The 72,089-nt window shown below is 38.9% G+C and overlaps 1 protein-coding gene and 2 pseudogenes across 13 annotated transcripts; 2 read left to right on the top strand and 1 right to left on the bottom strand.

The window, feature by feature from the left end:
* Positions 1–14,686: 14,686 nt before the first annotated feature.
* Positions 14,687–24,793, top strand: LOC112167418 (disease resistance protein At4g27190). 13 transcript variants are annotated; one of them, XM_040505806.1, is made up of 12 exons: positions 14,687–14,955; positions 15,101–15,956; positions 16,045–18,882; positions 19,060–19,260; positions 20,593–21,870; positions 21,966–22,049; positions 22,141–22,254; positions 22,383–22,450; positions 22,748–22,794; positions 23,768–23,865; positions 23,967–24,045; positions 24,427–24,793. In XM_040505806.1, the coding sequence occupies exons 2-4, from the start codon at positions 15,451–15,453 to the stop codon at positions 19,091–19,093; spliced, it is 3,378 nt and encodes a 1,125-aa protein (XP_040361740.1). In that variant the 5' UTR covers positions 14,687–14,955; positions 15,101–15,450; the 3' UTR covers positions 19,094–19,260; positions 20,593–21,870; positions 21,966–22,049; positions 22,141–22,254; positions 22,383–22,450; positions 22,748–22,794; positions 23,768–23,865; positions 23,967–24,045; positions 24,427–24,793. The 13 variants fall into 13 exon arrangements, with proteins under 13 accessions (XP_040361740.1, XP_040361739.1, XP_040361738.1 ...); XM_040505805.1 differs by having other exon boundaries at positions 23,958–24,045; XM_040505804.1 differs by having other exon boundaries at positions 22,748–22,902.
* Positions 24,794–34,345: 9,552 nt separating this feature from the next.
* Positions 34,346–38,975, bottom strand: LOC112164355 (annotated as a pseudogene).
* Positions 38,976–45,507: 6,532 nt separating this feature from the next.
* Positions 45,508–63,321, top strand: LOC112164354 (annotated as a pseudogene).
* The last annotated feature ends 8,768 nt before the right edge of the window (positions 63,322–72,089 follow it).

The following is a 72,089-nucleotide window of genomic DNA, read 5'->3' as shown; positions in this document are numbered from 1 at the left end:
GGTTATGCGCGTGGATGGTACTCGTGACAGGACCCGCCCTGAATTTCACCCTGAAACCCGAGGTGGCCCTGTGGGGCCCACCTTAGGGATAACTCTACCAAAAATTCGGCAGAGTCACCTTTAAAATGGACTACCCGAAAACCTGTAAAACACACAAAACTCAAATATACAAATCCCAAAGGTTATGCAGAGCAATACTACTATACACAGGGATATAACAGAGGAGTAAAGGATCAAGTGATCCTACACTGCGGAAGTAGTGACAACTATGCCTCAAATGTCATGTACGCCCGACCTCCACTAATTCGCCTGCAAACTGGGCATTAGAAACCGAAAGGCCCAGGGGAAAGTAGACGAAAAACGTTAGCGTGAGTGGACAAAAATAAACAATTTAAAGGAAAAAGGATTTCATACTTTCCCACATTTATTCTCTTTAATAACCGATGCATGCAACAATTAGAAAAATACATTTAGCTTTAAATCCCAGAATTCCAAAACGATAAATTGACTAGCCTCGCTAGTCACCACATTCGAAAACTATATCGTAAAACCGAAATCTCATTTCTCAAGAAAATAAGACCAGCCCCGCTGAATACAGTGAAAAATCGGACTAGCCCCGCTAGTCAAGCAACAATAAAATAGGGGGAAGAAATTTCACCATACGAAATAAGGGAGCCTCTTAGGCTCGGGTCGGAGTGTCCCACACTCTGGAGCATCCCATGCTCTGCTCTTACTCGCCCACAAACACATAGTAAGTAGGGAGGAGTTCTAATAGGCTAGCTAGCAATAAATATATATATAACGACCCAGGTATGGTGGGTAAAAACTAATAAAATCCCATAAATCTTTAAGGCTTCCCCATGTCCCACGAACAAAGAAAACACGGGTACGATTCCCAACCGCACCCGGAAATTCTCGTAAAGTCGTATAAATTAACAGCGTGTCCCACACGCTAAAGGAATAAATAGGTTGTCAATGAGGCATTCCCAATGCCAAAACCAATGATCAAATAAATAAACAAGAAAATAATTCCATCGAAATCCCATTTCGAAAATCTTTCCAAAAATCTCAAATCCACGAATAGGAATATAACATAAATAGCATAATTCCGGAAATCACCTCGGAAATAATTCGTCAAAAATCAACATCAATTATAAATTTGAATCCGAGCATAACAACTTTATATCCAAACTCTCAACCGGTATAAATCAATATTTATTTCATGAGAATCATTATTAAAAGCAAATCCACGAGATAATTCGCAATTATCTTTATATGCTCGGAAAATAATATGTTAATAAAATAGAACATGCTTTAATAAATTAATGCATGCATCACTTATTTAAAACAAACGTCCACTCACAGTACTATTGGCAACCACGCAAACGAGTTCCTTCATCTAACCGTAGCTCGCGACATTGCCCTGTACACAATTATATTTCCGTAAACGGCAATCCGATAAAATAATTACGAACTTAAACGAAATCCGAAAATCCCTATCTCCAATACTTCTCAAATTCAACCCAAATCTCTTCCATAATTCCAATTCCTCAATTTACATATTCCATAATGAAAACGAGGGAAATCCGACGGCCGGATTTCCCATAATTCCACCACAAAACTCCAAACTTCGAAAATTCACTAACAATTCCAAACTCCTCCAAAATTCACCAAACTTCACATATATGCTCTATGATAATTATAGAATTTAACTAGCCAGAAATTGAAATTAAAAAGCTACCCTAGCCGCCGCAACAGCCGCCCACAGTGGCGGCGCCGCCTCCACTGCCACCAACTCCAATGGACACCAAAATTTGACAGCGGCACCTACTCAACACACTGATTCAACTTCTCAACTACAACATTCCCAAATAACAATTAAAAACGGCCGAAATCGATCAATGAACAAAACTCAGAAATCCTCAAGAACCCTAGAATTTCAATTCGTCGATTCGGCATCTACACAACAAATCGTGATACAAGGCCATAGGGGAAATGATCAGTGATGAAAACCGAACCTTCGACGGCGAGATGGGGACCGGAGGTGGCCGGAATCGCCGGAAATCGGCAAAAGTACCCAACTGCCACCGTAGCTTCCTCCGCTCCAAATCGAGGTTTTCCGGCCAAATCGTCGTGAAATACCTCCACAGACGTGACAAGGGGAAGAAACCGAGCTTGGGGGTGGCCGGATTGTGTCCTGGGTCGGCCGGAGGAGGAAGAAACCGGAGGGGGAAGAAATCGGCCGAGAGGGAAGAAAGAGTCGGGGAGAGAGAAAGAGAGAACTTACCCGGTTGGGTAGGTTTCCAAATATAGAAATCTACCAACAGTAAATTTCCATATATATATATAACTTATCATGAACAGTAATTTCTGCATTTTTGGCCATAACTCTCACATACTAAGTCCGATTTTTACGCACCACATATGCACGCGCTCGGTTTAACGTCCTCTACAACTTCCATGAAGAACATTTTCTCAAATTTTGACCCGAACAAAAAGTCAACTTTTAGGGCCACTAAAAGTACTAAACCGAAAGTAAAAGTGAAAGTAAAGGTCGTTTACCGTCCCAATGACTAGTAAACCGGTGAATTTAGGTTCGGGACGTTACAATCTCCCCTCCTTATAATAATTTCGTCCTCGAAATTTCATGCTGTTAAAGTAGAGGTAGCACACATATACTAATCTGCAATGCAACATCCCCAACGAATGTAGTACACAGATCATAACAAGGTGGGGATGATATTGCACGATCGATATGCAAGTCTGCTCAACTCATGTAAAAACTAACTTTAGATCTAGTCCAAGAGGTGGTCAAATACAATAAGGGAATCGACATTAAAAAGTAACAGTCCTCAAGCAGAAATATGACCAGTCACTGTAATCTTGAATACCGCAAGGAATAATCGTCTCGCCCATCAAGAAAACCAAGATGTGAAAATAACGATATAACCCACAACCAGAATGAACTTCTTTTCATAGTCTCCCAAAAGACTAATCAAAACAATATCTCATCCAATGTTTCCAAAACCTTGAAGCTTGTCGACTTATCCTTGGTCAAATTTTTTTCTCTTACAATCACAAGTCAACTACTTTGACAACCCCAAAGATTTTCCTATAATTCCAACTACTCAAGCAAATCAAAACATGCTTATAGTTCAGATAGCACGAGGTATTGACGTCACAAGCCATTCGGTCGAAATAGTAGCATTCGTAACCTCTTCAAATACGTCACACAGTGAAGATCCACCCCGTTCTCCAATAATATTGTGATAATATATCAATTCCATACTTAATACATTTCCCTTCGTACGTGCGTTCATGGGGTAACCCAACCGCTACTAATATGCCACAAAATAATCACTGTTAACCAACAAGTCCAAAACAACACTTCCTCTTTTGCCTGTTGTGCACAGATTATTGATCAAATATCATTCACATAAAGATCCCACAATTGTCAAATATAACAAAGGTAGCTCCGAACAACCTATAAGTTCTTAATCATGTAGTTATGGGGCCACTACACTTCTGCTGCGTTACACTGATATCTGACTAAAAATCATTGGTCCAGCCTTGAAATTATGTTCCAAGTCGACTACGAAAACTCAATTGATAGTTGCCCTGCTGGCCACACTTATAGTTCTCAAACGGGCAAATTAGCATTATCCCTCGAAAACTGCTTATAACTATAATGTGGGGATAAAATTCTTCTAAATCACATGCATTCCAAGGAGTCTACCAATTACCAATGTCTAAAATCGAAACTGCTCACATTAAGTACTACATCTTCCGAAACCTGATGCAAAGCAAAATCCATAAATATTCGCTCAATTCCAGCCCAAATATTCAAATCCAAGAGGAGATACATCACACCAAAGTTGTTCTTAGCTGAGGCTACACTTCTTAGTTATAGGTCTAAAATTTAGTTGAATCCATGTCATTCTCGCTGGCCTCTACACCACAACTGATAATTCTACTTCGTATGCCAATATAATTCTCACCACCGAAAACAATACTTGATTGGAATTCCGATCAAACTCAAATAAAATAGCATCCTTTAGTTACTCAACAGTTTTAAAGTATAGATATGCCCTCAAGCATTACCAAAAAGTCTTATCCACTCCTAAGCAACAATTTGCAAAAACTCTTTTGCTCAAAACAACCAGGAGAGAGTCGAATAAGAGCCCAAATAGAAAAGCTCAAAGTCACTTAATTAAACAAATAACACTTTGCGTACCATAGAAACAGAGTCTACTTCCCAAGACAGGAAAACAAGATATCGAAGAGGTTCATTGTCTGATGTTACAAGAATCACTAGAAATAAGTTATGTAAAACAACGGTGAACTTGCAAGTACTAGAATATAGCCAACTCCTTTTATTTAACTTAAGGCCAAAACTGATAAATAACAATTGTCCTTACCGAAAAGAGGATAAGATAACCACGAATCCACTCCTCAATCGACGCTTAACTTATAAAATTTCAGCTACAACAAGAATTCCTATGACTTCCCTGTGCTAACCAAATTTGCACCAAAAACTTTCCAAATCTTCTCACTAAGAATTATTCCAATAACATAACTCAATCATAGTAGCTCAACAATTAGTACTTAAATATCTATTGAACCCTTGATAGAACATAAGCCCAATCAATTTATTTCAACTCAACTCCTACTTCCTGTTCAAGTTGTCTTAACTTTAGATAAGTGGTGACCGGATTTCACTCATACCAACAACTTCCTATACATTTCCAATTAAAGGTCACCAGGGTGGCAAAGTTCTCTCAATTCCTCCAAAGAAATCCATTACACATAATTGCTTCAAGCAATAATCAATCCCCCAAGGTAGCTAACACAATTCACAAGATCTTTCCTTTATATAAATCATAGGACACCCGTCCAACATCTTGTAGCACACCAAGCGATATCCGGATCCGAACGTGGTCCCACCACAATAATGATCCAATTTCCTCAAAGTAATCATCACTGAAGTACATCACTTAAAAGCATGCTACAATACCTTCCACCCAAAATAACAAGGTCCAGATCAAACCTTGACTTAAAATATTTCCGGAGCTAACTGAAAACTTATTTCCTTAAAGTTATTCCACCATCCACTAATATCATATCACAACCCATTCGTCCGGCAAACTTCCACTAAGAGTTTATCACAATTCAACCTTCAAGGCTCTGAGATTCAAAACTCGAATCAGATTCCGTATCACAAAGTAATTCCGTTTGAACTTCTAAGAACACCCAACTATATCACTATCACTATTCCCCAAATTTACGTACAACCGTTTCACTCATAAATGGATAAACAAAAGAATCCATTTGCATAATACCACATACGAAGAGTTGATTCCAACTCTCCCAATTATTTACCGACCAAAGTCGTAACTCTATTATAAAACCTTAAGCATTCTTCCAATTCTTGCACTTCAAGCACATAACTGCAAAAGCCCATTCTTGTTAATCTCCCTACTCGCTACCATACAAGACTCAGATAGACAAAACTGTAAGTCATGGTATCAAAAAATCAATCTCTTTTATTTCGAGCAAAACTATGCTCATACACCTTGGCTAGGTCAACGACCCAAAATGACAATTTCAAAAAATCTCGTCCTACTTATATCTCTCAATTACTATCATCACTTCTCACTTGCCATCATCAGTGACCAAAGTCACTTGAAAACAAAGACTCTAGCCATAACAACCCAGAATAATTATTCAATTTTCTCTGTAAATGGTTTCCAACAATGAGGTTCTCAAAGAACCACCAAAAACTTCCAATAATATTTCAAATGTTACTTAACAACCAATCACATCACAAAACACCTTTCCCGAAACTTGGTTCAAAGTCAAAACCACCATTATTACCAAGTCCATTTCCACCCACAATCCTGATTTCCGAAGCAATCATATCATCTAGAGACAGCCCAAAGCTATTGTCGCTCGTCTCAGACACTCAAACACAACTCGAACTCTGGTTTCCGCACCTTAATCCCTGCCCCAACAAACTTGTTGGCATCAAAGAAAAGACAACCACAACATTTTCCTCGAATCACATTTCGTAGCACAACTCGAAACTGTAGAGTAGTTTTACTCTACCATCACCAGGGATAGGCACAAGATAGTTAACCAATCGAATACGCAAAGAAAGTCCTAGGAGGTCGGCGTACAAAAGGCATAGCACCAGAAGAAAACCAACTGACTTTGTACCTTACACACTTGATGAATACCACAGCACCGAAGAGTACACGATGGGGAACCGCTGCAGTCGGGCCATCACTCGAGAGGTACTGGGCAACACCAAGCATATAAGGTAACAGAATAGAAACGAGTCTACAGAACCTAACAACCTAATGCTCTGATACCAAATTGACAGGACCCGCCCCGAATTTCACCCTGAAACCCGAGGTGGCCCTGTGGGGCCCACCTTAGGGATAACTCTACCAAAAATTCGGCAGAGTCACCTTTAAAATGGACTACCTGAAAACCTGTAAAACACACAAAACTCAAATATACAAATCCCAAAGGTTATGCAGAGCAATACTACTATACACAGGGATATAACAGAGGAGTAAAGGATCAAGTGATCCTACACTGCGGAAGTAGTGACAACTATGCCTCAAATGTCATGTACGCCCGACCTCCACTAATTCGCCTGCAAACTGGGCATTAGAAACCGAAAGGCCCAGGGGAAAGTAGACGAAAAACGTTAGCGTGAGTGGACAAAAATAAACAATTTAAAGGAAAAAGGATTTCATACTTTCCCACGTTTATTCTCTTTAATAACCGATGCATGCAACAATTAGAAAAATACATTTAGCTTTAAATTCCAGAATTCCAAAACGATAAATTGACTAGCCTCGCTAGTCACCACATTCGAAAACTATATCGTAAAACCGAAATCTCATTTCTCAAGAAAATAAGACCAGCCCCGCTGGATACAGTGAAAAATCGGACTAGCCCCGCTAGTCAAGCAACAATAAAATAGGGGGAAGAAATTTCACCATACGAAATAAGGGAGCCTCTTAGGCTCGGGTCGGAGTGTCCCACACTCTGGAGCATCCCATGCTCTGCTCTTACTCGCCCACAAACACATAGTAAGTAGGGAGGAGTTCTAATAGGCTAGCTAGCAATAAATATATATATAACGACCCAGGTATGGTGGGTAAAAACTAATAAAATCCCATAAATCTTTAAGGCTTCCCCATGTCCCACGAACAAAGAAAACACGGGTACGATTCCCAACCGCACCCGGAAATTCTCGTAAAGTCGTATAAATTAACAGTGTGTCCCACACGCTAAAGGAATAAATAGGTTGTCAATGAGGCATTCCCAATGCCAAAACCAATGATCAAATAAATAAACAAGAAAATAATTCCATCGAAATTCCATTTCGAAAATCTTTCCAAAAATCTCAAATCCACGAATAGGAATATAACATAAATAGCATAATTCCGGAAATCACCTCGGAAATAATTCGTCAAAAATCAACATCAATTATAAATTCGAATCCGAGCATAACAACTTTATATCCAAACTCTCAACCGGTATAAATCAATATTTATTTCATGAGAATCATTATTAAAAGCAAATCCACGAGATAATTCGCAATTATCTTTATATGCTCGGAAAATAATATGTTAATAAAATAGAACATGCTTTAATAAATTAATGCATGCATCACTTATTTAAAACAAACGTCCACTCACAGTACTATTGGCAACCACGCAAACGAGTTCCTTCATCTAACCGTAGCTCGCGACATTGCCCTGTACACAATTATATTTCCGTAAACGGCAATCCGATAAAATAATTACGAACTTAAACGAAATCCGAAAATCCCTATCTCCAATACTTCTCAAATTCAACCCAAATCTCTTCCATAATTCCAATTCCTCAATTTACATATTCCATAATGAAAACGAGGGAAATCCGACGGCCGGATTTCCCATAATTCCACCACAAAACTCCAAACTTCGAAAATTCACTAACAATTCCAAACTCCTCCAAAATTCACCAAACTTCACATATATGCTCTATGATAATTATAGAATTTAACTAGCCAGAAATTGAAATTAAAAAGCTACCCTAGCCGCCGCAACAGCCGCCCACAGTGGCGGCGCCGCTGCCACTGCCACCAACTCCAATGGACACCAAAATTTGACAGCGGCACCTACTCAACACACTGATTCAACTTCTCAACTACAACATTCCCAAATAACAATTAAAAACGGCCGAAATCGATCAATGAACAAAACCCAGAAATCCTCAAGAACCCTAGAATTTCAATTCGTCGATTCGGCATCTACACAACAAATCGTGATACAAGGCCATAGGGGAAATGATCAGTGATGAAAACCGAACCTTCGACGGCGAGATGGGGACCGGAGGTGGCCGGAATCGCCGGAAATCGGCTAAAGTACACAACTGCCACCGTAGCTTCCTCCGCTCCAAATCGAGGTTTTCCGGCCAAATCGTCGTGAGATACCTCCACAGACGTGACAAGGGGAAGAAACCGAGATTGGGGGTGGCCGGATTGTGTCCTGGGTCGGCCGGAGGAGGAAGAAACCGGAGGGGGAAGAAATCGGCCGAGAGGGAAGAAAGAGTCGGGGAGAGAGAAAGAGAGAACTTACCCGGTTGGGTAGGTTTCCAAATATAGAAATCTACCAACAGTAAATTTCCATATATATATATAACTTACCATGAACAGTAATTTCTGCATTTTTGGCCATAACTCTCACATACTAAGTCCGATTTTTACGCACCACATATGCACGCGCTCGGTTTAACGTCCTCTACAACTTCCATGAAGAACATTTTCTCAAATTTTGACCCGAACAAAAAGTCAACTTTTAGGGCCACTAAAAGTACTAAACCGAAAGTAAAAGTGAAAGTAAAGGTCGTTTACCGTCCCAATGACTAGTAAACCGGTGAATTTAGGTTCGGGACGTTACAACTCGCTTATCAGTCACCTCGACTCTACTCAATTAAGTCAGTGGACATGGATTTCTCTTCTAAACCAAACTAAGGTACAATCTTTTCCTTAATCGCTAGTTTTCTGTTTAGAATTCTGTTCCTTTTCTTTGGTGCCTTGGTGGGTTTCTTCTTATTTTGTAGAAATTATGAAAATTTAGTTTTGGTTTCTTCGGTTTCTTCTTGAAGATGATTGAAAAGTTGCAATTTTACTATTGTACTTTATTGCTCTACAATTGGGATTGGTTTGGCTCGGTAGTTCTTTTAATGTTTGGGCCTCAGTAATTCTCTGTTCGTTTTCATGTGCTTATTGGATTCCTTATGGCAAAGTTTGAATTTTTTTTGGAATAAAATTTGGTTCTTTTCTTCAAAGTATTTGTGTCTTGTTCTAGATAGTGGGAAAGTTGGAAATTTTAGGACTGAACTTGTTGATTGTTCTTTAATGGAGTGTGAGGTTGTGCTTGATGAGTGGTTTGATTCAGTGGTTTAAGGATTGGGGATAAAATTTACTTGATAAGATACTAGTGCTTCTCAGTTCTTCTCTTTGATTACCCACCCTTTATTCCAGAGGCTCTTGCATATTCTATTCTTGGTGGTTTTTTTCTTACCCATTTTTATTGGATGATAAAGAGTTCAGAATTAGGGGGATAAAATTGATTCATGGTATTTTTTTTTATTTTGTTGGCATGTCACTCATAATATTGACATTTCTTCACTTTCTTAATTTGAGCATTCTATCACTAATCCAAGGTGGTAGGTACCTAAAGCCTTTAATTAGTAACGCAGTTTCTAGGGTGTTCCAGCCTAAAAAGATTGCCGAGGAGCAATCAGGACATTTATGTTCTTGGTGATTTTCTGTTAGTTCCTCTATTTGATGAGTTTTCTTGACTTGGTCTCTTGGAGTCTTTGTCTTAGCTCCATATATTATCTAAATATTGTATATGGTTTGCCTGTTTTGTATTAGCAAAAGTCTTTAACTTTGGGACATTTGGTTCTCCAACATATTTGCTAATGTGATTACTTTGGGACAAACTAAAGCATCCACAATATGACCACAAACTAAAGCATCTTCATCATCAGCATTGATAATTTGGACGAGCTGTAGGCAGTCAGTTTCAAACTGTACCTGTTCATGGTGCATCGATATAGCAACCTGGACTGTAGCTTTCAAGGCTAGTAGCTTGACCTGAAAAGCGGAGGCTGCATTACTCACAACCTTCGTCAAAGTTGCCTGAAAATCTACCTTGTTATCTCTGAGTACACATCCAACTCCACCTTTCATTTGACGATGGCTATAGCTCCCATCAATATTACATTTCAACACATGTTCAGCTGGGCTGGTCCACCGCTGAATTACCTTCACTCCTGGGATTAAAGAAGCAGGCACTAGGTTTTACTTATTGAACCAGCTCATAGTAGCAATTGCTATATCTACTGGTAGTCTTGGTTTATCTTCTCACAAAGCAGCATTTCTATTATTCCACAAAGCCCACAAGAACATCATGAACTTTTCAAATTGTGGCAAGGATACCTGGTTAACACATTCCAACATCCATACCTTGAAGATAAAGACCAGCATTACCGGACAACTGATCTGCAAAGAGACCTCACCCAACAACTCCTTAGCAGTCTGACAATCTGCTAAAACATGACCTACTAGCTCCAGGGAACAATCACACATCAAGCAATTAGTTTCACCCTCATAGCCTTTGGTTAACAATATTTCCCGAGTAGGGAGGGTATTTTGGCATGCCCGCCAAGCCCCAACTGCTACATTCTTGGGGACCTTGGCCTTCCGAATTGCCTTCCATAAAACTTGAAACTCATCTACCAGAAGAGGATAATTGGCTCGATTATAAGCAATATCTCAAACTACATAATAAGCTGAGTTTGTGGTAAATACTCCTCTCTTTTGTGGATGCCAAGCAACTTTATCTCCAGGTAAGTGACTGCTTAAAGGAATAGATTTAATAAGCAGAACTTTTGGAGGAAAAAATAACTCATCAATCAATCTATCATTCCATGTAGTTGTCACCTGATCAATAAGCTCTGAAACAAAGACCGGCCCATTCAAGGGAAGCTACGACCAAGGTTTGAGTGCTTACCTTTATGCCGATAATCATCTATGCTCCCATATTCGAACATCTTCCTCATTACCAACCATCCACTGTGTACCAACTTGCAGCACTGAACAAGCTTCAACAATACTTCGCCATGGAAAAGAAGGCTGCTGGCCTAACTCTGCATCCCAAAAAGAACATTCTGGAAAGTACAACGCCTTTTATAGTTGAGCAATAAGTGATGCTAGACTTTTGAGTAGTCTCCACCCCTGTTTGGCAAGCATTGCCAAATTAAACAGATGGAAATCCTTAAATCCCATGTCACCTTCATTTTTTGGAGTACACAATCTGTCCCAAGACTGCCAATGTATCTTCTTTTATGAGTCAGTATCGCCCCACCAAAATTGAGCACACAATTTATGGAGATCATAACACATACTTTGTGGAAGCAAATAACAATTAATTCATGACATATTTGGGGACTGCCTATGCCACTGCTTTAATCAGGATCTCTTCCCCAGCTCCACTCAACAGTTTTGTATGCCAACTCATTACTTTAATTTCTTGGAAATTTTCTCTTTCAGATACTCAAAAGCTTCAGTCTTTGATCTTCCCACATAGGTTAGGAGACCTAGATACCACTCATGTTTGTCAACTCTTATCACATCCAACACACTAGCTAACTGTTCTTGTTCTTGCATTTAGACATTCTTTGAGAATGCCACACTGCTCTTATTCAAGTTCACTTATTGGCCAGAAGGTTCTTCATAAGTATGTAATAAATTCCGGACTTGCTGACACTCTTCCATGGTAGCCATACCAAAAAGAAAGGAGTCATCTGCAAACAACAAATGATGCAGCCTAGGCACTGTGTGGGCTAACCTCACACCTTGCAACCAATTCTACCGCACAAAAAGTGAGATCAAAGAAGAAAGTCCTGCATACAAGATAAATAAATATGGAGATAGGTGACTCCCTGTCTGATACCCTGAGATGGCACCACATATCCCTAAGGCTCCCCATTAAAATTAAAAGAGTACCTGATTGTAGTGAGGCATGACATTATCAAATATACCCACCTACCATAAAACCACATTAACCTGAGAAAGTCTCATTCCAGACGATCATATGCTTTGCTAATATCCATTTTCAAAGCAAAGGTACCACCGTTTGCCCTCTGATTGATGTGCATCTGATGTGCCACTTCATTTGCTACCAAAGTATTATCAGATATTAATCTTCCTGACACAAAAGCACTCTGCAAGGGTGAAACAACATCTCCCAAAATATTCTTCAATCTATTTGCCAACACTTTTGAACAAATTCGATAAATGACATTGCATAAAGCAATTGGCTTCAACTATGTCATATCCATTGGATTCTCAACCTTTGGACTAAGTGTAATCTTTATGAAGCACTGAGCCAGATTTTAAAGCTTCCCTGACTGCAAGACGCACATACGGGCCTAGTGTTTGCTAATAATGTTGATAAAAGAAAGGTGACATCCTATCCGAGCCAGGTGCCATAGATGGATGCATCTAGAATACTGCTTTCCGGATTTCTTCATCTGTGTACGGTGCTAATAGTTTCTGGTTCATTGAGGCGGCTTCATTCACTCCTTGCGAAGTGAACAAACTTCATTCACTCCTTACGAAGTGAACAAAGTATTGTAGTAGCTTGTGATGACTTCCTCAACTTCAAGTGGACTAGTAACCCATTGCTCAGACTCAGTGTGTAATCCATTGATAGCATTACGATGCTTCCTGTTTGAAGCTCATGGAAGTAGGCAGTGTTCCTATCTCCATACCTCAGCCAATCAACCTTACCGCGCTGTCTCCAGTAAATATCTTCCATAGTCTGCAGTTCCTGAAACCTTGCATTATGAGCCTTTTTCTCCACCACTTGTGCCACTGAGAATGGCTCACTAACCAAAGCTTGCAACCTTTGCTGAATGGCTTGTAGCTCCTCTCTACGGTGTCTAAAAACTCCATGCTGCCAGGCTTGTAACAACTTACTAGTAGAGCTAATTTTGAGGCACACTTCATAGGATCATCAGCAACTGGGTTTGCCCAGCCCTTTGTAACAATAGCATCACAATCCCCATGTCTTGCCCATAATTCCTCAAACCTAGACCCTCTCCTCACCTGCTACCTAGCTAGGTAAAAATGGGGTTCGACCTAACTCAACCAGCAAGGGAATGTGATATGAGTCCCCCAGCGGAAGATGAATGGTATGAGATTAGGGAAACATAGCCTGCAGAGAAGCCGACCATAGGCTTCTATCGAGTCTCTCCTTAGCCTGGTGATCTCACCATGTAAAAACGCTACCCCGAACACCCATATCCATTAACAAACAGTCTGCAACCCTCAGTCTTCTCTGTGGAGCTTAGGATTTCATTAAAATCCCCCACAATTATACATGGAAGATCAGACCTTAAATGCAATTATCTCATCAGATTCTATGTGATATTCCGCGAGCTATAGATGTGTACCCATAAATACCGGTAAACCTCCATCAGTCCGGGTCACCCGATGCTTCGATCCATGCATCAATGTGTCGCGCAGAATAGTGATGGATGTGAACTGGCACTTCATTTATCCATAGTAAAGCAAGCCCTTGACTAAATTGTCCTTTCTCCCTCACTAAAGCATGGTCGAAACCTATCTTCATCTTCTAAGTATCAATCTGCTTCTTATCACACAACGTTTCTGGCAAGAAGATAAGACGAGGTCGTTCTTTGCGTACCACATCCAAGAGGTTACGATGAGTAACCGAGTTAACAATCCCATTGCAGTTCCAAACTAGGATCTGGTAGGCCATGAAAGAAGATCAAACACCAACTAATCGCTTCGAAGCGAGGCTAGGGCGTCAGCGATGCTCTGCTAGGTTTTTTTTTTTTTTTTTTCATTGAACAAGAATATTAATTGTGCTCAACATATGAGATCTTTTGGCAACTTTCGTTTTGTTGGTTCAAAACTGAGAAATTGGTTTATTTCTAATTTCATCAAAAAATGAAGGAAAAAAAGTAAATAAGTAAATAAAAATGTATTAAAACAGTCAAGATATTCAGATCGTTTGAGAAAAAAACAAAAAACGATCCACATATTGTACATACAAAAATCTATTACATGCTTGGCCCATGTTGCTAGGCCCAATAACATGGGTCGGGTCATTAGGGGATCCGATGAATCCAATATCATCCCCAATCGTAATCGAAAAGACCGTGCAGACTCAACTCAACGCTCCATCTCGGCGCGTGGTCATCAAACTCCATTTTGCTCTCTCATTAAAAAACTAGGACATTTTCAAAAAAAAATTTAAAAACTAGGACTTACCTGCTAATGAAGGTCACTTGTTTACTCGATACATGCTTCTTTATTTTGTTTTATACTTTGATTAAAGCTTTGTTCTTCTTTTTTGAGTTCTTGTTAAAGTAGAAGAGTTAAATTTTCTTAAAGTATTTGATTTCAGATTATTCTGAATATGAGGGGCTGAGATTGGTTGATGGTATTTTGATTTTTCAAATTAGTGCTCTTTTTTTTTTTTGGGCAAATGAGAATATTCATTAAGGACAAGCCCAGCGAGCCCGGAAAACCGAAGCCCAAAAGCAGATACAAGAAAAACATAAACAGAAAGGCATTAACGTCTCCAACTAGTTCAAAGTTAAACAAAGGCAGCGGAGAGTAAAGAGCCCGGACATAACCAGAAGAGGACAGGGGATTCCATCAGTCTTAAGAACACGATTACACGAAGCAAGGATGGTGGTGGCATACTAGCCCACCTGCGAAGACCCACCGTCCCTTTGGCAAGCGAGGCCGCAGCATGAGCGGTTGCATTCGCTCCACGGGATGTCCAACTCTAGCAAATTTCAGAGAATAGAAGACTCCTTTTCCTAATTTCTTCAATCAGAGGATAGGTAGTCCAATCTCTACTCTTCTTTTTTGATTGAATTTAAGAAATTATTTCTAAAGCATCAGATTCAACTACCACCTTTGAAAGGTTAACATGCAATGCAGAATCAATTCCACCTAAAATTGCTTTTGCTTCTGCCAATGATGCAGATCCACAAAAATCCGATCGGATGGAACCACCCACTACAGCTCCAAGGTGATCCCGAATCTTAATTCCCAATCCACAGACTCTTGAAGATTCAGACTAAGCAGCATCTACATTAATTTTCACAAACTCGAGAGGAGGGGGGATCCACCTGGTAGAGTGCGATGGGTTTGGAAGAAGATGGGTCACAGCCATTTTCTTTGTTGGTCATCTTTTGATTGAAACATTTTCTAACTCACTTTCTGTCTTCCATTGCTTGAAACAAGGTTCCTTTTGGTAGTCTTGTGGGTGTTTACTGTGTGGTCTCTGCTTTGCTTCTTATTGAGACTTTGTTTTTGCTTTTTGGTGGTCTTCAATGGCTTTGAGCACCCCAACAGCCTCTGCAACTCTTCATTATGCTGGACCAGCCCCTCGGTGGAGCCATGAAGTGTTTTTAAGTTTCAGGGGTATAGACACTCGCAAAGGTATTACGTCCGATATATACGATAGATTGCAAAACATGAGAGGAATTATAACATTCATGGATGACCAAGAGCTTGAAGTAGGTGATGTTATTTCTCCCAGACTCCTAACCGCAATCAAAGAATCAAGGTTTGCAATAGTTGTTCTGTCGCAACACTATGCTTCTTCTTCCTGGTGTTTGGAGGAACTCACAACGATTTTCCAATGCATGAAAGACAATAACAGAATTCTGCCACTTTTCTATCAAGTGGAACCATCTCACGTACGATATCAGAAAGGGAACTTTGAAGTTGCTTTCACAAAGCATGAGTCGAGGCAAAGCATAGCGAAGGTGAAGCAATGGAGAGATGCTCTACAAAAAGTGGCCAATCTCTCTGGATGGGATTCCAAGAACTATGTGTAAGTATCATCATCTTAACTTCTTAACAAGAGTTATACTTTTGGATTTGTGGCTTACCTGATTATTATTCAACTCTTTTCAATGTAGTTCTGATAAAGAACTTGTCGAAGACATTGTGAAACTCGTGTGGAGTAGAGTACTTCAAGCACGTATAGAAAATGAGTCAACCACAAGGGATTTTGGATCGTTTAAAGCAACACGAATGGCTATGGGTAAGGTCATGACCGCGCTAAAAAATGATCAAGTCACTGTCATTGGGGTGCACGGTATGGGAGGGGTCGGAAAGACAACCATGGTGAAACATGTTGGTGCACAAGCCCGAAATAACGGGCTTTTTGATAAAGTGATTATGGCTGTTGTATCCCAAAGCCCTGACTTGAAAAAAATTCAAGCCCAACTTGCAGAAATGTTAGCCTTGAAATTGGAGGAGAACACAGAAGAAGGAAGAGCCTATATATTGAAGGAGAGGATAATGAGAGGCAACAGGATTCTTATTATCTTGGATGACATTTGGAGGAAAATAGAATTGTCAAGTATTGGAATCCCCAGCAACAATGAGCTTCAGATGCGCAATTCCAAAATACTACTCACCACAAGGATAATGCATGTATGTGAGGACATGGATACGCAGGCAAAGATCACTCTCAATATTCTGTCAGAAGAAGATTCTTTGAACTTATTCTTGAAGAAAGCAAGGATGTCATTTCATGAATCAACTGAAATCTATAAGGTAGCAAGGAAAGTAGTTCAAAAATGTGGAGGTCTACCAATAGCGTTGATTGCAGTTGCAAGAGCACTTGGAGATAAAGACTTGGAAGAGTGGAAGGAGGCAGCTCAACGACTACAAGTGTCTCAACCTAGCAACCCTGAAGATGAGAGACATGTATTTGAATGTATAAAGCTAAGCTATGATTACTTGAGATCTAATGATGCCAAGTCATGTTTCTTGCTTTGCTGCCTCTTCCCAGAAGACTATGAAATCCCAACTGAAGACTTGTTGAAATATGGGGTCGGGATAGGACTGTTTCAAGATTCCAACACAATGCAAGAAGCCAGAGCTCGAGTAGAATTGGTGGTGAAGTCCCTTAAAGCTTCTAGCTTGCTTTTGGAGCCGAAAGAGAAGGGATGTGTAAGGATGCATGATGTCATCCGCGATGTGGCCATATCAATTTCGTTACTTGAAGATGGTCAACGGTTTTTTGTAAAAGCTGGTTGTGAATTAATGGAGTGGCCAAAGATTAATGCACACGAAGGCTACTCTGTAATCTCACTGATGAAGAACAAAATTAGCAAGCTTCCTGAAGAGTTGGTATGTCCAAAACTCCTTATATTATTACTCCAACATAATGCTACTTTGAATGAGATCCCGAAGACTTTTTTCAAAAGTCTGAATGAATTAAGGGTTTTTGATATAAGTGAATCTAGCATGTGTTCGGTACCCTTATCATTTTGTCCCCTAACCAACCTCCACACTTTGTGTCTGGATGGCTGTAAGTCAATAGGTGACATGTCATTTCTCCAAAGCCTGAATAACCTTGAGATTCTTAGTATGAGAGAATGTCGTCCTCAGGAATTTCCAAAAGAAATTGGACATCTGACCAATTTAAGAATGTTGGACATCACTAACTTGCGGTTGCAGGTCAGTACAATTCCATCTAAAGTGATATCTAGGTTGTCTAAATTAGAAGAACTGTACATGCATTGTGATTTTGGGGACTGGGGGAGTAAAGCAGTTGAGGGAGTTGAAGAAGAAGCTAATGTTGGCTTTGATGAGTTAACTGGCTTATCAGATTTGACCATTTTGAAAGTTCTAATATATGATGCAGAATGCTTGCCCAGAAACGTAAAGTCAAATCCAAATTGGTTTAAATTTGATATATGTATACAGAGAGGCCCAATTCTGAATTTGAAGAAACTGAGAAACCCATCTAAACTTTTTTATAATCCACGTGATCATTATTCAAGAGTCTTGACTCTTTACAGCTCCGTCAATTACTTACCAGGCTGGTTTCTCAATGTGGTGGCAACAAAAACAGAGAAACTTCAGTACATTGATTGCGAGGAGTTGAGTCAGTTGACTAACATTGTTATGGAACATGACCATGGAAAACTGCATGGACTGAAGTATCTCATTATATCCGGGCGCCATGCAAACTTGGAAGAGTTGATGAACTCAACAGGACGGGTTTCTAATAAACCAGTCTTGGAGTACCTGGAAGAGTTACAACTCCGTTCTGTGGATGGCCTGAAACAGTTATGCGTCGGTGAATTACCTTCTCGGTCTCTTTGCAATCTCAAGTTGTTGAAGGTGCTAGGTTGTCAAAATTTGGGGAACACACTTCTGCCATCAAAGTTGTTGCAGAGATTACAAAATCTAGAAAAAATAACTTGTGTAGAAATGAATAGAGTGGAGTACGTGTTTGGATCATCATCATCAGATTGTATTCACCCAGAGCATATGACAAAATTGAGAATGATGAGGTTGTGGTTTCTAGAAAACCTAATATGGATCTGGAAGGGTCCTGCTCCATCTTCCACCTTCCATAATCTTAGAACTTTGGTAGTTGCCGATTGCATGAATCTGAAATGTCTCTTCACATCTGATATAGCTCAAGGTCTTTTGCAATTGGAAGATCTTTGGGTAGAAGACTGCCAGAGCTTGGACAGCCTTATTGAACCAAGTGAGGATACTCTTAAGAACAACAAGATGATCATTGTTTTTCCAAAATTGAAGAACTTGCTTCTGTCTGGTCTTCCAGAGCTTATAGGGTTCTGCCACAGTGGAGATGCTACCATTCATGTTGAGTGCCCTTCATTGGAACACTTGCATCTGAAGGAATGCCCTCAGTTTTCGACCTGTAACTTTCATAGCAGGAACCGATTTCAAGTCAACAATCAACAACATGACGACATTCTATACGATAGGTATGTCTGTGTCATTGTCATTTTCAATGCAATAAATACAAGGTGGCAGACTTTATAAGTTTATAATAATGATTTCAAAGTTAATTTTTTTTTTCATTTATGAGAGTGTGTTAGATTTCCAGACCTTTTCACTTAATTTTTATTTTATTTTATTTTATTTTTCAAATTGAGGATTAGATTGTGGGATGTAGATGAGCACATCGTAAAATGATCGGCTGGAAGACCAACTTTCCATTGTTGCACCGTGAAAGGGCTACTGTTGATTTTGCATGTCCGTCATTGGAACAGTTGTATGTAAAGGAGTGCCGCTGTTTTGATTTTCAGAGCAGGAACTAGTCTAACTCCATGTTCAAAAACATCTTCAATTTCTTTGCCAAGGTATGATGCTGTGTCATCAACTGAATTCCTTTACTTTTCATTAAATTGTCTCCTAGATTTCTTGTGATGCCATAAATACTAAAAATTATATTCTTATTGTATGTCTTCTGCATCAAATTTTTTTTTTTTTCTTTCTCTTTTGGTCTGGCTTCTGCATCAAGTTCATCTTCCAAAGTTTGGAGTCATACTACCACAGTGCAGGGCTAATTGAGTCCCATCCCTGAAAACCAAATTAAGCTGTCTTTTATATTATGTGTGAATGTGGGTGCGGGTTGATGACCTTATACAGGGTGAATTAAGAGTTGTTTGGTTTTGACTTATAAACAGAATATGCAAAGATTTCTCATAGTCATTAAGACTAACTCATTCAAGAGAAGCAGTCAATACACATTTAGGATAATCAAATCATATGATAAATTGCAACTGCAAGTATTGTTTTGCTACCTAATAGAAAGATTTTTTCTCAAAGTAGTTCACTCTTTCAGTTGTTTTTCATTACGTTCAGGTTTGATCATCTAGCTGAGGCTGCAAATCCAATTGATACAGTAGAAGCTTTCCTGGATTGTGACTTTCTAAATAGCCATTCTTGAAAGTTGGAACCTTTGAGAGTGAAGAGATCAGTTGACATGCTTGATCAGGATGACATTTGATTCTTGCCACTGGTGTATAAGTGTATATAGAATTGTTAACAAATTCAACAACTCTGGGAATATATCTCTATGCTGAAATTATAGCAACACCATTGAAGTGATTCATGGTCTCATTATTCTCTTATTATGGTAGTTGTTTTATGGCTCTTCTGAGTTTCGATTCAAAGGCCTGACTAATGTCCTTGAAGAGGTGTTTCTCATATCATGGCCAGTAGCAGTTTGATTGGAGATTAGTGTTTAGTTTCTGTTGGATTTTCTATCTGAGTACAATTGATTTGTCGATACTAGTTTCATATATCTCAATGCAGGGTCGTTCTGTGCTACTCTGATTTTCGATTCAAAGACCTCACTGATGTCCTTGTTTCTTGTCCTCCTTGCTAATCCCCTTTGAACAAAAAACCAATATACAAGCTCAATGTGCAATCAGACATGGTTTGAACGTTTGAGTGTTGAGCTTCGTTTCAAATATCACTTCATTAATCATGCATGTTTCGATCAAAAGAGGTCTTTAGGTTTAGATTTTGATAGTCTGTATGTGTTAGTTAGATCATGATCTATTGGTTGATGTTTTATATTAGTTTAAGCTTGAGTTTGGAACATTTGGTTCTCCATAGTACTTCCTAATTTTTTATTAGAGTGTTCTTTGGCAGGGGTCAGTCCCTCATAATTCCTTTTTCTACAGCTTTGTGAGCAGGTCTTTTGGCTCCTTATCGTGGACAAACTTTGATTGATAATTGCCTACGTCTGCTAATTGCTCATCTCTGGCTTTGGCCAGATAATGCATGTAATCTAGCTGGAACTAAGGTCGATCATCACATTTACCTTTGGTGATCTGTTCCTGCAATCTTCCTTGTGGGGTTTTACAGAGTTTCTTCTTCACTTGATTGTTGGTTTATTGTTTGTTCTCTTTGGGGCGTACTTTTTGATGGTGTAATTCCTCTGATTTTGCAATATCAAAGAGGAGTTTTGAAGTATCCTTGACTATGTCTAGGCAGAAGTGCAGTAATGAAGGACAATGCTGTTGGTGCTAACATGGTCAACATGATGAAGTCCTTTATAGCTCCATAGCAGTCGATGATCAGTATTTAGTTGTGAATAGGATTACTTTATCCTTTAATATGCATCAAATTCATTTCATAGTTCCATTTGGGCATTTGATAGGTCCATTCAATTCATAATATGAATTGGACTCCGACTGTAATAAAGTAAAGCCTTGAAATATTTTCACTAGCCCTCCTCCAAGCCGTCTGTATTTCTTGGTCAAGACTAATGACTATGCCAGAAAGAAGACATTGAACAGAAAGAACAATAGTTTCTCTAATTCTTACTCTTTTTTTTTTGAAAGGCAATTCTTACTTTTTAAAAAGAAAGAAAAAATTGGCAGCTTTACTTACAATAATGGGTATGGGGCCTAAAGTGGCTCGTCACAGCTAACCAAAGATACTAGTGGATTTGGCTGGAGTGGGCTGCAATGGACCAACCGAAATGTAGACCAAGGGAGCCCCAGTGACGTGGACAAATTACATCCTCAGGAATTGGTTACTTTGTGTTGACTGTGAACTGACTGTTAACTGTAAATGTTTTGCCGTCATAGTGAAACAAGCGGGGGCTAATGGTATTTTCGCTGTGAGGCTTACAGCTAATAACTTGTATGGGTTGGCATCAAAAACACGAAAAATAACTGGTTTGGGCTCCTTCTCTCGTCTTTTTTTTTTCTTTTTTGTTTAATTACTGTTGTGCTACTGCTACTAGCTTTCGAACCCATTCGATGAAACCCAATCGTCCCGTCGGTTTGATCGATTTTGAGTCCTTGATCTTACTCTGAAGAAGAAGAAGAAGAATCACCCAGACACTGAGACAGTCCAAGTTTGCTTTGCTGCCATTTGTGAATGCATGTCAATGTCATCTTCTTCAAAACCAAGCATCAATTCTATCTGAATTGGATACTTCTGCTGTAAATGTAGGATCTTTAAATACCTGTTTCGAATTTGGAAATTGCTTATCTGTGTACTGTTCCTGCATTACATTACATTGGATTTTATTTTTATTTTTCAGGCCCTTCCATTATACCTTGATGAAATCTTTCATCCTGTTGTTGCTGTTTTGCTGTCTGTAACATTTATTCTAATTTTCAGAGAGGTATGTTGCTTACTCGATTTATCATAAGCTCATTGAGATGCGATGGGATATTGGGATTGCGATTGACTTGTGACTTGCCATTCTGGGTTAGATTATTCCACAAGCTATATGCTTAAGATATGGGCTTTCTGTTGCTTCGAATTTTGTTTTGCTTGTTGGCATTCTGATGATCATCTGCTATCCAATCGCCTACCCAATTAGAAAAGTAACGCTCATAGCCTTGTACTAGACCTCAGTTTCTGCTTTATTAATTGATTTTGGTTATTGGACATTTAAGAATCTTTCTTTAATCTGTCAAGTGTTCCTAATAATAAAGCATCTTTCAATTTACAGACTGCCAAGGAGGGTATGACACCTATTGAATCAAGATTGTGCTTGGATGTTGATTCAAAGTTAGACTAGTACGTCTTTCATTGGCCTTTTGTGGTTTTTATATTTGCTGGAAGTGATCTAGTTTTCTTCCTTCCACTGATGACATTTCTTGATCCTTACTTTTTGCTATATCTGCTGTTTATTGAGCAGAATATAGTAGAAAGTTAAGAAATGAGAAGGAATTGTTATGTTCATATGGTAGCAGTTTAGATGGGTTTTTCTCTTCTGCTATTTAGGGAAAAGACTCTTATAGAGGGTGGTATGAATGCATACGTCTTGTTTTTAATCAGGGCTTAACACATTAAAATAATTTTTTTCTAATGCAGGGAAGCAATTGGGAAAATTCTTGCACGTGTTAGAATGTGTTGCTGATGTCAGTTTGCTCTGAACTGGGATTTGTTTAGTATGGGAAAATATTACTTCTTGTAATTACAATTGCTGCTGTTGTGCTAGCATAGTTGCAAATTTCTCAAGTTCTAAGGTTGCTCCAATCTGAATTATATATGTAGACAATATCATGCTATTGTCTTAAATGCCTTTCTCATCAAATAATTTAATTCACTTAATAGGAGTGTTAAAATGCAATTAGAAACTCATTTATTCAGACGACCATACATGTTATTTAGTGGGTTAAGGTCAACATGTCTTTTAGCTTAATACTTTTTTATCTGGTTTTGATATCATATTATGTTGTACTGGAAATCAAGTTGTTAGTTCTTAATTCTTTCAATTGCTTCCAGCAATGCACTTCTGAACTGTAAGGTATGTGATTACGGAAACTGCTTTTTTATACTCTCCCTTCCCAGGAATATAGAGAAGCAAATGTGAGAATAAGTTAATTAGTTTTTCTGTTTCACCTGAGCTTTGTACCAATTGTTGAACCAATCAAACTAATAGTAATATGGTGTGCAACAGAACTGGTAAATAGTAGGAAGAGAGAAGACCATTATAGTAGTGGTGATTAATTGAAATAAAAATTTCTAAGCTGTGCCCAATTTTTATGTGTGATACGTTGGTGATCTCTTATTTAGGAGGATTGTTGGGTTGGGTGTCTCTAACTTAGGCTCTATCTGCATTTCTAATTGAAGATGTTGAGGGGCTCTAGTCTAGCTTACTGATTCTCTGATGTTGAGTGGATGCCTAAAATTAATCACCTCGATGATCATTGTACAATTGCTTTCCTGGTAGGACCGGTCAAAGTGAGACTTTGGCTTCATCCTATCAGACTGAAGGACGCTTACAGTTCTTCTGTTTGTGTGATTTATGAAGGGGGAGAAGTTAAAAATTAACTGTGTTTTCCTTTATCTGCCCATAGCTAAAAGCCTGGCATATTTGTAATCTTACAGCTTGTAGGAAAGGGTGCTTTATCTGAAGGAAACAAGAACACTTTAGAAACTGCAAAGCTGTTGAGAGAGAATTCTCTCGCACATGATGCATTTACTCCGTAAGTTCCTACTCTAATCTTTCTTTGATCCATATATACTTCTTATTTTGGTTGGGACTAGTAGTCACTAATGATCATTTACCTGTTGTAAGGGTGGACAGATATGATAAATTCTGCCTTTTCTACAAGTCTGTCTGGATGATGCGGAATATCATCCATTTCTTCAATTTAGCAAATCAGGTGAACTATTCTGTTCAAATCCTTTCTTATATGACCTACCATTATGTTTGAAGAATTCTTGTCTATTTAGGTTGAAACAATTTAGAGCAAGCAAAACACTTAATATTGTCTTACCATGTCTTCTTTCTGAGAACCAATCCCAGAAAGGTGCAACTTTATTAGATGTTTAATTAGATAAGTGAAGGTTATTGGTATCAATGTCTACAAGCATTAGAGAGAACAGCTGGTATGGATGGTCAGAAGATAAAGTACAGTATAATCGAGCACCATATGGGAGATCTTCTTTACCACCTAACGTAACTGCATAAGTGACATCATAATGCTGAACATTTTATTATTTTATGGTAAGCATGTCTTTAATCCCTTACTGGTGATATGCAGGTCTAGCAAATTTGAGGATCATGCTGAAGGCAAACAAGCTCTTGTTGCAAAATTTAGAAGCTACATGAAGACTTGACAAATGGTTTCCATGCCTTGAGGATGAATCGATGATTGGACTTGATACTTCTTTTAGATGGTTCGTGTTGCTGTTATAAATTGCATGGTGATGACAATTGGAGTTACTGTGGTTTCTGTTGTGCATGAGGAAGTGTGAGGTTTTTGTGACGCCGTTTTTACTTTGCTTATGTGGCGGTTGCTCAAGTTTGGATGTGTAGTTACAGTCTTTCTATCATTCCCTTCATGTTTTTACTAGAGACTAGATTCTATTCCTTATGTATTTAAGCAATAAGGTATTCAAGATTTTTCATTTTTGATGGTTCTTAGCTGCCTCTCTATCTTCAACTTTTATAGAAAAATTAACAGAGTTCAACAGAGGGAAAAATAAAAAAATAAGAAGGAATTTCACAGAACTTGACCTGCATTTCCAATTTGTTGGAAGACAACTTTCAAAACAAGTTTTCCGTAGGTATCAATTTGTTGTTTACAAAATCTAGGTATCGGTTGTTGGATGCTCCATTTGTGAAATTTGCTAAAACAAAATAATAATAATAATAATAGCTAAATACTGGTTACTATCCTGTGGTTTAGGTCCAAAATCAATTCAGTCTCTGAACTTCTAATTTCATCAAAAACACCCCTGCACTTTTAATTTTGATCTAATAGGTCCAATTCGTTAATATATGTTATGGGTTCAAGTTATAGTTGGATTAATTGTTGAAAAACTATTTATTTGATAGATTTCTAATAGTGGATCTCACTCCTAAATTGACTATGCAGACCATCTCAACACCACATCATAAAACATAGGCCATATATGAGCCACGTCAACAAGTTAAATAACTCAATTGTCGGAAGTCTAATAAATTGGACCTATTATATCAAAATTGAAAGTGCAGGGGCGTTCTTGATGAAATTAAAAATTCAAGGACTGAATTGATTTTGGACCCAAACTACAGGGTAGTAATAAGTATTTAGCCCTAATAATAATAATCTCTTATCGCAATAAATGAAATGGTCGAATTTGATAAATTCTAATTCCTCCACCTTGTTAGTTATGGAATGTATACTTTTCCATATAACTAATAAATGAGTTAAACCACATTAGTAGTCATATAAAGAGTTGTGCGATCCATGTAATTGAACTTAGAAATCGATAAATTTAAGACGTTCAATGTACTTAAAGAGTATTAATAGGTACTGTATAAAAAAATTAACCTGATCCGCCGTCAATTAAACATCAAACAAAGTGGTCAACTCTTTATACATGTATACTTCCCTAAGGGGAGCTATACCAGAAGGAGATAAACTTCCATAAAATTCTACATTATTTTATACAGCCTGTACCCACGAGAGTGTTAGAGCTGACAGATCAGAAAAAATAAATTGCGAATGACCGGTTATAGACATATTAGTTTTATGTGGTATTTAGGGTTTAAAGTTGACCCAGTAGATCGAGATCCAAACAATGATGAAAATAGCTAAAATTTTGACCATAACCATATCTTCTTATCATGATAACATCTAACGGCCAATTTTGATAAATTATATTTCCTCCACTATGGTACTCTAGGAAGGTATAAATTTGTAACACAATAAACAAGTTAGACCACATAACTAGGTATGTAAGGATTTTGTGCGATCTAAATATTCATAATTGTAATTCAGTAAATTTGAGATTACTCATCTATTTATATAGTAGTAGTAGGTACTGTGTTAAAAAATTAACCCGATCCGCCGTGAATTCGATATCAAACAAAGCGGTCAACTCTTTATACACTTATACTTCCCTAAGGGGAGCTATACCAAGAGTAGATAAACTTTCAAAAAAATTTACATTTGTTTATATAGCACACACCCATGAGAGTGTGAAAGCTGACAAATAAAAAAAAATTCATTGCGAAGGACTGGTTATGAGCATGTTATTTTTATATGGTATTTAAGGTTTAGGGTTGACCCAGTAGATCGAGACCCAAATGACAACAAAAATAGCTGGACTTTTGACCATAACCATATCTTCTTATCACGATAACGTCCAACGGCCAATTTTGATAAATTATATTTCCTCCACCATGTTGCTCTTGGAAGGTACAATTTTGTAATGCACCTAATAAACAAGTTAAACCACATTACTAGGCATATAAGGATTTTGCGCGATCTAAATATTCATAACTGGAAATCGGTAAATTTGGGACTACCCGTCTATTTATAGCGTATTAATAGGTACTATATAAAATCCGTCGTCATTTCGACATCAGACAAAGCGGTCAACTCTTTAATATTCTTATACTTCCCCTAAGGGGAGCTATACCAGGAGAAGATAAACTTCTACAAATTTTTACATTACTTTATATAGGCCATATCCACGAGAGTGTAAAAGCTGACATATCAAAAAATAAATTGTGAAGGACAAGTTATGAGCATATTAGTTTTATGTGTATTTAGGATTTAAAGTTGACCCAGTAGATAGAGACCCAAACGACAACGAAAATAGTTTAAATTTTAACCATAACCATAATTTCTTATCACGATAATATCCAACGGCTGATTTTGATAAATTATATTTCCTCCACCAAGTTGCTCTTAGAAGGTATAATTTTGTAATGCACCAAATAAACAAGTTAGACCACATTACTAGGCATATGAGGATTTTGTGAGATCTAAAAATTCGTAACAGGAAATCGGTAAATTTGAGTTTACTCTGTAAAAAAATTAACCAGAGCAACGGTCATTTTGACATCAAACAAAGCGGTCAACTTTTATATACTTATACTTCCTTAAGGGGCGCTATACCAGGAGGAGATAAACTTCTACAAAATTTTACATTAGTTTATATAGGCCATACACACGAGAGTGTGAGAGCTAACATATAGAAAAAATAAATTGCGAAGAACATGTTATGAGCATATTAGTTTTATGTGGTATTTAGGGTTTAGAGTTGACCTAGTAGATCGAGACCGAAACGACAATGAAAATAGCTGAAATTTTGACCATAACCATATCTTTTTATCATGGTAACATCTAACAGCCGATTTTGATAAATTATAGTTCCTCCACCAAGTTGCTCTTGGAAGGTATAATTTTGTAATGCACCAAATAAACAAGTTAGACCACATTACTAAGCATATAAGGATTTTGTGAGATCTAAAAATTCGTAACAGGAAATCGGTAAATTTGAGCTTACTCTGTAAAAAAATTAACCAGAGCAACGGTCATTTCGACATCAAACAAAGCGGTCAACTCTTTATATACTTATACTTCCCTAAGGGAAGCTATACCAGGAGGAGATAAACTTCTACAAGTTTTTACATTAGTTTATATAGGACATATCCATGAGAGTGTGAGAGCTGACATATCGAAAAAATAAATTGTGAAGGACAGGTTATGAGAATATTAGTTTTATGTGGTATTTAGGGTTTAAAGTTGACCCAGTAGATCGAGACTCAAACGATGACGAAAATAGCTGAAATTTTAACTATAACCATATTTTCTTATCATGATAATATCCAATGGCCGATTTTGATAAATTATATTTCCTCCACCAAGTTGCTCTTAGAAGGTATAATTTTATAATGCACCAAATAAACAAGTTAGACCACATTACTAGGCATATAAGGATTTTGTGCAATCTAAAAATTCGTAATAGGAAATTGATAAATTTGAGCTTACTCTGTAAAAAAATTAACTAGTAGCGGTCATTTCGACATCAGACAAAACGGTCAACTCTTTATATACTTATATTTCCCTAAGGGAAGCTATACCAGGAAGAGATAAACTTCTACAAATTTTCACATTAGTTTATATAGGCCATACCGATGAGAGTGTGAGAGCTATCATACCAAAAAAATAAATTGCGAACAACAGGTTATGAGTATATTAGTTTTATGTGGTATTTAGGGTTTAGAGTTGACCTAGTAGATCGAGACCCAAACGACGACAAAAATAGCTGAAATTTTGACCATAACCATATTTTCTTATCATGATAACATCCAACAGTCGATTTTGATAAATTATATTTCCTCCACCAAGTTGCTTTTGGAAGGTATAATTTTGTAATACACCAAATAAACAAGTTAAACAACATTACTAGGCATATAAGAATTTTGTGCGATCTAAATATTTGTAACTAGAAATCGGTAATTTGAGATTACCCATTTATTTATACCGTATTAATAGGTACTCTGTAAAAAAAATTAATCAGATCCGCAGTCATTTCGACATCAAACAAGGCGGTCAACTTTTTATATACTTATACTTCCCTAAGGGGAGCTATACCAGGAGAAGATAAACTTGTACAAGTTTTTACATTAGTTTATATAGGCCCATACCCAGTGTTCTAAAAGTCGTCCGCCTAGGCCGCCTGAGCGGCCCTTAGGAGCTGGGTGCACCGTTACCACCCCGATTATGTGCTTGGCTACTGAGCAAATCGCTTGGAGCTTTGGCGGGCGCCTAGTTAGGCCTTCCGGCACTAGGCGGTGTAGGCGGTCGGGCTTACGCACTAGGCGCCGTTTTTTGTTTGGTTTTTTTCATCAAAACTGAAACCAAATCTCAATCGTATGTCCTCTCTGTTCTCTCTAAACCCAAAACTTGATTATGTATGTTCTTTCTCCAAACCCAAAAGCATACTCACTGACTTGTCATTTTTCTCTACTCAATTTGATCTTGCTTTGCACTCTTTGACTTTGATTAAATCATACGTCCCTCTTTCTCAATTTGAGAATGAAGAAAAGATAGAAGAGAGTAAAGAAAGAAGAAAGATGCAGTCATGAGAAAGAAGAAATGAGAAAGGAGAGATGCAGAGATGAGAAAAAAGAGAGATGAAGAAGATGAGTCCACGTGTGTTGTGGTGGGTTTTTTTTTTTTCCGTTTGTTTTTTTCTTTTAAGAGAGAAGTGGTGCAATGGTTGACAACTAAAGTTTCATTATCAATTATTCTGACAAGATTTGACTTTTGAGATAAGTTTTGCATACCATTAGGTGACTAACAATCATTTATTAAGTTTATATCATAAAATAACTAAAAAAGTAAGAAAATAAAAACCGCCTAGTCTCCGGATCACCGCCCGACTAGCGCCTAGCGTTTTTTAGAACCTTGGCCATACCCATGAGAGTGTGAGAGCTAACATATCGAAAACATAAATTGCGAATGACAGGTTATGAGCATATTAGTTTTATGTGGTATTTAGGGTTTAGAGTTGAACCAGTAAATCGAGACCCAAATGATGACGAAAATAGCTGAAATTTTGACCATAACCATATTTTCTTATCATGATAACATCCAACGGCCAATTTTAATAAATTATATTTCCTCCACCAAGTTGCTCTTGAAAGGTATAATTTTGTAATACACCAAATAAACAAGTTAGACAACATTACTAGGCATATAAGGATTTTGTGCGATCTAAAAATTCGTAACTAAAAATTGGTAAATTTGAGATTATTCATCTATTTATAGCGTATTAATAGGTACTTTGTAAAAAAAGTTAACTAGATCCGCCGTCATTTTGACATCAGACAAGGCGGTCAACTTTTTATATATTTATACTTCCCTAAGGGGAGCTATACCAGGAGAAGATAAACTTGTACAAATTTTTACATTAGTTTATATATGCCATACCCACGAGAGTGTGAGAGCTGACGTATCGAAAAAAAATAAATTGCGAACGACAGGTTATGAACATATTAGTTTTATGTGGTATTTACTACTTGTTCAATCGCTGCTGCAAATCCGCCGGCTTCCCTTCTTAGCACCTGCTCCAAACCACAAACAAGAAACTCGCTCCAAGCCGCAAAACCTACTTCCCCTGCCTCACCTTTGAAATTCGCTTGACGACGATAGATCACGCCTCTGCTAGACCGATGATGAGGAGCAAGCCGTCGCCGTCGCTCTCTATACTCAAAACCCTAGGTTTTGCTAGTGTTTAAGTCAATGCACGCTGTGAATGACTATTATTTAGTACTTATATGTTAGATTGCTTAAAAGGTTTGAGATTTATTATGTAATCTCGATAATTATATTAGATGTTTAAATTTTTTTCCCAGATTAACCTTTCATCGCATTGTCGCTATTGAAAATTCACATATTCCTATATGTAATGAACAAGTTATACAATACTAGTAGACACATTGATCTTACTTTCTAAAAACCAAATCAAAATTGATTATTTTCTCTTTCGACCTTATAGATGTATACACTAAGTAGTTACATACGTCGTGTGAAATTATTGGCATGGTTGTTGGTGGATACAAGATTAGTCAACCTAATAGTTATAAAACTAACTTCGGTTTGACTAAGTGGATCGAAGTCAAAACATCGACGAGTATAACTGATTTTCTTACAAAAAAAGCATAGTATATTGCACTCATCTATTCCAGCAGTCAGTTTCTCCGTATCCATATGTCTCGATAATATATATAGATATTGTTTTATAAATTTAATTACGGTTGACCAAGTGGATCGAAGTCGAAACTATAATTAAATTGGTTGAATTTTTTATCACATCCGTAAAACAATGTAATACACTCATCTAACGGTCAGCTTCTCCAAATTAAGCTTTCATCGATTTGTCACTTTTGAGAGTCCACATATTCTTATATGTAATGAACATGTTATACAACACTAGTAGACACATTGATATTACTTTCTAATAACCAAATTGATAAGTTTTATTTTTGACCTTTTAGATGTATCGACCGAGTAGTTACACATGTCGTTTGAAATTATTGGCGAATACGGCATCGGTCAACCTAATAGTTACAAAATTAACACTTCGGTTATAAACTTAATAATAAGTCTCGACGAGATTATCCTTAGAGGGAAAGTTCTATAGTACATACCAGTATGTCATACTCACATTTACAAATGTGACAATAAATTTGTTGTCATTATGATAACTTGAGTCCTATTTTGTGTAATCGTAGTTCTATTAATGGTAATTACACCACCTACGACCTTGTTATAATTATAGCTTGTCTCTCGATTAATCTAATGTATAATTATAGTACTGTTATAAAATTATGATAGACTAAATTGATTGAAGTCAATCTACGAGGATTCATGTATTAGTACTCGAGGTTCAGGTTATATGTCCCCCTCCCAGTATAATTATCTTTTAAATAATAATAATAATAATAAGCAGGCTTGGGGCTGAGCCTCCCAATTAGGTTGGGTTCCAAACCCTTTTTCAAAAAAATAAAATAAAAAAATTGATTGAAGTCAATCTAAAAACAAAATTAACTGAATTTTCTACGATAGACATAAGTATTACAATTATTTCATCTAATTACTTACTGGAAACCAATGTACAATCAAAATCACATGTAGTGACAGTCATTAGTCTTAATGCTAGTGTTAAAAAAAAAAAATACTTACTTATAAGAAAGGCATTCAATTTTAACATTTCAACATCCCGCGTTCGGCAGCTTGTGCAATTTCACTTCCCTCCAACTCGCCCATTTTAGCTGTCAGATTCATTTCATTTCTCTTCCCATCACCACAGTCTTCTCGCGTTCCTTCAACCTCCACTTACTTGCACAATCGCCATCCTCTTCAAAACCTGCGCCTCTCTCTCTCTCTCTCTCTCTCTCGGAGCTCAGATCCAAAGTCTGAGCAAAGCAAATTCGCTCAGCACCAATGGGTAATCCTTCTCTCCATTTCAATTTGTAGGTAATGAGTAAAACCCAAATTGGGGTCTCTTTCTGAGTTTTGTTTTGGGGTTTCTATTAGATCTGTGGATGAACACGCACCAAGTTTTGAAGACGCAAGCCCAGCACCTGTAATTGACGGTGGTGGAGGAGTCAGAGTCATCAGGACGCAGAGCAAGGTCTAGAGGCAAATTTTGTCGTTGAAATTTTGTTTGTTTTATAAACTTTAGTCTTCTTGATTAATATATAGAATCAGAAGGATTATTCCTTTAATTTTAAATCAAATATAGTTGATGCTGATTTGCCTTATAAGATTTGCTTAGCTTGGAATATGGTTTGAGGTTATTAGTTCAGCCAGACGTTGGTGTATGATCTTGATGTGCTGTTGGCTTTTTTCCTAAATATAGTCTACATTATGGTTTAACCTAAAGTGTTGATCGTTAGTTTGTGTCTAGAATTGTAGAGGTTGTTTGTATTCGGAATTTTGAGAATTGCATATCATTGACTGTCTTGAAATGTTCTCTTCTGCCTGTAGTGATTACTGGGTGAAAGTTTGATCGAATTTGAGTCCTTGATCTTACTTTGAAGAAGAAGAAGAATCACGCACGCTGAGAAAGTTTTGAGGTTAGTCACAATCCAAATTTGAGGCATATATTTTCTTTTGCTGCCTTTTGTGGCATGCATTTTTTTTTTTGCCCCGAATCAGTCATTTTTTTTCTTGAAATCTTCTCTTCTGCCTGCAGTGATTACGGGGTGAAAGGTTTGATCGATTTTGAGTCCTTGATCTTACTCTGAAGAAGAAGAAGAATCACCTAGACACTGAAGGTTTTGAGGTTAGTCACAGTCCAAGTTTGAGGCATATATATATATATTTTTTTTTTTCCTTTTCCTTTGCTGCTTTTTGTGGATGCATTCTTCTAAACCAAGCATCAATTCGGTGTGAATTGGATCCTTTTGCTGTAAATTCAGGATCTTTAAATACCTAATTCGGATCTCGAAAGTGCTTGAGAATGCAAGACTGGACCTGTCTTTGTTTTCTTACAACTATATTCTAGGTGACTGGTTTGAGGAAGAAGCCATCTTCACTGTTGTGACTGCAGGTGCTAAATAAGACAACTGGTACTTTCAGCAAATCTCCCTCCTGTTTCTTCAGTACTGCTTCTAAGGTTGCTTTGGAGTGTTGATCTTTCTTGGTGTTTTGATAGGTATTCCTTTTTGCCCAAATTTGCTTATTATGTCTGAAAATGGCCTGATCTTAAATTGCGTTTTTGTGGCTTGCACTTTTGCATTGATATTGATGTTAAGGTTTGTAATTTCTTGCAGAAAGCTACAAACCCATGTTTAGTTTTTGACTTTGGAATTAGTTTGTATAGTATTTCCACTTTGAATATTGTTTTGACCGTGAATATTAACCGATAGCGCATTGTGATCATGGTCTAATTGCTTTAGTTGTAAAAACTTTGTCTTTGACAATTGATTTATGCAGAATAATTGAAATAAAACTGAATTGATTAATATATGTGCATTTTCTTGTTATTGTTAATATAGATGGACACATTCTCATTATCAACATGCTCTTTTCATACAGGTATTATCCTCATTAATATACGAACGGAACCACTTGTGATCTTACAAAACAAGCTTCGAGATACTGAAATATGAAGCTATGAACTTTGTTTAGTTTTCATTTTTCTGTTCCCATCCCTCTTCTCCTTACTCTATGCATTTGGCAGGTGAGATTTGTATGCTCAGAGCTGAGAGCTATGATTAGTTCAATTACAGAGATATCCACCTGCAAGTATGCAGTTGCAATTAAATGCCCCACACTTTGCAAGCATCCGTAAGCCTCTTCTCTTTCTCCTCTATCTCTCTATTTAGTGAATCTAATGGCTACTTTCAACCAACAGATTATTCCTATCAGAGAGACCGGTATGGTAGACCATTAATTGTAATGTACTTTCCCAAGGATTACAAGGAAACCCAAGTTGAGGATGAAGAATCTAAAATTAAGCAGATGGTTATGGTCATAGACAGTGAATCTCATTCCAATGATGAATCTGACAAGTAACATTTTATAAATTCAGAAAATTTTGTGAATGCTAATGATAGCCAACCTTATGTAATGTTGTTTTCTTTTGCACCTTTCACAAGTTTATAAAAACCTAGTCATTGATTGTCCTTTAACATTGTTGCCGTAATATTTCGAGATGGATATCATATCCTGAATTGATACTAGTAAATCAGAATGTTTATACCACATTTACTTAAAAGCAGCAAATATGCTTTTTTATAATTCCAGAAATGGTGAAAGGCGGGTTAGATAAACTACATGGCACCAATATTAGTCTTGGAACAGTCGGGAAAATGCCGGATCAAAGACATTGATCATCTGGAACACCATCACCATAACTAGATCCTTGACCTATTGTTATTATACATGTACATGCATGGTTGTTAAAGTCGCAATTCTTATTGGCAGAGTGATATTCACTTTGTTCCCGCTAAGCCAAGTACTCACTTATGACTTCACCTTTTCTATTAACTTCAATATCATAGTCAGTGAAAGCATCTCCTTGTGCTAGTTCTTCAGCAAGTTGGCTTTCCCTTTCTGAATCACGCTCTGATGCATTACTAGACGTTGAAAAACCTCCAACTTGACCATTTTGATTATCAAGCACTGACGCAAGAGAATTTGCAATGTCAATTGCAACATCAGATTGACCATTGTTGTTAGCATTGACTGCAGGAATTGCCTCAGATTGGTTAGCAGCATCTGTGGGGTTTGGTGCCTGTCCCGAGAGCAGTTGACAGATTGCTTGGTCCATTGTCCCTCCACCCTGCAAAGCTAAGATTGCTGAACACAAAGTTGTAAACATCAGAGTGAGCACGGTTTGGCCTCACAAACATAAACCAAGTATAATAACATCTGTTTTATGTACCTAATGATCTGTCAAAGGCCATGCGTACAAAAGCTTCAACTGAAGCATCTACTGCTTGGCACTGTAGTTTACTTTTCCTTGATTCAAGATGCTGTTGCAAGTAAATAAATTTAATAGTGTTCATTCTCTAAATAAAATTCAAATAGTGTTCAAACAAAAATGTTCAAGTCACCTGTATGGAAGAATTGGTCAAATCCAATGCCTTCTCCACTGTCATTTCCTCATAGTGCTTCAGCAGCAAGCTCCTTTTCAAACCTGCAAAGTCAAGAAACTCTTGGGATGACTAACGACTATACAGGGCTGATGGAAACATCTTGATTGCTCATCCCCAGTGCCCTTTTTGTATCTCGTTCTCTGAAGCCCATGATCATCACAAGAAAGAGAGATTCATCCACCACCTGAAGCTGGAATCCACAACCAAAAATTCATCCAGCACCTGAAAATACATATTAATTGGATTTCGTTGAAACTAATGGTTTCACTCAGAAAAGTGGGAGACATAGAATACCAGCATAGTGTGCATGATAAATTCTGTGGAAACTTGAAAGAGGATATCCATTTTTTTTTTTTTTAACAAAATTCGTGCACTTTGCATTTGTATGAAGAGAAGACTTGACTGTAAATTTAAGTACATTTTATAATTTTGGACCTCCATAATCCTATCTAAGAGAGGCAAACATTCAGTGCATGACATGGCCCTTCTCCTTTCCAATTACCTGGGTGAACTTCTCTTGTGCAGAAGTCAACACCGTCACTGACTTATCAACCTGACCACTGTGATACGCCGCCACCCCTTCCAGCAGCTCCAGTATCAAATATCTATAATGAGAATCAACAAAGTAAGTAGACTTGCGTAGTGTAGACAAACATTGAGATATGTAGTAGAAGTAGTCACAGTGCACGCTCTGGATAACAACCTGCCTGAAGGAGTCTAACACGAGAAGAGTCCTTTCCATGAGCTCGTTCAAGACCCTCTCTGGCTTTCTCAAGGTGAATTCCTGCCACTGAGAGCTAGTTTATGTCTCTAAGCATGAAATAACACCAAACCATATCGATTTGCAGTATAGAAGGATTATCGACCAGCTGAAAGCAAACAAAACATGGTGAATGTTATACACTCATATTGAAACCAATCTAACAAAGTGAAAGGCAGATTGATATAGTTTAACTGTCAAAGTTACACAGCCACGTGTACTTCATAATAATACAATGTCTTCAATAAAGTAACTCACTCACCTTAATAACCGATGGATCGCAGAGAGAGAAAGCCTCCTACAAGAATGAAAAAAAGGAAGAAAATACAAACCACAGAGTTTAGGAGACAGGAGCTGCTGTAACAAGCATGGACAAGCCAAGTAACTTGCAAATTTCATATGAACGAAACTATCAGTTGCAAAAAGGCACCAGTAACAAACCTCCTCCATGCTGAGCACTTCCATTGCATCTTGGTAATTTTGTGCTTTAATCAGTTGCTTTGCATTGGTATGTAACATCAGGCTCATCATGATTGCCCTGTCAAACAACATTTCAAATCTTACTTCAAACTCAAAATGGAATTGTATCCCCTTAATTTCTCATAGAAGGATCTAACTTGAGAACAGAAATTACTGAACCCTGATTAAATCTTACCGCTGATCAGTCTCTGATCCCATTTGTACTCTCTTCCCACTCTGATTTCCAAGTACTATGTTGAAATCTTCAATTGGCAATGAACCATCAGCATGTCTCTTCGACAGCTCAGTTGGAGCAGCCCTATAAATTTAATAGATACACAGCCTGGTCAAAACCAAAACACAGACATTTACTAAAACGAAACATACTAAACAAAACACACATGTCTGAAAGATAACTTTTCTTCTGAAACTTTTTTAAAGCTCATAGATAATTATAAGTGTTGTAGATAAAACTCACACTTTTTCTGACTACCAAAAACACTATACAACCCAGAATAGAGTGTTTATCAGATAAACAGCCACCAGAATCATACAAAAACACATATGCAATGAAACCGATTCTCCCACCAAGCCAACTAACATAACCAAAGTTTTCATAAAGCTAGATTCTTTCATCAAAATCAAACAAACGCATGACCAACACAACCAAATTTGAATCAAATCCATGGCATAAACTATTATATTCGATATGAAAATTGTAGAATCTAATACGACAAGGCGTTATATCAAAATACGATATCAATTCAAGGAACTTGTAATGTAATACTTAACATCGAGACTAACCCAGAATCTCATCATTAAGCATAATGTCTATACTATTTTCATAATTAATCGAATGCATATTCCCATATCAGAAATCAAACCACTCCATGCTCAATCCCAAAATCGGCAGATGCAATTTCACATTTCCTCCATATACTAAACGACTAACAACAACAAATCGGAGCAGAGATATTACCTGAAACTGGTCACAAAACCTGAGTCTACTCCTTCCTTCCGGTAGCCAATACTTCAAAGGATTTGCCTTATTTCGCCCTATTTCAATAATCTGAAACTCAGTTTTCAAAATACAGTGGGCCTTTCTTTGCAGCTCGCAATCTTCTCGATAAAATGAGATATCCTTTGCAGGTTGGTGTTTGTAGAGATGAAGGATGACGGAGAAGGGTACGTATTTAGTCTTGGAATCTTATCTCCTCCAGACTCCTCCATGCAGCTACCTCTCCCCTTCTCCCCTAAAAGCCCCTGCGGTAACTTCTTACTTTACAGTTTCATCTTCCCTGTCCTATGTTAGTTGACGCGGTCAAACTAACGGAAGTCTTCACGGCATCTGTTGGTCTACAATGTAGTTGGTTCATTGCAGACAAGGCCTTACTTTCATGTTGTTCTCCATTTAGAATTTCTAGCTTGAAGCTTGAATGAGATGAGTTTTATGGTGTTATTTTGAGGGTGGCTAATTTCAGATGGCATTTTTCTATGAAATCTAGACATGCTTAATGCTTTGTGTATGAAATCTTTCGATTATGTACCTGATTACAGAATTGAAGGGGTAGCATGAACGGTTTACGAAGCATCCACTATATGACACCAGGTACTCTTTTACGTGTTATGGCTAGCTTGATGTTGTTGAAGGATATCGACATAATGTGTGCCTCTTCAAACTAGGGTTTAGAGTTGTAATAGGAAAGTACCCTAGGTATACTAATTGTATTCCGATTCTGTTACCTTTTGTGTACTCTGTAAACTCCCTATATAAAGGGCTCCTATTATCAATAATAAACACAATTCTATTCTCCTACAACACGTTATCAGCACGAGTTCTAACCCTAGCTTCAGAAAAAGAAAAAAACTTTTCTCTCTGCCGCCAACCTAAAACAAAGCCAACCCAAAAAAAAAAAAAAAAAAAAAGGGGAGAGGCCGAACCTCAGCCTCACCGGCCTCCGAACTGCAGCCCAGCCTCCTGCCGAACCAGTCGCACCCACCTGCACCAGCTCGAGCACACTCGGCCTCGCCTCCCTCCAACCCGCCTTGCAGCTCCAGCCACCGTCTCCTGCCGCTCACCCTGCACCTCCGCGCTGCACACAAGCCTGCAGCCCACTGCAGCACGCCCCCGCCGTAGCCGAGCATCCCATACCTCCGATTTGCAGCGTCGACTCCGGCACCAGCACCTTCTATCTACAGAACAGAGGAGGAAGAACAAAGGAAGACCAGAAGAGGAAAAGAGACGAAGAAACCGAAAAAAAAGAGGGACCCGGCCAAAGAAAAAAAGAAGAAAAAAAAAAGGGAAAGGAAAGGGGGAGGAGCGGGCTTGGGCCCGGAAAGAAAAAGAAGGAAGGAAGAAAAAAAAAGAAGGAAGAAAAAAAAGAAGAAAAAAAAGGGGAAGAAGAAAAACAAGGAGAAGGGAGAAGGGCAGCCACCAACTGCCAATTTCCGACCAGATTCCAACTACATGCCTGCATCAATACGCGCGTGTCTTCAAACCAAGAATAATCACGTAAGTTTTTATAATTAAAGTTCCTGCTTTCTTGTATTTAAATTCCATTTATTTTATGCAAATATTGGAATATATGTTGCCAAATGAGTTTGATATTTAACAAAGCGGAATTGTGGGGATTCACTCTTAACGAACTAAGAGTGTTCGTATGAACTAAGAGTGTTCATAATTAAACGAACTAAGAGTGTTCGTGTGAACTAAGAGCGTTCACAATGCTTGGACTAAGAGCGTCTGTAAGCATCAAATTGTGACCATACTAAAACATCATTGTTGGTCTAATCCAAAAGAGATTCTTGGAAATTGATTTCTTGGTAGCATAGCTCGGAAATCTTATTATTTTAGTTTTCGTGGAAGTTTAGCTCCGAAACTAATATATCTTCTCTTCTTATTTTCAGGATGTCGAATGAACCTAGACTTGACTTTCCCATGCTTGACTCAACAGGCTCGGATTACCACAGTTGGGTAACCGATGTTGAGAACCATCTCACTTCAAAGGGAATATTACCCATAATCCAGGCACCTAACCCGGATATTGAGTTCAACCGAACATCTACAAAGCATGCTCAAGCAGTTATCTTGATGCGACGCCATATGGACAAGGCACTCAGATTAGACTATATATCGATCAAGGATGCAAGAGAGCTATGGGTAGCGCTAGAAGAGCGCTTTGGCAATGTCCAAGATTCCCTCCTCCCTGACTTGAAGGTTCAATGGAATAATCTGCGCTTTGCTGACTTCAAGTCTGTTGCTGAATATAATTCAGAAGCTCTTCGCATACAGTCCATGTTGAGGTTTTGTGGACAACCTGTCACAGAGCAAGAGCTAATTGAGAAAACACTCTCCACCTTCCCCGTTTCAGCCATTGTGGTATCAAAGCAATACCGTACTGAAGTCAATGCTGGACGGATCACGAGGTTTCATCAGCTTATCAATATTATATCTGTAGCTAAGAAACATGATAACATACTCGTGAGGAATTATAATTCAAGGCCCATTGGAACTAAGAGCGTTCATGAGGCGAATTATAATGCACCCAGAGGAGGGCGCAAGGAGCGGAACCCTAATAAGGGATATGAGGGACGTATGAGTCCATATAACCGCCCTAACAAGGAAGGAAACCGCAAGTTTGGTGCGGATACACGTGGTGGTAATGCCACACGTGGGAGAGGTGGTCGTGGTATCCCTGGTCGTGGTGGTGGCACCAACCCTCCTAGGGAACGCCCACAACATGCACAACGTGCACCTCAATTAAAGGGAGGCAACCGCAATGACGAGTGTCATCGATGTGGATCAATTGAGCATTGGTTCAAGCAATGCAAGGCAAGTGAGGAACTAGCTGAAAGATACAGGGCATATAGGGACCTAAGAGAGCAAGAAGTGTACCTTGCAGAAGAAGAAGAAGATGGTGGAGATGTCAATCTCACCATAGAGGACTTCAAAGCTGAAGATGAAGTGCACATGGATGCAACAGACTTTGATTAGATTAGTCTTTTTTATTTTTCCAAGAACTTTTGTAATGGCAATTTGCCTTAGTCAATAAATGACAATTGTATTAACTCTTTCTTATGTGGCAGACCCAATAAAATGTGATGTCTAGGAAAGTCATTGAGATTATTGGTACTTAAGAGAGCCTCGCTCCACCAACATCTCTCTCTACTTTCCTGGTCATATTTGATTGGAGTTACCAAACGGATAGAGTGACTACAATGTGTCTTACTTTGATTTTATTTTGGATTAGACTTTGGAAACTTTGATGTAATCATTGGCTATTAATAAAGTGTCAATTCTTTCACTTAATGTCTTGGACATACCTTAATTCGAACTTTATTATATAAGAGCCAATGGTTTTCATGTGGAAACACATTATGAGAATGGACAGAGTTCCTTTGCATCACCTCTAATGACTACGGACATAAACGAGTATTAGAGAAACTTATGTGTCGCTCTAGTGGGTTGTATGCAACCACTATTTGAGTTATTGAATCCAACTATGTCATGAGAGACGACTTATGGGATTTTGACACATATAGGCTTTGACATGATGATCTGTGTATTAAAGACTTTACACGGACATCCATTTTCAGAACGAAGAAAAGTAAGAACCAAGAATTGGTTCGAGGAGCTGCACATGCGCCTCATGGCGCCATGATTGTGCAAAGATAGGCCATACATGGCCAGTGCCGCCTACCCCCTGCGGCAAATACATGGCATTGACGCCATAAACTCCTCTATCTACTTCTCAAGTCTATTGTGACACTATGGCTTCACCAAAACCTTTATTGGTTGATTATAAAGCTCATGTTTCATTCTGTAAAGCCTGTTATTTAGGATTGAGACCATCCTATGCAAAGGAGATTGAGGAAATAATTCCATTCTCACAAAGAATCTAAGGGAATTCTATGGATTTGATCAATCAACTTGCGGACCATATAGATGTTTTATGGTGTTGGTTGATACGCAAACACGCTGGTCACATGTTGTGACATTATCCACTCGTAATGCTGCTTATACTACACTCCTAGCACATAACATATGGCTACGGGCTCACTACCCAGATCATCCCATTCAGTCAATTTGACTTGATAATGCTAGAGAGTTTACATCGACAGTTTTCGATGACTATTGCATATCATTGGGTATTGATATCAAGTATTATATCCCCATGTACACACCCAATTGGTCTCGCGGAAAAGCCACCATTAAACTACTACGATGGTAGCCCGGACATTGGTAATGCGCACCAATATTTTCGCTTGGGTTATGCAATAACGCATGTAGCTATGCTAATTCGTCTACGACTCATAGCAGCCACTCAACTTTTATTTGCGTTACAGCTAGTGACTGGGTTCGAGTTTAATATCTCGTATTTATGCATATTTGAGTGTGCGGTTCATGTGCCAATTGCGTCGCCACAGCGCATCAACATGAGTCATTGCAACGAATGCATATATATATTTGTTGGACATGAGTCTCCAACTATAAGTCCGCTATGTAGAACCCTTGACAGGCGATCTCTATTTCGCTGGATTTGCGAATTGTCACTTTGATGAGACAGTCTTCCCGTCGTTAGGGGGAGATTAGAATGTCAATGTTCAACAGAAACGACAGGAATTGTCGTGATTTGTCCCCACTATGTCTCATCTTGATCCCCTAAAAGTGACGAGATCACATATACCTATTGCAAACATGCCTGCAAGGATTGATGTCCCCACAAGAGGACATGGTGCCACCCAGAGAAGATGGGTACTGCACCACTACCATGGATGGTAGAATGGTGACGCCACAAAGGTGGCATAATGGCGTCATAGGCCATGGGTTCCGCTAGAGAGAGTAGGAGACCCATAGGTTCGATGGATTCTCGCCCTAAGAAGAGAGCGAGTTTGGCACAACTTGATCCATTGATCATTGATACTCATAATCCGTCTCATGAGAATATTTTGGATTGTGGTTATGTCCAAGAGACATCGTTGGGGGACGCCTCAATGTTAGAACCAATTCCTAAGAATATAGAGATCTCTACGAACTACACTAATGTACATGAGGACGTGGAATTATTGAGACCAATGACATCGAACCTTACTCCGTTGAAGAATGCCAACGTAGAGAAAATTGGCCTAAATGGAAAGATGCGATCCAGGTTGAATTGGATTCACTAACGAAGAGGAAGGATTTCGGGCCTGAGATGCCAACACCTCCTAACATAAAACCTATTGACGTTAACAGGTCTTCGTTAGATAGCGTGATGAGAAAAAGAGATGGTAATCTCACCTTATGGCGCAAGGTTTCTCACAACGCCCTGGAATCGACTACGAGAAGACATATTCTCTCATAATGGATGTCATTGCACTCCACTACCTTGTCAGTTTGGTAGTTTCCAAATAACTGAACATGCAGCTTATGAATGTGGTCACTACGTATCTTTATGGGGGTCTAGATACGGACCATAATGAAGGTTCTTGTGGACTTCATTTACCCAAGTCAAGTGGCTCTAGACCACGGAGCGTATTTGCAACGAGGTTGAAATGCTCACTAAAATGACTACTTGATTGGGAAGGGATATGATGAACTATGCCCACGCGTTTCCATGACAAGTTCCGGATTTGCAATTGTCGCGGTTTATGTTGATAAACATAATTGGAACCCTTGAGAGTTAAGGAAAACCGCTGAACACTTGAAATCCGAGTTTGAGAGGAAGGACTTTGGGAGAACACGGTTTTGTCTAGATTCAGAACTTGTATACCGTGTCAATAGACATTTTTGATAAAGTCAAAGATGCACCATGGTTCTCCGTAGTCTTAGCCCTAAAAGGGATCCGTTTCGTCCCAGGGATGATGACGAAGACGTGTTAATAGCAAAAGTGCTTACTTATGTACAATAGGCGCATTATTGTACTTAGCACAATACAAGACCGGACATCTCAATTATTATGAACTTGTTGGCTAGATATAGCCCCGCGCCAACGCAACTCCATTAGAATGGTATAAAGACAATCTTTCGATATTTGAGAGGTACGATTGATATGGGCTTGTTCTATCCCTAGAGAGAAAAGAGACAACAGAAGTGTAGGATCAGACTCCACAAGGCAAAATGCCACATTCCGTGCTCCTCCTCCCCTCCATCGAAATGACAACAAGCATTTCTAAATATTGAAATGAACCAAATCCGATCAGAGGATAATGTAGCGGACTTATTTACTAAGTCGTTACCAAAATCCACCTTCGAGAAACATGTGAAGAGCATCGGATTGAGAAAGTTATCCGAACTCCCATGATTGTAGCAATCAGGGGGAGATATTGACATCAGGGGAGGCATGATGTCTACATGTTCGATCTCGAAGAGTGAAGGACGTGTTGTGCTCTTTTTGTCCTTCGACCAGGGTTATTTTTGTCCCACATGGTTTTTGTTACCTAACAAGGTTTTTAACGAAGCAACAATTAAAGCGTCATCACCAAGTTTGAGCGGCACAAGGGGGAGTGTTGAAGGATATCGACATAATGTGTGCCTCTTCAAACTAGGGTTTAGAGTTGTAATAGGAAAGTACCCTAGGTATACTAATTGTATTCCGATTCTGTTACCTTTTGTGTACTCTGTAAACTCCCTATATAAAGGGCTCCTATTATCAATAATAAACACAATTCTATTCTCCTACAACAGATGTTAATATGATTTTACAGGTTAAACCAGTACTCCAAAGTCCAAACTTGTAGTCTATTTTTAGGTCAAGATACCGTAGGACCATAAACACCAATAATTTCCTCAAGCTTTACCAATTGACTGGGCCCATGGAGCTGCAAGTGGAGAAATCATTGGTTGGTTCAAACCTTTTAATGTTATAAACAGCAACAAGTAAGTCCTGCTCCAAGAATAACTGATAAATAAACCTTTCAGTTTCAAGAATAACTGCTCCAATAGTTTACATGCTTGCCTGAGTCTACCTTTACTCTTTAGATAATAAAAAGAGTGTCTCATCGAAGCCGGGGAAATATACTCTCTTCTCTCATTCTCTGTCCAAAATTCTCTTCTCCAACTCTCCAAGGCAGAATACTTCTGGGTCTGTAACACTGAAGCTAATGGAATTCCATTACTTCCAGGTTAGAAACATAGTCTTTTAATTATTTCATATTTGATTTGATTGGTTTTTACACATTTTTGTTTTTCTTCTCTATATTTGCACATTTAAATTTTTGTTTTTCTTCTCTATGTTTGCATGTTTAATTGAAAGATGGCCTTGGCGATTATTGTGGTAATTGTGACATGGATCGGTGTCATAGCTACTATTAAGTGGATATGGACTCTAGTGAAGCATCGGTTGGGTTACATGGTTGAAAAGCATGAGCCAACATCGTAGGATAATCAAGAGTTCGTCAACATCGATGCCTCCAGACCTCTTCCTTCACCATCAGCTAAATCATCAGCAGCTCGTCGATGGAATTATGATGTGTTCTTGAGTTTCAGGGGTCCTGACACTCGCAAGGGTATTACATTTGAATTATATGATCGACTGCACAGGAGGGGAATTAAAACATTCATGGATGACCAAGATCTTCAAGTAGGGGATACTATTTCTCCCACTCTACTAAAAGCAATTGAAGAATCAAGGTTGGCAATTGTTGTTCTGTCCGAAAAGTATGCTTCTTCTACTTGGTGTTTGGAGGAACTTACAAAGATCTGTGAATGCATGAGAGACGACAACAGAATTCTTCCACTTTTTTATAATGTCGAGCCTACTGATGTAAGATATCAGAAGAGAAGTTTCGAAGAAGCTTTCACCAAATATGAAAATTCTAGGCGACATAGATCGGACTATCGGAGAAGGTCCAACAATGGAGAGATGCTTTAAACAAAGTGGCTCATTTATCTGGTTGGGATTCAAAGAAATACAAGTAAGCAGCTTGAGACCATCTTAATCAGAGTCATAATTGTTGTTTGGGATTGATTATTAATTTATGTTATGAGTATATTTGATCCCTAATTCTTCTTTTACGACTGAAAGAGAACTCATCGAAGACATTGTGGAATATGTCTGTAGTAAAGTACAACCTATTGCAATCAACATGGGAGATTTTGAAGAATTTGAAGCAACAAGACAAGCCATGAATATGGTTATGAAAGGGCTAGAAGATGAAGAGGTCACTGCCATTGGAATCTGCGGAATGGGAGGCGTTGGCAAGACAACCATGGTAAAACATGTCAGTGATCAAGCTCGAAAAAATGGAATCTTTCGTCATGTAATTATGGCTAATTTTTTTTTTGGTCTGAAATTCATCTATTGATAGCCAAGAGGCAAAAAGCATACAACCAAATGCACAAAACAACAAAAGTTCCAATGTCTATGACAAAAGAAGCCAAGACACAATAGGTATAAATACTAGTACTAAGGAGGACCAGGAAGACCATCACTAGTGAGAACCAATTGCATGGAGGTTGGAGGACCATTAGTCCAATACAAAGTGCACAACCTCACTTTGGCTAGCTTGGCCGCTGCATCAGCTGCACGGTTAGCTTCTCTTGAGATCCAAGACCAAGAAACGTGATGGAACTCATTTTTCAATCGGTGAAACTCTTGAAGCAAAGGATAGATTCTCCAATTGCCTCTCTCAATCTTCATATTAAGGGCATTAATTACCTCTTGGCTGTCACATTCCACATGAACGTTCAAAAGATGAAGCCTTGATGCCTCTGTAAGTCCTTGCACAACAGCGGCAGCTTCAGCTTCAATGGAGGAGTTATAATAGCCAAATAAACTGCAACCCAACAAAAGTGCCCCCTGAGCGTTTCTTATGACGACTCCGACACCAGAATATAGATTTGAGGCATCCCATGCTCCATCAACATTCACCTTTACAATAGGGTCAGTTGGTAGAGACCATCTTTGAGTAAGAGGGGGCAGGGTTGAGAGGGATATGGGGAATGGTGGACGGGTGTATGGTAGCTTCAAGATATTCAGAGGCCAAAACATTGCCCCTCACAATCGTATGGTCAGGTGAAGGGTTTACATTTTTATAAACAGCTAAGTATCTCTATAAACAGCTGAGTACCTCTGTAAACAGCTGAGTACCTCATCTTCCAAATTTCCCAAAGCAAGAAGCTTATATAAGTCATCACCCAACCCAATTGACTCTTAGGGACACTTGAGGAGTCAATGCAACTTGATAACCATCTGTCAAAGCTTGTAATTCTGTCTTTGTTGATAATGACTCCTAGAGCACACCCAAACCACACTCTCTCAACCCACGGGCAAAGTAATAAGTAGTGCTCCACAGTCTCCAATCCTTCACCGCAGAGTTTACACAAAGGGGTAGGAGTAATTTTCCTTCTAAACAGATTCCCAAAGGTTGGGAGGGCATTATTCAAAGCTCTCCAAAGAAAATTTGAAATTTTTGGAATTGTTTTCACTCCCCAGCAAAGCTTCCAAATTTTCGAATCCAGAGAGTGTGAGCTAGAAGCTTGATTTATGGGAGGCATTGTTGAGCTCTCCCTAATGCAATGATAACCAGTTTTGACACTATAATTTCCATCCTTCTCATGAGGCCAAATCAATCTGTCATCCTCTTCCGGATTAATAAGAGGAATAGCAGAAATAGCTCTTGCGTCCTTGTCAGTGATGAACGGAATGATGTGATCAATTTTCCAACTCCTAGTATCTTCATCAATCAATTCACTAACCTGAAGAGGGGTGAACCGATTACTAGTTAGTACTGGCTCAATCACTCCCAATTTAGAATTTGGAATCCATCTATCCTTCCAAACATCAACCATCTTCCCATTGTTTATCTGCCACCGAGCATTGGTGCTAATAACATCTCTTCCAACAAGGAGGATGCTCCAACCCCAAGAGGCTCTAGATCCCTTTGAGGCTTCCATTAAAGAACAGTTTGGGAAATAACAATGTTCTAAAAATCGGCCTAGGCGCTAGGCGGCAAGGAACCGCTCCGATTTTGGCCTAGGCGCTGGGCTAGGCGGTGGTGCTAGGCTGTGCTAGGCGGGGACTAGGCGGGCTAGGCGGTTCTAGGCGGAGCCTAGGCGGTCATAAACCCTAATTTATTCTATATTTTGACTATTTTTATATTTATAATTAATTTTTAGACTTTAAATATTGTCATTTATATTATTATATGTCATTAAAATAATTTAAAAATTAAAAAAAAAAAAACCGCCTAGTCCCCGCCTAGGCTCCCGCCTAGGCTCCCGCCTAGGCTCCCGCCTAGGCCCCTAGGCGCTAGTCCCTGGGTCACCGCCCGACTAGCGCCTAGCGTTTTTTAGAACCTTGGGAAATAACGAGCTTTAATGATCTTAACCCATAAAGCATCAGGATTATTTATGATCCTCCAACACTGTTTTGCTAGTAGAGCTTTATTAAAAGACTCCAAGTCACGAAAGCCAATCCCACCAACATCTTTCGGTTTACAAAGTTTTTCCCATGATAGCCAATGAATTCCCCTCTGACTATCATTTTTGTTCCACCAAAAGCGAGCAATATCAGCATTTATCGCTTTGCAAAGGGTAGTTGGCATCAGAAAACAAGACATAGGATAAACAGGCACTGCTGTTGCTACCACCTTGATCAGAACTTCTTTCCCAGCTTGAGACAAGAAAAGAGATTTCCAGCCATCAATTTTAGTACTAACCCTGTCACGAACATAAGCCAAAGCATCTCGTTTTGATTTACCCCAATGAGTAGGTAGACCTAGGTAAGGATCAGTGCTATTTCCAAGAGGTATACTGAAAACTTCGCCAATTGACTCTCTCAAATTAGAAGGGGTATTTGATGAGAAAAATAGAGAAGATTTCTCATAGTTAATGCTCTGTCCTGATGCAATGCAGTACTCACTCAAGATACTATTTAGGGCTTGGCAATTCCTGACATTTGCTTTGAGGAAGAATAGAGCATCATCTGCAAAGAGAAGATGTGTGAGCCCCGGACATCTAGTGCTAAGTTTAATCGCCTGTAGTCTACCATTCTCAATAGCATTCACGATATTCAAGGAAAGGACTTCACTAACAAGTAGGAATAAGTACGGGGAGAGGGGATCACCTTGTCGTAAACCTCTAGATGGATGAAAAAACTCACCTTGTTTACCGTTTATTCCCATTGAGAGAGACACAGTCTTAACACAGCTCATAATCAGACTAACCCATTTTGAACAGAACCCCATCTTGATCATTGTTTTCTCAAGAAAGTCCCACTCCACCCGATCATAAGCTTTATTCATATCAAGCTTCACTCCCATCTCCACATCTCTAGAAGAATTCTTGAGCCTCAAATAATGAAAAGCCTCATGATCAATTATCAGATTATCTTGTATCTGTCTTCCCGGGACAAATGCATTTTGCTGCTGAGAGATCAAATTAGGCAGGATAGACTTCAAGCGATTAGCTAAGATCTTGGAGAGGATCTTGTAAGAGTTATTGCAAAGGTTGATTGGTCTAAACTGATTGATCGTGTCAGGGTTGGGAACTTTGGGAATCAGTGTAACATTGATTCTGTTCAAGAAATTCAAAGGAAATTCTCCCCTGTAGAAAGAGTCAGCAGCCAAGTTAATTGTTTCATGAACAATGTTCCAATAATTATGATAGAAGAAACCTGGGAAGCCATCAGGGCCGGGTGCTTTTAAGTTACCAAGCTGGTGAGTGGCACATTTAATTATGGCTACTATATCACAAAGCCCTGACTTGAGAAAAATTCAAGGCCAATTGGCAGATCTGTTGGGCTTCGAATTCAAGGAGGAGACTGAAATTGGAAGAGCAGCTAGATTGAGTAAGGAAATAATGAGAAGAAATAAGATCCTTATAACCCTTGATGACATTTGGGAGAGGATGGATATATCAAGAATAGGAATACCTGTTGTGTTTTTGGCTCATTGATACAATCTGAAAAATTAGGATGTAGAATTCAAATCCAAGTCTAGAAAGGAAAGAGGTTTGCGCGCAGCTTTTCTATAAGTTCTAGGAAAGTTAGTCTTTCAAGTTCTATTAGGATTTGTATTATAGGCTTTGAAAAGCTTAGTCTATTAGGATTAGGAATCCTAATCCCATATTGTATCAGCAGCTCTATTTGCTATACATAGGAGCTGCAGGGGGTTTTCTGAGAATAGAAGACAGAGAGTGCAGAAAACTGAGAGTCAAGGTGATAGAGAGATAAGAACTAGTCTGAGGGGTTTGAGGGATCTGCAATACTTGTAAACACCTAAATTCTTCATAGTGCTAGTGAATCTCTCAAGAGAGATCACGAAGTGGACGTAGGCTAAAGTTTTGGCTGAACCACTCAAAAATCTGTTGTGTTGTTTCTGTTTTCAGTTCATCTATTATTCTGATTTTGCTTTAGTAAAACACAACGATCCTAAAGGGGCTTACACAATAAGTGGTATCAGAGCTTAGGCTCAAGGTGTTTTGCGATGGTGAACAGCAAAGTCATTGTTGAAGCAGGAGATGTGAAACTGTCCATTAAGCCCTTTAATGGCAAGGACAACTTCACGCTTTGGCAAAGGAAGATGAAGAACGTTTTGGTTCAGCAAGAGGTTGATGAGGCAATTGGAGATAAGCCTACAACAATGACTGAAGCAGATTATACGAAGAAGAATAAGAAAGCAAAGAGCTCCATTAAGCGGCATCTTGCTGATAATGACCTGCTTCATATTGGGGAGAATATGACTGCAAAGGAAGCATGGGAAAAGCTTGAAAGAGTCTATAGGGGTAAAACTATCAGCAGCAAGCTACTCTTGAAGGAACAGCTCTTTGGCCTCAAGATGGAGGAAGGGGATGATCTTAATGGTCACATATGCAATTTTCAGAATTGCATATCAAACTTGGAGAAGGGTGGAGCAAAGATGGATGATGAAGACACGGCTATCATGTTACTACATTCACTTCCACCTTCATTCAAGCACTTCAAAACCACCATGATATTCAAAGATACTATCACACTTTCTAAAGTGTGTGAGAACCTGGAATCTTATGTCAAAATGGACAAAGAAGAAGAAAGTTCTCAAGCACGGGGACTTCATGTCAGAGGCAAGGAGAGAGGAAGGTCCAGGAATAGAGGTGGTGGATTTGAAGAAAGAGGCAGGTCAACATCCAAGGGAAAAGGCAAAGAAAAGAAGAATGGTTGCTTCGAATGTGGTTCACTCGACCACTGGAAAAGGAATTGCAAACAATGGAAGGAGAAAAAGGCGCAGATGTTAGGAGAAAGCTCCAAGCCAGCCAATGTCGTTGCTGGAAATTATAGTGACGATGGAGAACTTCTCGCAGTAACAACCAGCTCCAGCGCACTTAAATATTGGACCTTGGATACAGCCTGCACATTCCATATGTGCACACACAGAGATTGGTACGACACATATGAAGAGAGGAACACCGGGGAAGTGTTGATGGGAGATGATTCACCTTGTAGAATCATGGGAATCGGAACAGTAAAGATCAAGATGCATGATGGAATTGTCCGAATGCTGGGAAATGTTAGACATGTCCCAAAATTAAGCAGAAATTTGATTTCATTGAGCACTTTGGATAGGGCTAGATTTGGGTATAAATCTGAAAAAGGACAGCTCAAGGTAGGAAAGGGACAAATGGTCTACATGAGGAGTGTGATGCAACCAGATAACATGTATAAACTTACGGGTTCTACGGTGGTCGGTGGAGCTGCAGTTTGTATAGAGGAAGACAAGACTGAGCTTTGGCATAAACGGCTAGGGCACATGAGTCAGAGAGGGTTGCAAGAATTACACAAAAGGGATCAGCTGGAAGGTGTAATGAGCTACAAACTTGAATTTTGCAAGTATTGCACACTCGGAAAGCAGACCAAGGTGACGTTCAATGTGGGCAGCAGTGAGAATAAATCCAAAGGAGTATTGGACTATATTCACACAGATGTTTGGGGGCCTACACCAACGAAATCAAAGGGTGGAGCCAGATATTTTGTCTCTTTCATAGATTTTTCGAGGAAGGTTTGGGTATATTTTATGAAAACTAAATACCAGGTTTTCACTAAGTTCAAGGAGTGGAAAGCTGAAGTTGAAAACCAAACAGGCAGAAAAATCAAGTGTTTGAGAAGCGACAATGGAGGTGAATATAGAGATAATCAGTTCTTACAGCTGTGCAAGGATGCCGGCATCACAAGACACTTTACTGTTAAGAAGACTCCCCAACAAAACGGTGTTGCAGAAAGGATGAACAGAACTCTCATGGAGAGAGAAAGAAGCATGAGACTTCATGCGGGGTTGCCTGAAACTTTATGGGCAGAAGCGGTTAATCATGCATGTTTTTTGATTAATAGATCACCTTCTAGGGCTATTAACTTCAAGTGTGCAGAGGAGGTATGGTCTGGAAAGCCAGTTGATTATTCCAACTTGAGAATGTTTGGCTGTAGTGCTTATGCACATATTCCCAGCGATGAAAGAACCAAACTGAAACCAAAGTCCCATGAGTGCTTGTTCATCAGCTTTGAAAAAGGGGTGAAAGGTTATAAGTTGTGGGATATAGTCAACGAAAAAAGGGTGATCAGCAGGGATGTAATCTTTGATGAGAAGACTATGCCATTGAATGAGGAGTTTAATAGCAAGAAGGAGAAGATGGCTGTTGTTGAAGAAGAAGCAATCAAGATTTCATTAGCTAAACCATCAGATGAAGATTCTCAAGTTCAGGTGGAGCAAATTGAGCAAGTAGGGAATGATCAAGGAGTTATTGAAGAAACAGAGCAGCAACAACAGTCACTAGTTAGGGCTCAGGTGGAGCAATCCCCACAGAGGGGTTGAAATTCCCCTATCCCACAAGCACCTGAGTCATTTAAAAGAAGCATAGCACTTGACAAACCTAAGAGGAATCCAAGAAAGATACAAAGGTTTGGGTTCGAACCAGAAGAAGATGTGAGTCATGCTCTGAGTATAAGTCAAGGAGATCCAACTACTTATCAAGATGCCATAGAAAGTGAAGAACGGGCAGGTTGGATTGGTGCTATGACGAAAGAGATGGAATCTTTGTATAAGAATTCCATGTGGGAGTTGGTTCCTAAACCCAAAGAAAGAAAAATTGTTGGCTGCAAGTGGGTGTTTAGGAAGAAAGAAGGACTACATGATGCTGATGCCATAAAGTATAAAGCACGTTTGGTGGCAAAAAGGTATTCACAGAAAGAGGGAGTGGATTATGACGAGATTTTCTCTCCGGTCTTCAAACACACTTCGATTCGGTTATTGTTGTCTATAGCAGCTCAGTATGATATGGAGATTGAGCAGATGGATGTGAAAACTGCGTTTCTTCATGGGGACCTTGAAGAAGACATTTATATGTCGCAGCTAGAGAGTTTTGTCGAAACAGGAAAAGAAGATCTGGTTTGTCGGTTAAAGAAGTCCCTATATGGACTTAAGCAATCACCAAGGCAGTGGTATAAGCGTGTCGACACATACATGTTGAAAATAGGCTACACAAGGTGCCTATATGACTGCTGCGTTTACTACCATATATTTCAAGATGGGGAGATTATTCTACTACTTTTGTATGTAGATGACATGCTAATTGCATGCAAGGACATGTCTAAAATTCAAGAGCTTAAGAAGAAATTGGGAGCTGAATTCAACATGAAGGATCTAGGAGCTGCACAAAAGATCCTTGGAATTGAAATAAGGTGGGATAGAAAAGCTGGTAAAATTTGGCTGTCGCAAGAAAAGTACATTATGAGGGTACTTGAATGCTTCAACATGGATGGAGCTAAGGTTGTTTCTATCCCATTAGCGGCACATTATTAGTTAAGTGCAAAGCAAAGGCCATCAAGTCAAAAAGAGATTGATGCGATGAAGGATGTTCCATATACAAGTGCAGTAGGGTGTGTCATGTATGCGATGATCTGCATAAGACCAGATTTAGCTCAAGCATTGAGCGTTGTATCTAAGTACATGTCAAATCCGGATAAGCCCCACTGGGAAGCAGTGAAGTGAATTTTGAGGTATTTAAAAGGGACTAGGTAGCTTGGAATCATGTTTGAGAGAAAACAAGAAGTAGCATGCGTGGCTGGTTTTGTTGACTCAGATTATGCAAGAGACTTAGATAGAAGGAGGTCCACAACAGGTTATGTTTTTACTTGTGGAGGAGGACTTGTGAGCTGCAAAGCAACCCTTCAAGCAGTCACAGCTCTATCTACTACTGAGGCAGAATATATGGCGTTAACAGAAGCTTCAAAGGAAGCTATTTGGTTGAATGGGCTGGCAAGTGAATTTGGAATTCACCAAGAAGGCGTGGTAGTGAAGTGTGACAGTCAAAGTGCCATTCATTTGGCAAAGAATCAAGTGTTTCATGCAAGGACGAAACACATTGATGTTCGCTATCACAGGATCAGAGATTGGGTAGAATCTGGAAATATTATTGTGGAGAAGGTTCACACAGATGACAATGCTGCAAATTGTCTTACCAAGCCCGTTGCTGTAGAGAAGTTCAAGCATTGCTTGATCTTGCTCAGTGTCACAACATGTTGAGTTGTGGTGGAGCACCTCCTCACTTGAGGTGTGTTGAGGCAAGAAGAGTCTTGCCAAGGTGAAGGTTCTTGAAGGTTTGTTCGGGATTACTTCAAGAGGTTCAAGACATCCTGAAAGTTGCAGCAATCGTTTTGGTATCAACTCACCAAGGTGGAGATTGTTGTGTTTTTGGCTCATTGATACAATCTGGAAAATTAGGATGTAGAATTCAAATCCAAGTCTAGAAAGGAAAGAGGTTTGTGCACAACTTTTCTATAAGTTCTAGGTAAGTTAGTCTTTCAAGTTCTATTAGGATTTGTATTATAGGCTTTGAAAAACTTAGTCTATTAGGATTAGGAATCCTAATCCCATGTTGTATCAGCAGCTCTATTTGCTATAAATAGGAGCTGCAGGGGGTTTTCTGAGAATAGAAGACAGAGAGTGCAGAAAACTGAGAGTCAAGGTGATAGAGAGATAAGAACTAGTCTGAGGGGTTTGAGGGATCTGCAATAAGTACTTGTAAACACCTAAATTCTTCCTAGTGCTAGTGAATCTCTCAAGAGAGATCACGAAGTGGACGTAGGCTAAAGTTTTGGCTGAACCACGCTAAAATCTGTTGTGTTGTTTTTGTTTTCAGTTCATCTATTATTGTGATTTTGCTTTAGTAAAACACAACGATCCTAAAGGGGGCTTACACAATAATACCTAGCTACGAGCCTATGAGGAATTTCAAAAGTGCAATTCCAAAGTCCTACTCACCACAAGGATATGGAATGTCTGTCATGTCATGAGATGCCAAGAAAAGATCACCCTCAATATCCTATCAAAAGAGGATTCTTGGACATTGTTTGTGAGAAATGCAGGAACGTCTTTTGAATCCACCAATTTTGAGAATGTAGCGAGGAAGGTAGCTGGAGAATGTAGGGGTCTACCGATTGCATTGATAGCAGTTGCAAGGGCACTCAGAGTCTGATGTAGGACGAGAATGGACCCAGTTTAGCCGAAAAATCATAAAAGTAAAGAAGCAGTGTAGAATCAAGAAGAGTGATTGGAAAATAGGTAACTCACGCGTAATCAGGTTACTAGCTGCTGGAATATTAAAGAAGATTTGGTTTTGGACTTTTCGGGTTTCTCGTGTGAAAAGTCAGGTTTTGATTTTGATTTTGAATCAGATTTGACTAACTTTTGGCCAGAATGTCCGTTTGAGACGCATGATAGCTTTCCAGAATGGGAACGACGAGATCTTCAAGACTCACTTTAGTGAGCCCTATCAGATTTAGGCCAAAATGTATCGTCTTAATTATCCGATTCGCGATTTCATATTTTTAGGCTAGTTTTATATTCTTTTTATTTTAGGTTTTCTAGTTTATTTTGGATTTGTTTTTTTTTAATCCGTGGGCTTTAGGGTTTCATTGTTAGTCGCCCTAGGGTTTATTTTCTTATAAATAAGCCGCCTTAAGGCTGCAGAACGTATCTTTCATCTTTTATCAATAAAATTGAGATTATTCTCTTTTATCTCTGGTGGACTCCAGAATCTTTTGCTTAGGTTTATTGCTGGTAAACCTAGTTATCAATCCGACTGCGTCAGGTGGTATCAGAGCAGGTCTTCCCTGTCTCTTTTATTTGCCTTCGTAGCAATGGGTGAAGTCACAAAATCGGATATCGAAGCTCTCACGCCAGCGTTTACCGCTGCCATCAACACCATGAACAATCGGGTGGACGAGCAAATTGGAGAAATTCGTGGGTTGTTGGGAGAGAGAAACAACCACAATAACAACGATCGGAATAGAGGCAGGGAAGGAGGCCAGCGAGTTAGGGCTCCACGTAGAGAGGTTGTTGTTCATACTTCAGAATCTGAGTCTGAAGAAGAGATTGTGCAATATGAACCACAAGGACAAGCTGACCAAGATTACAAAGTCAAGGCCGAAATTCCTTTCTTTTCGGGCAACTTAGGTGTAGAAGATTTTCTAGATTGGCAGGTTGAAGTGGATAGATTCTTTGAGACCATGGAGGTTCCAAAACACAAGCAGGCTAAGATGGTTTCTCGGAAGCTAAAAAAAGATGCTGCTTATTGGTGGGATCAATTGCAGAGTTCTCGTCAGAGGCAAGGAAAAGAGCGTGTTCAAACATGGAGGAAGATGAAAGGTCTTCTTAACGAAAATTTTTTATTTGCAGCTCGATTGTATGCAGCTAAAATAAAAAGAAAATAAATCCAATGAGAAGTCCTCCTGAATAAAGGACAAGAATAGGTAGACAAATCATCTTCTTGAAGGCGGAGTTCCTCCTGTTCTTAAAGAGTTTTACGGGCGTTTGAGACGCATGATAAACCTCAAATAAAAATAGATAGACAAAAGAGAATCACACGCTCGTTCATCCTTTCAAGCTTGATTTTAATTTTGTGTGACTCCCACTAAAATAAATATGTGTTGTCTTTGCAAAAACCACCTTTGACGCTTTCATGCCATGGTATTCCAAAAAGCACATCAGTGTCGTCCATGTCGATCACATGACAAGTAATCTCTTCTTTATAAAATTTTCCCATAGAGACAGGAACTTGAATGAGCGTGTGAGCTTTGTTGTTGAATGAGACTCAGCTAGGTGATCCTCTGTTCTTGAATGAGCGTGTTCCAGAATCCTTTTCTGCATGCCAAGGGTACAACCACGCTGCAGAGAGCAGAAAACGCTTTTATTTGAGCCCGTAAACCCTAGCCGCCCGTAAACTAGGGCTGGGCTCGGGTCGGGTCGGGCCGGGCGCGAAAATTAGTGAGACCGAGACCGAACCCGAAAATGTCGGTTCGGGCCGGTTCGGTCTTTTTGTAAACTGAAAACCGACAGAAACCGAACCCATTCGGGCCGGTTCGGTTTTCGAGCTTTTTCGGGCTTTTTTGGGCCCAAACATTTATTTTCAGTTTTCCACCGAAAAACAAAAACGAAACATTTTTTTTTTCCTTTTCTAATGCCCAACACCACATCATTGTATATGTTACATGTGATCAAGATAAAGATTTCATTTAGCTACAAAATTAAAGGCCACCAGCAGCCACGGGGCCCCTAGATGGGTCTCTTTCTGGCAACCTAATATAAGGTGTGTCACTGTGTTGTAATATATAAATTGTAAAGTATCACAAGAATATAACTATCCTAATGGAAACTACAAGGGAACCTTTCTAGGTTGTACATTGGAACGTTTTACAAGTCATCCTGCAAAGAAAATAGAAAGGAAAACTTATGTAAGGAAAACTTTTGGGTCGGTTCGGGCTTTCGGGCCCTGAAAATATGGAACCCGAGACCGAACCGATTACATGAATATGGAACCCGAGACCGAACCGAACCGAAAATTTCTATTCTAAAACCGAACCGAATCGGGCTTTTTTCCTCTGTTCGGGTCGGGTCCTCGGTCTTTCGGGTCCGGACGCCCAGCCCTACCGTAAACTGGGTTTCATGCATGCCTAATTGTGTTCAAGATCAACCCAATGAGAAGTCATTGCCCATTCCTTTTCAAGTGGGGGAGTTCAAGTTTCAAGATGTTTATTCTAAACTTGTCTACGGTATTGGATTCATGGTGATACCTTTTAATTTCGAGAATATTGAAGTTGATAGCTTATCATGTTTTATTTCTAATAATGATCGAGCTATATTCAAGAGGAACTCGAGGTCGAGTTCTTTTCAAGTGGAGGAGACTGATGTAGGACAAGATTTCAGTCAATTTCAACAAAGAATCTCGAAAAGAAAGAAGCGTCTACACATTAAGAAGAATGATTTGAATATTGAAAATTGGTATTTAAATAGGCTTCTTAATGATGGAATTGATCATAAATTACTCTTTTGGATATATCGGGATTCTCGAGCGAAATCTTGGTTAGGATTCCAAATATATGTTTGCGTAATATTCTTTAATATCTAGGATTATATTTCCGATTTTTATTTAATTAGGTTTCCTAGTTTTAGTCTATAATAAATTGTTCTTTTGTTTTCTAGTTGTATTAGGTTTATTCTATGTGCCCTATATAAGACACCTCTTCGATTGTAATATTCATTCAAGTTATCAATAAAAACCAAATCTTAGAGAAGTTTCTCTATTTTTCTTACGGCTGTGCCCGTAATTGCTAGTGGATTCTAGCTCATCTCATATGGCTTTCAACGCTTGACGAAGCCTCTTACTATCGTGTTCACGCTTCCCGCATCATTTGGTATCAGAGCGGGTATCGCCCGCTCCTTAGCAGACGACGATCCAAGGGAGAAGTTCACTACCACCAACCTCAACGACGCTGGTCGTAGAGTATCTATCAAAGAAAGTTTCGTTGAAGAGGAATATGCCAAGGGATTCGCCCTAGGACAACCTCATCAATCCAAAAAAAAAAAAAAAAAAAAAAGAAGAAACATGGAACATTGGATATTTACAACGCCGGATTACGACGACTTCCGAACTACATGTGTCATCAAAGACAAGGTATGCTCTGTAATAATTGACAGTGGTCTACGAGAGAATTTTGTAGCAAACAAAGTTGTAGATTATTTTCAATTACCGATAGTGAAGCTGAGTGATCCGTACCGGATTCCATTTGGAGAGGATGAATATGCACAAGTAACAGAGGTTTGTAAAGTTCCTGTCTCTATGGGAAAATTTTATAAAGAAGAGATTACTTGTCATGTGATTGACTTGGACGACACTAATGTGCTTTTTGGAAGACCATGGCATGAAAGCGTCAAAGGTGGTTATTGCAAAGACAACACATATTTATTTAGGTGGGAGTCGCACAAAATTAAAATCAAAACCTGACTTTTCACACGAGAAACCCGAAAAGTCCAAAACCAAATCTTCTTTAATATTCCAGCAGCTAGTAACCTGATTACGCGTGAGTTACCTATTTTCCAATCACTCTTCTTGATTCTACACTGCTTCTTTACTTTTATGGTTTTTCGGCTAAACTGGGTCCATTCTCGTCCTACATCATTAATGATGTAGGACGAGAATGGACCCAGTTTAGAATAAACATCTTGAAATTTGAACTCCTCCACTTGAAAAGGAATGGGCATTGACTTCTCCTTGGGTTGATCTTGAACACAATTAGGCATGCATGACATGGATATCGGTGTGATGAATGAATCAGCTTCCGTGTCCTTAATGAGTTTCTCTTCAATCTTCAAAGTGCCTTCTTCATGTTCCTTTTCACACACCTCAGGATGGTCATTCTTGATGTTCATCCTTTCAAGCTTGATTTTAATTTTGTGTGACTCCCACTGAAATAAATATGTGTTGTCTTTGCAAAAACCACCTTTGACGCTTTCATGCCATGGTATTCCAAAAAGCACACCAGTGTCGTCCATGTCGATCACATGACAAGTAATCTCTTCTTTATAAAATTTTCCCATAGAGACAGGAACTTTACAAACCTCTGTTACTTGTGCATATTCATCCTCTCCAAATGGAATCCAGTATGGATCACTCAGCTTCACTGTCGGTAATTGAAAATAATCCACAACTTTGTTTGCTACAAAGTTCTCTCGTAAACCACTGTCAATTATTACAGAGCATACCTTGTCTTTGATGACACATGTAGTTCGGAAGTCGTCGTAATCCGGCGTTGTGAATATCCAACGTTCCATGTTTTTTTTTTTTTTGGATTGATGAGGTTGTCCTAGGGTGAATCCCTTGGCATGTTCCTCTTCAACGAAACTTTCTTTGATAGATACTCTACGACCAGCGTCGTTGAGGTTGGTGGTAGTGAACTTCTCCCTTGGATCGTCGTCTGCTAAGAAGCGGGCAATACCCGCTCTGATACCAACTGACGCGGGCGGAAGTAACCTGATTACGCGTGAGTTACCTATTTTCCAATCACTCTTCTTGATTCTACACTGCTTCTTTACTTTTATGGTTTTTCGGCTAAACTGGGTCCATTCTCGTCCTACATCATTCATTGGATTTATACGCCCAAATCTTAAACTGGGTTTGAGCCCTATCAGATTTAGGCCAAAAGACTCAGCTTTGTTGTTGAATGAGCGTGTGATCCTAGTTATCAATCCTCTGTCCTTTACGGGCGGCTAGGAGAGTTGATGGAGAATCTGTTCTACATCAGATGGCGGTCCTTTATTCACCATGAATCCATTTCCGATTTTCGGCTAAACTAGGCATGCATGATACCACCTGACGCAGTCGGATTGATAACTAGGTTTACCAGCAATAAACCTAAGCAAAAGATTCTGGAGTCCACCAGAGATAAAAGAGAATAATCTCAATTTTATTGATAAAAGATGAAAGATACGTTCTGCAGCCTTAAGGCGGCTTATTTATAAGAAAATAAACCCTAGGGCGACTAACAATGAAACCCTAAAGCCCACGGATTAAAACAAAACAAATCCAAAATAAACTAGAAAACCTAAAGTAAAAAGAATATAAAACTAGCCTAAAAATATGAAATCGCGAATCGGATAATTAAGACGATACATTTTGGCCTAAATCTGATAGGGCTCACTAAAGTGAGTCTTGAAGATCTCGTCGTTCCCATTCTGGAAAGCTATCATGCGTCTCAAACGGACATTCTGGCCAAAAGTTAGTCAAATCTGATTCAAAATCAAAACCTGACTTTTCACACGAGAAACCCGAAAAGTCCAAAACCAAATCTTCTTTAATATTCCAGCAGCTAGTAACCTGATTACGCGTGAGTTACCTATTTTCCAATCACTCTTCTTGATTCTACACTGCTTCTTTACTTTTATGGTTTTTCGGCTAAACTGGGTCCATTCTCGTCCTACATCAGAGTCGGAGATAAAGACTTGGTGGAATGGGAAAGAGCAGCTCAACGACTAGAGAAGTCACAAACTGCCAACCCTGACAATAAAGGAGATGCATCTGAATGTATAAGATTAAGTTATGATTACTTGAAAGATGAGGATTACAAGTCATGCTTCTTGCTCTGTTGCTTATTTCCAGAAGACTATGACATCCAAATTATGTGATAGGGAAAGGATTGTTTAGAGAAGCTGAGACCATCGAAGAAGCCAGAGGAACAACAAATTTGGTGGTTGCGCACCTGAAATATTGTAGCTTGCTTTTGGATAGTGAAGAAGATGGATGTGTAAGAATGCATGATGTCATCCGGGATACAGCCATGATAATTGTAAAATCTAGAGACGGGCATGGGTTTTTGGTAAAAGCTGGGTCTGGTTTAAAGCATTGGTCATGTCGATTACATGAAGACTACTCTGCAATCTCACTAATGAAGAACGAAATTCGCAAGCTACCTGAAGAGCTGGTATGTTCAAAAGTCCAGATTTTATTACTACAAGAGAATGCTGATTTAACTGAGATTCCAGAAAAATTTATCCAAAGTGCAAATGAACTAAGGGTCTTAGATGTTGGCCTCACTAGTGTTTTATCACTACCCCAATCATTGAGTCTCCTATCAAACCTCCAAGCTTTGTATTTAGATTTTTGCAAGAAAAGAGTTGACATTTCCATAATTGGAAAACTTACTAAGTTTGAGATTCTTAGTATGAGAGGTTATCCTGTTAAGGAATTGTCGAGAGAATTGTGGAGAGAAGAAGGAAAATTGACTAATCTAAGGATGTTAGATGTCGGTGGTGTTAGTTTGGTGGGTGGAGGTATTGTCACAATTCCCTCTAAAGTGATATCAAAGTTGCATAGATTAGAAGAACTGTACATGCTGTACTGTGGATTTGAGGACTGGGCAAGTCGAGTTGAGGGAGAAGGAGAAGAAACATATATTAGCTTTGATGAGTTAACTGGTTTATCAAATTTGAAAATTGTGCAGGTTTGCATATCTGATGCAAAATGCATCCCGAAAGAAGTTGAGGTCGAACCAAATTGGGTTTACTTTGATATACGTATCGATGGCTGGTCAAGCAATCCATACAAGCGAAATGTTCCTAACTCAAGATCCTCGTCTCTTAACACAACCATCAGTAGCTTACCAGACTGGTTTGTCAATGTGGTAACAAAGAAATCAGAGAAGCTACTGTATGAAGAAGACTGCAAAGGGTTAAGTAACATTCATATGGAATATGACCATGGGAGGTTACATGGACTGAAGCATCTCTCTGTAATTGGTCCCAATAAGAGCTTGAAAGAGTTAATGAACACAACAACACGGATTAAACAAGAACCTGTGTTTGAGAACTTGGAAGAGTTGCATCTTAGTCGTCTGGACTGCATGAAGGAGTTGTGTGTTGGTGACTTACCACCTGGTTCTCTATTCAATGTGAGTTATTGAGGATCTGTGATTGTCGTAACTTGGGGAATGTACTGTTGCCTTCAAAATTGTTGCAGAGGCTACCAAATCTGGAAATAGTATATCTTTATAGAATATGTGTTTGGATGCGAAGGGTTTGAGCCAGAACATTCAAAATTGAGAGAAGTGGCATTGTTGGAGCTAGATGCAGTAAGAAGCATATGTAATGGTCCGGTTGCCCGTGCTATGTTCCGGACTCTTAAAAGTTTGTTCATTTACTGTTGTAAGTCTTTGGGAAGCCTCTTCACATCTGATGCAGCGCAATGTCTTTTACAATTGGAAGAGCTTTGGGTAGAGAATTGCCCTTTGTTGGAAAGAATAATTGAAACAAGCAGGGAAACAGTTAATGACAACAATAAGATTGTTCTTTCAAAATTAAAGAATTAAGTTAGTCTTGAAGGAACTTCCTGTGTTGAACAGTGGAAGTGCTACTACTGATATTGATATCGAGTGTCTTTCATTGGAACACTTGTATGTGAAGGACTGCCCCCATTTGTCATTTCCAACCTCTGCTTCGGACTATTTCCACAGCAGGAACGAAGTCCAACTCAATGATCAACAGTAGCACGACGTTCTATATCGCAGGTATGCTGCTAGCTGTGTGACCTGTGTCATAAAACTTTATTTACGTCATTTCCCTTTCAGTCTGCCTATAAAATTCTGGCCAATATGCTTCCAAACACATTATATTTGGAAGGAGAAGTGCATTTGGATCACTTTCATTTTAATTAGATTTATCAAGTTACTCTGATCTTGCATTTAGAGTAGCTTTTGCCTTTAAATTTCTGCTGGCAGCTCATCTCTTCCCATTAGATCATGGAGTGCAATATAAACAATATGGAGACATTTATTATATTGTTGGCTCATTTACTTCTCTTTTAAATGTTAGAAATTTGGAGTCCAACATTGGAAAGCTGATTCATGGAGAAGAAACATAAAGAAATCTTTAACGTCCCAGAAGAAGCTAGCTACCTCAATCGGCTGTTGAATGTGTACTATGTAACTATATATCCGTGTCAATAACTTTTAGACATGTTGCTTCTGTATGCTCTTTCATTCCATCAACATAATCAAAAACAGTTCTTGTTTTGTTTTACTTCTGTTATCAAGAACATTTCCCATGTAGCTGTAGGGTAATAATTAATAGCTTCATGCTTTAGAACAGTATCTGCACTCTGTTGTTGGTTACCCCAGTATCTTTCATTTTCATTTTTCCTTTGCATCTTTTGTTTGTAGTTTGATGTCCTCCTCAACATGCTTATAATCTTCATATAAAAAAAAATTTGATGAATGTAGTTGAATCAACTTAGAAAACTTCATCATGCCTTCTATAAAATCTGTTTGGAAATAGTTTAAAATTCTTGTACTTATTTGTAACCTTTTCACACAACTGTAGGCTACCATTGCAGTTTTTCACATGAGACTGTCCTCCAGACTGCAATCAACTTTTTGAAGAACATCTTAGAGAGCACTACTTGTGAATTGTATAATTAGAAGCGGGTTGTGTAGGAATGTATTATAAGGTTGTACTAAATTTAGGAGAATTTAGGAAATAGGAGAATGCATGGTTAAATTTAGACATAACTACTTAGAAAGATGTGCTATATTAATCGAGAATTTATTAGTTGAATTTGCCTAATTTAGCTATTGAACTTACTGTGCCATTACTAGGACTCAATTGAGTCAATTCTGATTTTATATCTTGCTTTGCACTCTTCCTAGCTAGCAGAGGAATCCCAGAAGATGTCCAAATAGCAGACTTAATAGGTAACAGTATGGGTTTGAGAAACGATTGTTACGAGATATCAACACAATGGAAGATGCTGAAGTTATAGTGAATTCAGTGGACGGTATATGGAGCCATGTCGATCAATTGCACCGTCTGATGAAGATGCCCATGGCCAAACAATGCAAATGAATGCTACTCTGCAATGTCACTAACATGAAACCAAAATCACAAGTCTGTCTTCTCTTCTAGCTTTTGCAAACTAATAACTGTTGGAACATATTCATTCAGTCTTTTTCCGGGTTGTGTTTGTTAATGGAAGTTAAAGAAAGTAAGAAAGCTGACTCTGGACTCACTTGGAAATACAGAATGATTATGAAATCATGTTGACATCGAACAGTAATTTACCAATTTTTCTAGTCAAGTAGTTCAAAATGGGTAAAATTGAATGACCACACACGTAAAACTGATCTTTGGGCCTAATTGGAATGGCCAGGCCCAACCCCATGAGTCGGGTCTTAGTCTCAGTCATTCGGATTACCCGATACCCGAATTGCGACACTTCTTTTCAAGTTTCAACATCAAAAGTCAAAACTGAGATGAAAGATGGCGCGCAGAACTGGCGGCTCCACCCGACGCTCCGGTTATGCGCGTGGACCTCGCTTATCCCTCACCTCGACTCTCATCTTTTCCTTAATCGCTAGTTTTCTGTGTAGAATTCTGTTCCTTTTCTTTGGTGCCTTGGTGGGTTTCTTCTTATTTTGTAGAAATTATGAAAATTTAGTTTTGGTTTCTTCGATTTCTTCTTGAAGATGATTGAAAAGTTGGAATTTTACTATTGTACTTTATTGCTCTACAATTGGGATTGGTTTGGCTCGGTAGTTCTTTTAATGATTGGGGCTCAGTAATTCTGTGTTCATTTTCATGTGCTTATTGGATTCCTTATTGGCAAAGTTTGGAATTTTTTTGGAATGAAATTTGGTTCTTTTCTTCAAAGTATTTGTGTCTTGTTCTAGATAGTGGGGAAGTTGGAAATTTTTAGGACTGAACTAGTTGATTGTTCCTCAATGGAGTGTGAGGTTGTGCTTGATGAGTGGTTTGATTCAGTGGGTTAAGGATTGGTGATAAATTTACTAGTGCTTTGATCGATCAGATACTAGTGCTTCTCAGTTTTTCTCTTTGATTAGCCACCCTTTATTTCAGAGGCTCTTGCATCTTCTTGATGAAGAATATGAGCAGAATATTTTAAGTCAAGATTTGGAAAGTAATTTAAATAAATCTAGGCTTTTATTATTAGGATTGTTTCTTTAGGATTCTTTTAAGCATAGGGATATTCCTAGTTATTCTAGAATTGTCTGAGCCTCCCTATATATAGAGGCCTTTGTAGTCTTTTATTTTCAGATTTGAGTTAATAAAAATTGAAAGCTTTTGCTTCTATCCGGGTTTGTGTGATGCAACCTAACCTTAGGTGTGATGCCTAAGTCCTCTGGGTGTGATGCCTAGAAACCCTACTACTGTGATGCTAGTAGCCTTATCCTAGAAACTTACTGGTGTGATGCTGGTGGTTCTATTCTTTTTTTCTTAACTTTCTTATTCTAAATCCCTTTTCTTCTTAAAAAAAACAAGAACACAGCAACCAAATCCAAGAGTACTCAAACAAACCCTAGTTCTACAGTTCTTTGCGACTGGTCCTGCATCACTTCTATTCTTGGTGGTTTTTTTCTTACCCTTTTTATTAGATGATAAAGAATTCAGAATTAGGGGGATAAAATTGATTCATGGTATTTTTTATTTTTTATTTTGTTGGCATGTCACTCATAATATTGACATTTCTTCACTTTGTTAATTTGTGTAGAATAGCTGTAAATCTTAGGTAATTATGATTCTTATTTATTTAGGTTATCATGTAATTATAGGAATGATTGTTTCCTATTAGGGTTAGACTACTCCTCTTGTCCTTGTATATATACCCCTTTGTGGGATGAATAGAAATTATTGAAAACCCTAAAATCAAAGTATTCTTTTCTACTTGGTATCAGAGCAGGTTCAATCCTTTGAACTTGCCTGCATCCTTTGAATCCTGAATCCCAAAGCACACCACAAACCGCTGCGTACCGCCACCATTAAAATCAAGCCATCCCTGAATTTTTTGAAACCCTAGAGAAACCAAACCTGAAAAAAAAAAAAAAAAAAAAAACAAACCCCAAATTCCTCAATGGCCGGACCTGCAATTGAAGGCGAACAGTCAAATCCCGAGAAGACAATGGTGTCATCCTCACCGATCATCCATCACCACTACACCACCCAACAAGACAACTCTGCTTTCCCCACAAGTGTTGTCTTGAATGAATCCAACTACACCATATGGGCTCCTCTTATGAGAATGCGCATTGGAGCACGAGGGAAGGTTGGTTATCTGACCGAAGTAAAGGCTTAACCCGCCATGAATTCTGCAGAGTATGAAGCTTGGGCCACGGACAATGAAAAGGTGAAAAGTTGGCTAATTGACTCCATGGAATCCTCTCTCATGAACCGGTATATTCGTCTTCCTACTGCAAAAGATATTTGGGAAGCTGTAGAGAAAACCTTTTATGATGATTCTGATGAAACCCGAATCTTTGAGTTGAATAAAAAGTGTTTTGAAGCAAAGCAGAATGGAAGGCCCATTCCGACCTACTACAATGAGTTAGTGGCAATGTTCCAGGAGATTGATCAAAGGGTGGCCTCTCAACATGATAATGTTGCAGCTGTCGTTCAAGAAACTTCAGCAATGTCCCGGATGCGTGTTCACTTGTTTTTGAGTGGACTTGACCCAGAGTATGATCAGGTGCGTGGAGAAATCCTACGCAAGGAGCCTAAATTCTCCTTGGAGCAGAGCTATGCTTACATTCGCAAGGTGCAATCAGAGAAACAAGCTATGGGGCGTTCGGTACCTACCGAATCTTCTGTTATGGCCGTTCAACGCCGACCAGGTCCTCCTCCAGGCTTCTCAGGTCCTTCTCCACGCCGTCCTCATGACAAACCAAACCCATACGCAAACAAAAAATGTGTTTTCTGTGGGGAAGTAGGTCATACCAAGGAGCGGTGCTATGAAGTGATTGGCTACCCTGATTGGTGGGACTTCACCAGGAAACCGCAAAAGAATCCGGGCAAGGCGGCTATTGCTACTACAGAGGAAGAGCATCTCGACAATGCCTCCGCTAATGTAGCGCAGTCAGGTATGAAGGGTAAGGCTACTTTGAATAATACATGGATAATTGATATAGGTGCATCTGATCATATGACCAATGACCCTAGTCTTGTGAAAAACCTTAGACGTTCCTCTCAAAATATTGTCTCTACTGCTAATGGTACTCCAACTCTGGTCACCGGAGAAGGTTCTATTGTTGTATCTGATACCTTAACCCTTGAATCTGTCCTAGTTGTTCCCTCAATAGCTTATAATCTCCTATCTGTTGGTCAGATTATTTTAGCACTTGCATGTATTGTGACCTTCTATCCATCTTTCTGTGTGTTTCAGGACATTCTGACTCGGCGGATTCTTGGTTATGGTGTTAGAAGGGGAAAATTATACTACCTGGATCTGACAGAGACTGGAGAAAACCAGAAGCATCTTTTGGGGCAAGCTAATCAGATTAATGGGGTAGAGAATGCAAAGGAAGCAGTATGGTTATGGCATCGCCGTTTAGGTCATCTATCTTTTAGTTATCTTAAGAAGTTGCAACCTCATTTGTTTTCGGTTGTCAGTGATTTGGATTTCCATTGTGACATTTGTGAACTGGCCAAGAGCCACCGTATTTCATATTCACCAAGTCTTAATAAAAGTCCTGTTCCTTTTATGAAAATTCACTCTGATGTCTGGGGTCCTACAAAGATTCCTTCTCTTTCTGGAGCTCGGTATTTTGTAACGTTTATTGATGATTGCACTCGCATGACATGGGTGTCATTATTGAAGAATAAGAGTGATGTATTTGGAATGTTTATAGAATTTCACAAAATGGTGGCAACTCAGTATCAACAATCCATCAGAGTGTTTCAGTCTGACAATGGTGGAGAGTTTGAGAATGGCCCTATGATTGAGTTTTGCCGGTCACATGGAATTCGTCATCAAACCTCCAATTCTTATACTCCTCAACAGAATGGGTTAGCAGAACGGAAGAACAGGCAGTTGATGGAAGTTGTTCGTGCTTCCTTATTTGGCATGAATGTACCTCGGTCCTATTGGGGAGAAGCAGTAAAATCTGCAGCATATCTTATCAACCGTACTCCTTCACGGGTGATTGAGTTTCAGAACCCTCATCAGAAGCTTCATACATTTTTGACCATCCCTTCTATGCCTAATTTGGAGCCCCGGGTGTTTGGGTGCACAGCCTATGTTCATATTCCCAAGCCTCAACGCAGCAAGCTTGATCCCCGTGCCCGTAAGTGTATCTTTGTTGGTTATGCTGATTTCCAGAAGGGTTATCGATGTTATGATCCCCTTACTGGCACTTTACATGTCTCTCTTGATGTTGCTTTTCGTGAATCTGAGCCTTATTACTCAGGGGGAGCTTCTTAGTCTTCCCTTCAGGGGGAGTGAGGTTGTGAAGGGAATCCTCGTTCTATTATTGATTTTGATGTCTTTGAAGACTTGGAAAATTTGGAGGATACATTTGAGGGTAGAAATTTGGAAATAGAAAATGCAGTTGCCGAACAGAGCATTGTGAATTCCGAAATAGACAATGCGACTGCCGAACGAAGTGTTGTGAATTCTGAAACAGAAAATGCGACTGCCGAACAGAGTGTTGTGAATTCCGAAACAGAAAATGTAACTACCGAACAGAGTGTTGTGAATTCCGAGACAGTAGAGACGACTTTTCTGGATAATTTGAATCAAAATCAAGACGTATCTGAAGCTCACACACACGATATTCCCCCTTCTGCATCACCAACTGAAGATCCCGGTCAGAATGATCCTCCTCAGGTACCCCTAAACTTTAATGAATCTTCTGGGTTAGAAAGTGTCGACCCTAGGAAATCACAAAGGGTTACTAAGGGAATTCCTAAGAAACAATATGAACCAGATATCAAAGCCAAAGCTAAATACCCTATAGCTAATTTTATGTCTAACCATAGGATTTCTGGGTCACATGCACTTGTTATTGATCAATTATCTACTGTATCTATTCCTAGTAACGTGCAGGATGCATTGACGGATCCAAAATGGACAAAGGCGATGAATGAAGAATTGGAAGCTCTTCAAAAGAATGCAACATGGGAACTAGTACCTATGCCGGTTGGAAAGAAGACTGTAGGGTGTCGTTGAAGCTTAATGCAGATGGAACTATTAATAGATACAAGGCGAGGTTGGTTGCCAAAGGATACACACAACGTTATGGGATTGATTATGAGGAGACTTTTGTACCTGTGGCAAAGATCAATACTGTTCGGATTCTAATCTCACTTGCAGCAAACAAAGATTGGCCCTTGCACCAGTTTGATGTGAAGAATGCGTTTCTTAATGGGAATTTGGAAGAAGAAGTGTACATGGATATGCCCCCAGGTGTTAAGAATTACCTAAGTGAAGTTGGCAAGGTGTGTAAATTGAAGAAGTCTTTGTATGGCCTGAAGCAATCTCCAAGAGCCTGGTTTGGGAGATTTTCAAAGTCCATGAGAGCCTTTGGGTACAGACAGAGCAATTCTGACCATACCTTGTTTATCAAGCGCAAGAATGGTAAGATTACAGCTCTTATTGTGTATGTTGATGACATGATTGTTACAGGGGATGATCCGAAAGAGATGAATGAGTTACAAAAGTATCTGTCAAAGGAGTTTGAAATGAAGGATTTGGGGCAACTGAAGTATTTTCTGGGTATTGAAGTTGCGAGGTCTAAGAAGGGAATTTCACTGTCACAGAGGAAGTATGTTCTTGACTTACTTACTGAAACGGGGATGCTGGACTGCAGTCCAATTGAGACACCCATTGAGATGAATCACAGACTTGCCATTTATCCTGATCAAATTCCAACTGATAAAGGAAGGTATCAACGTCTTGTAGGAAGGTTGATTTATCTTTCACATACTAGACCTGATATTGCTTATGCTGTGAGTGTTGTCAGTCAGTTTATGCATTGTCCTAGTGAAGAACATATGGATGCAGTTTTTCAGATTTTGAGGTATTTGAAGATGGCGCCAGGTAAAGGATTACTGTTTGAGAAAAAGGAGGAATTGGAAGTTGGGGGATACACAGATGCAGATTGGGCTGGTGATAAAACTGACAGACGTTCTACATCTGGGTACTTCACTTTTGTAGGAGGGAACCTTGTCACTTGGCGTAGCAAGAAACAGAAAGTTGTGGCCAGATCAGTGCAGAAGCTGAATTTCGAGGTATGGCACATGGAGTCTGTGAAATGTTATGGATTCGTAATGTCCTGAAAGATTTAGGTTACAAGCTTAGACAACCTATGGATTTGCATTGTGATAATAAAACTGCAATTGAGATTGCACATAATCCAGTTCAGCATGATAGGACAAAACATGTGGAGGTTGACCGTCATTTTATTAAAGAAAATCTTGACAGAAAGGTTATTCGTTTTCCATTTGTAAACTCAGAAGAGCAGTTAGCTGATGTTCTTACTAAAAGAGTGTCCAGGAAGATATTCGACAGCTCAGTTGACAAGTTGGGCATGATAGATATCTATGCACCAACTTGAGGGGGAGTGTAGAATAGCTGTAAATCTTATGTAATTATGATTCTTATTTATTTAGGTTATCATGTAATTATAGGAATGATTGTTTCCTATTAGGGTTAGACTACTCCTCTTGTCCTTGTATATATACCCCTTTGTGGGATGAATAGAAATTATTGAAAACCCTAAAATCAAAGTATTCTTTTCTACTATTTGAGCATTCTATCACTAATCCAAGGTGGTAGGTACCTAAAGCCTTTAATTAGTAACACAGTTTCTAGGGTGTTCAAGCATAAAAAGTTTGCCGAGGAGCAATCAAGACATTTCTGTTCTTGGTGATTTTCTATTAGTTCCTCTATTTGATTACGGAGTTTTCTTATTTTGGCTTACTCTCTTGGAGTCTATGTCTTAGCTCCACATTTATCTATATAGTGTATATTGTTTGCCTGTTTTGTATTAGCAAAAGTCTTTTAACTTTGGGACATTTGGTTCTCCAACATATATGCTAATGTGATTACTTTCAATCTTTCATAAAGGTACTTACTATTCACTGGGAGGGTAACTTTGCTAGCTTCCTTCAGATGATAAGCTTGTTTGGCTATTTGTTATGGATGGGCTATCCGTATCGTGCGGATGTTGCCATTGTTGTCATTCTTACAAAAGCACAAGTATTGAGGAACCTCGACAAAAATGGTAATTTCACTCTACTAGCTACTAGTCACCTAATTACTCAAGTATTGACCTTGATTAATCAGATCTGTTTTCAGTTACTAACATTATTTGCTCTGAGGATGATGATTCCAATTGCTTTGTTAGTTTGTTGGCATGCACTGTCCTAATTAAGTTCTGAAAACAAGAATGGAAAGTAGAAGAATATTAACATTTGCTTTATTTGCTTGGTAATCATAAGAATGTAACTAAACCATGCCAACTTTAGATGTACATAATTACTATGCCATTGAAATCTGTATAAAGATGCACATAAGTATGGTGCTGCATGACCATAGCTAAATATGAAGCTGAAAGATTAACTTAATTTTTCCAGAAATGAAAGCAATGATTGATGTGTTTGAACATCAGACTTGAAGTTGTTTTGGTTGATGGGTAACCTGGAATTTGTGTTTGGATGTGAAGGGTTTGAATTAAAACAATCAAAATTGAGAGAGATGGGTCTACGGGCACTAAGAAGCATATGTAATGGTTGTGCTCCACTAGAAATGTTCCAGACTCTTAAAAGTTTGGCCATATATCGTTGCAAGTTACTGCAAAGTCTCCTCACATTTGATCTAGCCCAATGTCTTTTTCAATTGGACGACCTTTTTGTAGAAAGTTGTCATTTCTTATAAAATAATTGAAACAAGTGAGGAAATAGTGAATAATAAGATCATTCTTCCAAAATTGAAGAACTTAGTTTTGAAAGAACTTCCTACGTCGTACAATGCAAGTGCTACTGTTTGTATTGAGTGTCCTTCTCTGGAGGATTCCCCCCAATTTTCA

Source organism: Rosa chinensis, chromosome 5 (assembly GCF_002994745.2).
Source record: "Rosa chinensis cultivar Old Blush chromosome 5, RchiOBHm-V2, whole genome shotgun sequence".
NCBI classification, from domain to species: Eukaryota; Viridiplantae; Streptophyta; class Magnoliopsida; order Rosales; family Rosaceae; genus Rosa; species Rosa chinensis.
The sequence above is the reverse complement of the archived record's forward strand: the minus strand, read 5'-3'. Positions and strand labels throughout refer to the sequence as shown.

Coding starts and splice junctions, on each gene's coding strand:
- LOC112167418 (XM_040505808.1), top strand. CDS start 15,451: ATGGCTTTGAGCACCCCAACAGCCTCTGCAACTCTTCATTATGCTGGA. Junction 15,957..16,044: donor TGGGATTCCAAGAACTATGT/GTAAGTATCATC, acceptor TTTTCAATGTAG/TTCTGATAAAGAACTTGTCG. Junction 18,883..19,059: donor GACGACATTCTATACGATAG/GTATGTCTGTGT, acceptor ATTGAGGATTAG/ATTGTGGGATGTAGATGAGC.